This window comes from Rattus norvegicus, chromosome 2 (assembly GCF_021556685.1).
Source record: "Rattus norvegicus strain SHRSP/BbbUtx chromosome 2, alternate assembly SHRSP_T2T, whole genome shotgun sequence".
Taxonomy (NCBI): Eukaryota; Metazoa; Chordata; class Mammalia; order Rodentia; family Muridae; genus Rattus; species Rattus norvegicus.
The window spans coordinates 221562907-221634995 of record NC_141535.1 but is presented as its reverse complement, the minus strand read 5'-3'; the positions used below and the strand labels follow the sequence as shown (position 1 = coordinate 221634995).

Here is a 72089-nt window from a genome sequence, read left to right as displayed (position 1 = left end):
CAGACAGCCCCTCCGGGGGCTCTTTTTTGCTTCCTGACATCATGGGCATTCTCATTGCTAGATAAATTAATTACAGAGTCGGAGAAGCAGAAATTCAACTCCCACCTACCATGGCCCTGAAGTATCAACATCGTGGATCTATTTATAAACGTTAGAATCTGAAGTGTGGTGCGTGGTGTCACTGTGCAGCCGGCGCTCTGGCGGCCAGCCGATAGAGCCTTTTTCATGTGGTGAGAAGTTTTGCCTCTCTGCTCAGCCCTGCTCTCCGGCATTCACCTGGAATGTGTCACTGTGCAGGGAACAGACTTGTATGATGCCTGCATTTGGCCCACACCCAGCCTTGGGGCTTCTGAGAAACTCTGAGCAGGAGGGAAGTGGGCTTTGTTTAGGCCCACAGAAGACTCTCTCAAGGTTTTACCTCTCCTTATTCGGCTAGGGGGAGGGGAGAATGTACTGGCCTGGGAACCCATTTCTTCCTTGTTCAGATTGTGCACTTGCGTGGAATGGTGATGGTTCTCCTGATGCTAGATTGATTCCAGATGGGGGTCTTTCCAGTTCAAAGGGCTTCTTCCTCTATCCGGTCTGAGGCTAGAGGAAGGGCATACTCGTTGGAAGGCCACTGTAAGCCATGCACTCCTGTGTTCTAGTGGGCCGGGTTATCTCCACAGTACTCAAGAAGGGCCTGAGACAGATGTTGTCATGACGGCCATCACCAATAAGCTGCCTCAAGACACAGGAGACAAGGGCCTTCTGGACAGTCTGCCTATCTACCATACTGCTTCCTGGTGCCTCTGTTCCGTGCTCTGGGCCAAGACTTTCTGGATGTCCCCAAGTGATCTCACAGGAGAATCAAGGAGACCGCAGAGGGGAAGTTCTACTTTTTTCTGTAGCTCTTCGGGGTACATGCGGCCAAACAGAGGCCAGTGTGGAGGCAAAGAGAGAAAACACAGTGATTGACTTGACGTACAACAGGCGCTGTTTGGTCCCAGCACTTCAAAGGCCTTCGGTTTTTTTTATTAGGAGCCAAGTCCTGATACCAGGGGAATCTAGATAACGCATAAGCTTCAAGACTTGATACTAGTGTGAAGTGGGTGGCCGCGGGCAGCTTTGGACTGCTAAAGGAACTTTGAAGTTCCAGAAGGAGAGGCAGTGCACTGTGGGTAAGCGGCAGCATTTCTGCATGGGCTCAGTGTGATGTGCTGTGCCTTAGAGACCCATGAATCATCGAGGACTGCGGCCCACGAAGCATCGAGGACTGACTGCTGTCTGTCTGGGCAGCCCGGGTGAAATTCAGGTCTGGAGAGGTGTGGAAGTTTGGGTCAGTGGCTTTCACTTCGCAGGGGCCGGATTCCTTCCCCCAGCCAGCCATTTTTGTTTCAACTCAGGTTTCTTCTCAGCGGCCTCTGTCAGCATTAATATAAGGTTTCAGCCTAATTGCCAGCTACTTGAGATTCGTCCATCCCAAGCACCGGGAGTTGGGAGGCCCACAAAGAGGAAGCAGCAGATCAGTGCGGCGCAGCCAGATGGTTATTAGCTATCTAGTGAGGGAGCTGGGCCAGGAACCCGTAGGAGAAAGCCCGGCAGTGTGGCCTGCTCTGTGGTCACACTTCTGAATAACGTCCCAAGAACTGTAGGGCGGGCAGGGTTCTCTCGCTTCCTGAGGGCGGGTATGTGCGATGCATCCCTTGATTTCAAGGAAGGGCTCAGGAAATACGTGGTCCAAGGAGAAAGGAGCCTCAATGGGGTTTTTGTTGTTATTTTGCAAGGGATCTTGAAGTGAATATCCACACGCTGCCCACAGGATGAATAGCAGCATTTATTTTCTGGGCAGGGAAACCCAAGTGGAGCTGCTGGGGAGATCCTGCCCTTCCTGGGCCTCCGGCTACCTACAGCTCCGTGGCTACTTTGCCCTGATAGAGTCCCAGGTGATGTGAGCCAGAGGGGAGTAGCAGACAGCAGGAGAGTCTCCCTCTGATCTTTCTCTAAGATGGTCTCTTTCTGGCCTTGGGCCATTTTCTTGGCTACTTCACCTCAGTTTCTCTATCTATAAAATGGGATAATGGTGTTTACTTACTTACCTCATGAGTATTATAGGAATTAATTACTGTTTGTGAGGTACTTTGAAGATGAAATGCCTGAGGTGGCATCATCATCGTCATTATGAAATATCTCCCACTGCTACCAGCCAGGTTCTCCCGGAGCCAAGCAAACATTTCCACCTCGCCTCCAAAGGAGCTCCTTATACAGGACCCTCCCAGGGCACCCTCCCAGGAGACCCTCATATGGGATCCTCACAGGGAACCCTCACAAGGGAACCTCACAAGGGAACCTCACAAGAGATCCACAAAGGGGACCCTCACAGGGAACTCTCACAGGGGACCCTAAAAAAGAGATCCATACAGGAGAGACCCACAGATAACTCCCACAGGTGACCCTCACTCGAAACCCACGAAGTCCCAATATTTTCTCATTCCACCTACCCCATTCAACCCCTTGTGGAGCATCTGGAGATGGGATGTTTGCTCTCTCTCTCTCTCTCTCTCTCTCTCTCTCTCTCTCTCTCTCTCTGTGTGTGTGTGTGTGTGTGTGTGTGTGTGTGTGAAGCACATTCCTGCAGAGTCCTTGAGCAGTAATGTAATGTTAGTTGGTGATATGAATCAGTGATATGCACACGAATCCTTCACAAATGTGATTTAGCAAGACAGAGCCAACTGTTAGCGCATTAGCCATGTGCTTCTAATGTGTGACATAGATTATATTGATGTTTGCTTTTTAAGTTAATTTTTATGTGGTATTGGAAATTGAACCCAGCCCTTTGGGCATGCTACCCTTTAACCCCCAGTCTTTACTTATTTTTTTTTTCATTTTTGAGAGAAGAGCTCACTAAATTAACTAGACATAACCTTGAATTCTTCATGACCTAGGCAGGCTTTGAATTTGCCAATCCTCCTGCCTCAGCCTCTGGAGTAGCTGTAATTATAGGCCTCTGCCGTCAACTAATAATGGTTTCCGATGAGAACCTTTGTTCTTGCTGTGGGATGGTAGGTTGTATAAAAAACCTATATGCTTTCTTGACCTTTTCTAATGAAGGCCTCTGCGAAGTTACCTCTTATATAAAAAAAAAAAAACATAGAAAACTAAGAGCAGTCTCAGGTTCAAAGTCTCTTGGGCTGAGTTACAGCATCAATGAGTGGAAGTTTTTACTTTTGTTTGTTTGGGGATTTTTGTTGGTATGGTTTGGTTTGGTTTTTCGATTCAGGGTTTCTCTGTGTAGATCAGGCTCTCCCAGAATTCAGGAACAGTATCGCCTCTGCCTCCGAAGAGCTGGGATTATAGGCACTTTGCACGACGTCCAGGCATAGTGAGTAGAATCTTTAGAGACAGTAAATATTGTGTTAACACTGAATCTGGGTCCCAGCACTGTCCCTCGGCTGACTGTGGGAACATTTGTTCTTTATCTATTATCTACTGAAACAGCGTTGCACATAGCAGGCTGTGCTTGTTAATGAGGCTCAGTGGGAGCATCCTGGAACAAGATTAACCACACAAAGTAAAGCGTGGTTTATCATGGCAAGGAAACCAGGTGAGCCAGAGTCTGTACCCACTATGGACGATGAATCCCGAGGTCCCAGTTTTCTAGGGTAGCACATTCAAAAGGAACTTGCACCCAGTTTTGCTATCCAGAAGGACTGTGAGCATCCGAAGTTCCCAAGGATGACGCTTGTGACTCTTCCGTTCACTTCCATAACAATGAGGATGCCTCCTGTCCTCTGCAGCAGAGGGCAGTAATTACTTCTAGGAGGACACAGAAGGGTAAGAACAACAGGCGTGAAGAACCCTCTCCAGTTATCTATCCAGACGGAATGTGCTGTCGCACTTCAACACAGAACGGGTCCCTGGAACCGAGGTGAAAAGCCAAGTACAGGAGATCACCTGTGAGCTTTTATAGTAGAAGTGGTTGTGCAATAGGAATTCATGGCCTGCTTTCCAAGTGTATGGGCAATTTGATCTCGTGTGTGTGTGTGTGTGTGTGTGTGTGTGCATATGTGAGCACATACATGCAAAATCCTATTTGGCACATGTACTCACACACGTACACACCAGTGTCATAAATGTGTGTGTGTGTGCATGTGTGCTCATGTGGGTGTGCATATGTGTGCATATGTGTGTGTGTGCATATGAGAGCACATACATGCAAAATCCTATTTGGCACATGTACTCACACACGTACACACCAGTGTCATAAATGTGAGTGTGTGTGCATGTGTGCTCATGTGGGTGTGCATATCTGTGTGTGTGTGTGTGTGTGTGTGTGTACATCTGATGTCATTTTCCAGGCATTGTCCACCTCTTTCACTTTTTGTTTTTTTGGGATATATATTTATTTATTTATTTATTTATTTATTTATTTATTTATTTATTTTTGAGTTAGCGTCTCTCACTGGCCTGGAGTTCACCAGATAGGCTAGATGACTGGGCATCCAGCGAGCGCCAGGGATCCTCCTGCCTCTCGCTCCCAAGCACTGGGGTCCCAGGAGCGTGTCGCCCACTCCAAGCGTTGTTGTTTACATGGTTTGGGGCATGGAACTCAGGTCCCCACATCTGTGAGACCAGCACTTCACAGACCCAGCCATCTTCCCAGTCTAATCTCTTTATTGCTGGAGTAATTAAAGCTTATTTTTTAAAAATCAAATAAAACAGGAGGAAAGTGTCTATAATCCTTTTGCCTACAGATGACCAGTGTTGGCAGCTCCGTACCACTGCTGTTCCAGAGCCTACATTTATATTAATAATAAAAAAGCCCAAGCACTCACTGAATGTAAGGCTTGGAGCCTCTTTCAGATACTAGCGGTGAAATTTTCCACATTTGTAGAGTGAACTCCTTTTCATGTAGATTGATAACATTATAAATAAAGGCAGGACCTATAAAAGTTATGTAAATATATGTAAGATACGTATGTTTTTGAGATGTTATTTTAGAAACGGGATCTCGTGAAGCCAGGCTGGCCTTGAAGTAGCTGTGAACGACCTTGAACTCCTGATCCTTCTGCCTCCACCTCCCAAATACTGAGAACACAGGTGTTCAGTCCCATACCCCTGGCCTATCAATGTATTTTAGCCATTTCTTTTTTCTTGTCCTCTCTCTTCCTTTCTTTTCTTCCTCCTCTTCCTCTTCTCCCTCCTCTTTCCCCTACCCCCACCCCACAGTTCTGCACTTGTGGAGGCCATGATTTGAGTCCCTAATTGAAATGACCCTTTTGGTCCCTCACCAATCTTTTAGGGCACTACCTAAATTTGAATGCCAGGATCAACCTTGATTCCCACTTCCTTCCTGACAGACCTTGAGCAACTCACTTAATTCTCTCAAAGTCTTGGTTTCCGAATCTGCAAAATGGAACTAATAACAACCTTCACAACATTACTGTAAGGATCAAATGAGATTGGGACCGTAAAAGTGCTTAGTAAACTATAAATCAATACATAAACATAAGGTGTTATTATTTCCCTTTTATTTGGCATCGTAAAGGACGGGAGATGAGCGCGCTGTGTGTGTGTGTGTGTGGTTGAAGCACTAAGAATCACGTCTTCGACTATAAACATCCCAGGTCATAAGGTGCAGCCCTTTCGTGGGCCTTAGATGAAGCCTCCCAGTTCCTGCTCAAACCCACTGTGCCTTGTCTTTGGGGAGTCACATTTTCTCTTGTGTAGTATTTCCTTACCACTTCGCTTTTCCCTCCCACTCCCTTCTTAGAAACCTGCTCAGCGGCCTGGGTGAAGAGCACAGAGGCTGTGGTTGGTAGACAGGGCAGACAGAACCCAGGGAGCAAGGACCCTTGAAACGTTCAACTAGTCTGCGAGACCACATTGAAACTGGATGCTAGAAACATAGAGAACAAATTGCCCTGCTTGCAGTACGATAACTAAAATGGAGAACGCAGTGGCAAGTGAAACAAGCTGGACTGAGGCAGATAGATATGTTCTCTCCTCTCTGCGGAATCCGGGGTGTTCTGTTTAGTTTGCGGTTTTATTTTTTTCTGTGGGGATGCCTGCGCATTCATGAAAGTCATAGAACAATTCGTAAGAGTCACCTTTCTCCTTTCTCTACATGGGTCCCAGGGATCGAACTCAGGTTGTCAGGCTTGGTGACAAGTGCCTTTTCCCCAGTGGGCTATCTTAGATGTCCAAGTTGTTGTTTTATTTAAAAAAAAAAACTGAAAGTACACATTTAGGGGGAAAGAGACCTTTCCTCCTAAGGGAAGGGAGCAACACAGCTGAGGGCAGTTGGGGGGGTTATAACTAAAGTACATGACACAGGCATATGAAGATGTAACAACAATGGCCTCCCTCCCCTGTTTATCATAAATATACAGTAATTTTAAAACCTTGACTGCTAGAAAGAGTCATGTAGAGGGCCATTCCCAGAGATAGACTGATTCGAATGCACTTAAGTGAAGATTGCCACAGCCTTCCTTCCTCGTGAGTGTGGGTAACAGGCTGTAAATTAGGATTCTTCAGAGTGTCTCTCTCTCTCCACTGAAGCCAATGTTTCATCTCCTCAAGCGGAAGATGCCACATGGGACTACACGTAAACAGACTGGAGTTTTGGTTCTGTCTCTGCAATAAATACCCCAGTGAGACTGAGGGTTATAGGCCCTGGTTTTTCTTTCCATTTTTCTATGTAAGGAAATTGGAGGAGGTAGACTTTGGGGCTCCAACAGCCTCCTTCAGCATGGTTTATGGAAGAAAAAAGTATTTCCTAGCTCCGTAACTTCAGGCAAATTCTAACAACTTATTTGAACCTGGCTTTCTTCATCTAGAATGTGGGGCGTCATCTCATGAGACTATCTCTGGGGATTCACTGATGAATACCATGTAACAGCATTTGGTAGCTGAGGTGATGTCTCCCTGGGTACAGCATTAACCCTTCAAGTGTTATTTCAAATCCCACATAAAGCTGGGCACAGTAACACCTGCGATTGCACCTGACAGGGAGGTGAAGACAGGAGTCTACAAAAGCTAGCCCAGTGCATAAAGCAGTGGCCAACAGAGAGACTGTCAAACAAGGTGGAAGGCACGGGCCAACATCTAAGTTTGTCCTCTCACCTCCACACATGCACACCCTGCACTCGTGCACATGTGTGCACACACGATTGCACACGCTCACAGCCCAGAGCAACTTCTCAGTCCGCCTTGGGTAGAATATTTATTTTCATATTCTCGTATAGTGAATTATCTATGTATCTTCTTATGTTTATGTCTTAAATGTTGTACTATTACATTTCTTTCTTTCTAGCTATCTTAGTTTCTTTGTTTCTATCTTTTTTCTTTTTTTAAATCCCAAACGAGATTTAATTTCTGTCCTCATAGTTCTGCACTCTGGGGACTGTGGCAAGTGCAGCCACGTTGTCAGGAGTAACTGGATCTTCATTTCTCCTCCAGGGTCTGTTGACTAGATGCAGAGTTCAGCTTGTGCATCCTATTCACACACACACACACACACACACACACACACACACACACAGACACACACACACACAGACACACACACACTCTAAACATCCTCTCGTTGCTCCCTTTTCATAGCAAATTGGTCCCCCTTTTGCTCCCTCTGTGATTGCCGCACAATTATAGATCAGATGTGCCATCTCACAGAGGAAAGAGGGCCACATCCTAGTGGGACTACATGGGTCGTCCACCCACCATGTCACCTACTGGGCGAGCTCCCCTTTGTGCACTGGATGGAAATGTCCACGGAGAACTGAGAGCCAGATTCTTGGAAGCAGACGTGAACATGTTACATTAGAAGATGGCTCTGAAATAAGGTTGTGTTGAGTCCTGGGAGAAGAACCACATTAACAGGAGAATCCTGCAAAGCTTCTCGAAGCTGTCAGAAACAAGTAAGTGTCCAGGGAAAGGGTTGAATGACACTGTAGTGTCCCCAGAGGATAATGCATGTTTGATTAACAAAGACCCTTCTCCCACACACTTCAGATTCACTGATAGATATATTATTCGCCCTTTTATAGATACACTTCTCCATCTGAAAGTAAGGGGGTTGGGGTTTCTACTGACAGGAGTTTGAGGACATTCTCTTCTTTGACCTATAAAATCAAGGATTGGGAACACTGTCAAATTACTCTTTAAGTGAAGCCAAGAACCAGAGGCAGCTCTGTATTGACAAAGGGTGAATCAATTGGACACACACCAGAGGAGTTCCTCAGGGTGGGTGGTGATGTGTGTGTGGTTGAGCCAACGGGGCTAAGAATGGAGCGCACCATAGAGCACTGATGTTCAAGGCATTCATGATCTCTTCAAGTCTCTCTCGAACCTCCTCAGTGCTCCCTGGGAAATGCTGGAGGGTGTTTTTTAACAATGTCCCCCAAAGTACATCATGGGGTAGGGGAAAGGAGCTGCTCTCTGGAGGGAGGGGAGCAGTTGATCCTCAGGCTCTTTTCTCCCTCACAGCACAAAACCCTTCACTGGGAGTCCTATAAGCATTGCTTGTATAGTGGGTAGGAATCGAGATTAGAAAACAATAGAGAGAGAAAAGCCTAGAATAGCTGTCTCTGCTCTAGGGGTACAGAGTACTGTTGAGACTCTCTGGGATCCGGATGAAGGCAAGACTGCCCCCCTACTGCCAGTATTCTTCCAGGCTGTGCAATAAGGGGGAGAGAGAGAGAGAGAGAGAGAGAGAGAGAGAGAGAGAGAGAGAGAGAGAGAGAGAGAGAGGCAAACTATGTCTCTATTTGCAGATGTCCATGCAGAAAAAATCCTAAAGAATCTATAAAATTGCTCCGGAACTATTTTGCAGAACTTGAAAAATGATAGGTTATTATTAAAAACTTAGACTGGGGGTTGGGGATTTAGCTCAGTGGTAGAGCGCTTGCCTAGGAAGCACAAGGCCCTGGGTTCGGTCCCCAGCTCCGAAAAAAAAGAACCAAAAAAAAAAACAAAAAAAAAAAAAACAAAAAACTTAGACTGTGTTCTGTCTGGGGAGATGGCTCAGTCTTTAAAGTACCTGCTGGGTAAGTATGAGGACCCACATTTGGACCTTAGCACCCCGTAAAAAGCTGGTGCTGTGGCTTGTGACAATAATCCCAGAACTAAGGAGGCAGAGACACGAAGATCTCTGAGACTTGATGGACAGCCAATCTAGCCAATCAGTAAGTTCTAGGCTCAGTGAAAAAAATAGAGTGAAGAGTGGTAGTGGGAGATATCTGATGTTGATCTCTGACCTCCACACATAGCTTCATTTATGCATGTGCACCTGTACACCTGCACAGATACACACACACACACACACACACACACACACACACACACACACACACACACACAATCATGTCTAATAACATAAAATCTTAATAAAAATTATAAAGATTATTAAATGATTTTTAAAACAGATTTCTCTTTTTGAAATGACTTAATTTTTTTATTTTACGTGTAGGCAGGAGCCTGAGGAAGGTAGAAAAGGGCATCAGGTTCCCTGGGCCTGGAGTTATGGCACTGTGGATGCTGGAATAGAACGTGGGTCTTCTGCAAGAGCAGTCAGTGCTCTTGACCTCTGAGCCATCTCCCAGCCCCTGTTTTACTTCAGTGTATCTTCTGCGTTGCATAGTCATGGATTCTGCATTAATTAAACCAACGAAGGATAGAAAATATTCCAAAGGAAGACTGCACTTTTATTGAACACATAGAATTTTTGACACTAAATTCTGTAAGCAAGAGTGTATACCCGTTTACATTACATAGTATCGTTATTCCCTGAATTTGCGGATAATCCACAGATAATTTAAAGAACATTGGAGGATATTGCAGATTGTGTGCAAATACCATGCTATTTTGCCTAACCGATTTGGATTACTTCCAATCTGACATCTTGCAGGGGTTCTGGAGCAAACCCCTAATAGAGGATGCTGAGGGACAACTACACTAAACCTGACTTCACATTTTAAATGTGGATACTATTTATAATAGTAGGTCATAAAAATAGTTGGATATTAACCTGTCAAAATACATCCATGGCCTCGGGATATAGAATGCTGGTAGAATGTTTATCTAGTGTGCAAGAAAGCCTGGGCTCAACCGGTCCTCAGCACCACATGAAACAGGACCTGCTAGACCTGTAATCCCAGCGCTCAAGAGGGGAAAGCACCAAGATTAGAAGTTCAAGATGATTCTCAGCCTTATAGCAAGTTCAAACTCAGCCTAAGCTACAGGAGACAACCTCAAAATAGTGTGTGTGTGTGTGTGTGTGTGTGTGTGTGTGTGTGTGTTTAGATACTTAAAGAAATCAGTGAAGATTGCATAAATGATAAATGGAGTGATCTACTTTGTCTGAGGAAACTCAATCTTATTTAGACAACAGTTCTTACCAAGGTGATCCACAGAGTCGGAACTAAAATCTCAATCGTTTTTTGTAAACAGGAAAGCGGATTTGAGTACAAACATGCTCCCTCAGATGTGCACATGGAAAAGGCAAATGGTTTATTTTAGTCAAAACAACTGAAAGATATAAACAAGGTTAGAAGACGCTCACATCCAGTTTTATGGGACTGAGCCCAGGACCCCAGTGGAAGAGCTAGGGGAAGGACTGAAGGAGCTGAAGGGGATGGCAATCCCATAGGAACAACAATATCAGCTAACCGGACCACCCAGAGCTCCCAGGGACTAAACCACCAACCAAGGAGTGAACAGGGAGGGACCCATGGCTCCAGCTTCATATGTAGCAGAGGATGGCCTTATCTTGCATCAATAAGAGGGAAGGCCCTTGGTCCTATGGAGGTTTGATGCCCCCCCTCCGTGTAGGGGGATGCTGGAGCTGTGAGGCAGGAGTGGGAAGGGGAGCACCCTCAAAGGGGAGGGAGGATGCGATGGAGGGTTGTGGAAGGGGAACCAGGAAGGGGGATATCATTAGAAATGTAAACGAATAAAGTGATTAATAAAAATTATTATAGCCGCTAACCATCAGACTGAGCTGATCCCAATGGGGGGCCCCAATGGAGGAGTTAAAGGACTGAGGAGCTAAAGGGGTTTGCAACCCCATAGGAAGAACAACAATATCAACCAACCAGATCCCTAGAGCTCCCAGGGACTAAACCACCAACCAAAGAGTACACATGGAGGGACCCATGGCTCCAGGCTGCATTTGTAGCAGAGGATGGCTTTGTCTGGCATCAATGGGAGGGGAAGCCCTTGGTCCTGTGAAGGCTCGATGCCCCAGTGTAGGGAAATGTCAGGGAGGTGAGGTGGGAGTGGGAGCATCTTCATAGAAGCAGGGGGAGGGGGAAATTTACATTTGAAATGTAAATAGGTAAAATATCCAATAAAAATTATTATAAAGCCAATGTAATTAAGACAATGCAGAATTGAAAAGTGCTAGCTTCATAGATCTGTGACACAAGTAGAAGACCGGGGAAAATGTTCCACGTAAATGTAACCAATTTGCTTTTGGCAAAGAAACAAAGAAAACTCCATAGCAAGGGAAGATCTTTTGAACAAATGATGCGGTATGACTAGGCATCCATGCACAGTAGATCAGCCTTGGCTCACACCTCACATACCATACGAACTCACCTCAAAATGAGTCACAGAAATAATTGTGAAGTAGAAAACGATATAATTTCTAGAAAAAAAACTGTAAAAAAAACTTGGCTTAGATAAAGATGTGTTAGATGTCAAAAAGTATAATTCACAAGAAAAAATTAGCAAATTAGATTTAATCAAGATGTAAAACATTTGAAAGACTTTTTTATACTTTAAAAAAGATTTATTTGTTTGTTTGTTTGTTTGTTTGTTTAATGTATATGAGTACACTGTAGCTGTCTTCAGACACACCAACGGAAGGCATCAGATCCCATTACAGATGGTTGTAAACCACCATGTGGTTGCTAGGTCTTGAACTCAGGACCTCTAGAAGAGCAGCCAGTGCTTTTAACCCCTGAGCCATCTCTTCAGACCAAATGACATTTTTAAAAGCATGAAAGTGGGTTAGAAAAGGCAGTGTAAGTGTATGCCTGTAATCCCAGAACTTGGGAGGGCAAGACCTGGTCAGAGGAAGCAGAAGAAAGGGAGAGAGGATGGGGGAAAGAGGGAGAGAGGGAACATGTAATTGTTATCTAGGACATTGGATTGCAAAAAGAATACATAAGGAAACAAACCAATCAGAAAACGAATAAAAGACGACGTATATATCGAGACAAATGGCAAACAAGCACTTGAGAAGGTGCTTGGCATAATTTGTCATTAAATAAATGTAAATTAAAGCAATGACATGATGCCGCCATTCATTTAGCACGATAACTAAAATCTGTGAGCTGGCAGAGCAAAATCACAGGGAATAGACAACAGACTCACTAGTTCTCTAGGAGGCATGCAAAATGACAGTTGCTTTAGAAGGCAGTTCCTTATACAGTTAAATACACTTATGTGACTTGGCAGTCACTCTCAGGAGCACTTTCCTAACTAATTTAAACAATTGTCTGGGAACTGGAAAATAGTTCAGTTAAGAGCATATGCCACTCTTCCAGAAGACTTGAGTTCATTTCCCAGCGCCCACCAGGTGGCTCACAACATCCTATAAACCCAACTTCAGGGCATTTGATGCCCTCTTCTGGCCTCCAAGGGCACTGCATGCAAGTGTACTTCCCCAAAACAGGTGCACATATTTTAATATTAATAAAATAAAATCAGAGACAGAGACATGTAGATGATATAGATAGGTAGAGGTGATATACTATAGAATTTGATATAGGCAGATATAGGTATAGACGATAGCTATATAGAGATATAGGTACATTAAACCTTCATCTTAAAGTTTAGGGCAGCTTTATTGGTAAATGTCCTAACGTGTAAGTGGCCAACAGTAGGTGACTGGATGAGCAGACTATTGTGTATCCGGGCAACGGAAGGCTATTTAGGATTAGAAGAAACTTCCTGTGACGTCATACTCTGCCGTGAGTGAGTCATGGACGCATTGCATTAGTGAAGGAAGCTGGGGCCAAAGGCTCAGCACTGCATGTGTTCCCATGACTCCATTACCAACAGGAAACAGATCAGTGGCCACCCACAGTCTACGGATAGGAGGGATTTAATTGTGGGAAACCCTGGAGAGTTTTTTTTCTTTCTTTTTTTTTTTTTAATGATAGAACCAGTCTGCAAGGCTCTGTGAGGATAGATGCACGGTTTTACACATTTGTCAAACCCAGAGAAAGAGTGGACTTCAATGCATGCAAATTAGTTTTTTTAATCAACAAAAAGGTTAAGAGACCAATCAAGGAGTGTACAATGAGGGATCCATGGCTCCAGATACATCTGGAGCAGAGGAAGGCCTTGTGTGAAATCAGTGGGAGGGGAGGCCCTTTGTCCTGTGGAGGTTTGATGCCCCACTGTAGGGGGATGCTGGAGTGGTGGGGTAGGAGTGAGTGGGTGGGTGGGAGAACACACTCATAGAGGCAAAGGGGAGGGTGACAGAAGAATGGGATGAGGGGGTTGTAGAGGGGTAACCTGGAAGAGGGATATAATTTGAAATGTAAATGAATGATTAATTAAAAAAAGAAAGAAGGAAAAGAGACAAGACAGAATGTAGACTCCAATAAAGGAATATAATAATGTCACAAGTGTGTGAAATGACCTCACTGAAGACTATGGAAGGAAAGAGAAGTCACCCTAAACAACTTTGGAAAATGGTGTTTTAACTGAAAACTCACAGACAAGAACGGGGGTGGGGGGGCAGAACTGAGCAACGTCATCCTAGTTGTTAAAGCTGTTTTGTACGAAGTTGGGCTTAATAGTTTTGAAGCTGATATAAGTTCACTGGCATTAGCAAATAAATAAACAAACAAACAGACACAGAAGAAGGTGGAAGTCAGCTTTTTTTCTTTTGGTTGAAAATGTAAGAAAAGCAAAAGACTGGGCTAAAATGATCTATATCCCAGTGACTGGGTTGGAGAGGAACAGGTGCTCAGCTTCATACAAATGCAGAGGAGAGGAATTATGACCTTTGGAAATGAAAGACTCACGAGCATCGCTCATAAATTACCTGTAACATAAACAAGTGAAAGAAATCGTAAGCAGGCGAAAGGACAAATCCCTCACACAGAAAATTTTCTAACATTTATTCCTTGACATTAATTGTTTGTTTGTTTATTTATGGTGTATATATACACAGACATGTGTGTGTGTGCTTGTAGAGGCCAGAGATCACTGTCAGGTGTCTTCCTCGGTCACTAGCCACCTCACTTCTTTTGAAAGACATGGTGTCTGACTGAACTCGCTATCTTCATCATGTTTTTGTGACTGTAAAGAGATGGCATGATGAATGATGAAGGTGACTTATAAAAGAAAACATTTAATTGGGGACTTGTTTACAGGTTCAGAGATTCAGTCCGTTATCATCATGGCATGCAAGAAGGGGATGGAGAAGTAGCCGAGAGCTACATTCTGACTCATAAGCAGACAGGCAGAGAGAGAGAGAGAGAGAGAGAGAGAGAGAGAGAGAGAGAGAGAGAGACAGAGAGAGAGACAGAGAGAGAGAGAGACAGACAGAGAGACAGACAGAGAGACAGACAGAGAGACAGACAGAGACAGAGACAGAGACAGAGAGACAGGGTGCGGGGGGAGTCTGGATGGGCAATATGGCCACACTATCCTTCTAATCCTTTCAGACCATTCCACTTCATAGTGACTAAGCATACAAACGCATGAGCCTATCAGAGCCATTCTTATTCAAACTACCACACAGAACCCTCACGGATTCTATGCCCCAGTTGAATGTCTCGTGGGTGCTGAGGACCTGAACTTAGATGCTCGTGCTTGTGCAGCAGGCTGCTGCTGTTGTTATTGTTGTTGTTTCTGACTTAGCCATCTCCATAGACCCCAAACTGAAATATTTGTCCCAGGTTATGTAGACATATCCCTTGAGGTGGTGGAACTCCATAAACTTCGAATTGACTGTGATTGGTGACTTGTTCCCAATGGGGAGATTATAAAAAGATAGGAAAAGAAAGTTTACAGTGAAGCAACCAAGCAAACATGACTTCCCCCCAGGTGATAGAACCTAGCATTGTCTGTGGTAAGTTGGGATGATGGCACATTTGAGAAAACTAGAATTTCCTCTCCGCTGTCTTCCTCCTGAAAAATGCTAATCCTGCCAACCATCGTGAAGGGTGGTGAACAAAACACCAGACAATCAAATGAAAGGTTGCCTCATAAAATATCTGAGGATTTCTTAAAATATCAAGTCTATGAGAAGGAAAGAACTGTGTGAAAAACTAACATACAAGAAGAGCATTAGGTGACTGGAGAGCTGGCTCAGTGGTTAAGAGCACTGACTGTTCTTCCAGAGGTCCTGAGTTCAATTCCCAGCAACCACATGGTGGCTCACAACCATCTGTAATGAGACCTGATGCCCTCTTCTGGGGTGTCTGAAGACAGCGACAATGTACTCATATATATAAAATAAGTAAATCTCATTTAAAAAAGAAGATCATTGGGGCATGCTGGTTTAACATAATTCTGTGTCTTGAGTGGAATCTTGGGTGAGTACCAGCACTTGGGGGAAATTGGTGGGTTATTAATAATAATATAACACCATTGGTCCTTTAGTTGTAACAAGTAAAACAGCTTGGTGGAGAACAGGAGACACGTTCAGAGTCATGGAGAGGCTGCAGCTGACGGATAAATGTGTACTAGAGAACAAATAAATTTGCATGCAGGTGTACTCAGAGATGTGACTATAAGTAACTTTTATTTCTCCTTTCTGTTCTGTTTCATTGTCCAAGTGCTGTGCTTGACAACAGACAGTTATTCCTTAAGTAATTAAGAAAAATACCACCAAGCAAATACATAGAAGACACTGCCATCACACAAAGGGAGGAAGGTACCATTCCCTCCAGATCCCCACGCCTAGCCTGACTCAAGGGGCAGCAATCTCTGGGAGTGGGGTGGAAATGCTGACCTGGGGTTGTCATTTCTGAGTCACAGTCTGAGAGTAGCCCTGTCTTTCAGTTTTCTAGGTTAAGACCAGGCAAGAACACACACATGGAGGGCTCAGTCATCCGTCTGTTTTGTTTAGGCCATGTGGTATTTCAAGTCGAATCATTGGAAAAGGAATTCCTTGAGGCTGGGTCCATCTCTCCATGCTGACTCCACAAAGTTCGGCTCACCCTTCAAGTCCCACCGAGGGTGCAGTAGATGTCTCTCGCTTTGAAAAGTATCTGCTTTTCAAACTCAGGTCCTTACGGCTCCAAAGCAAAATAACCAAACGGATTTCCCAAGAGAATGCCCAGAAGTTCAGGTAGATGAACTAGCTCTTGGGGGCTGGGGGTGGGGCTCACATGCGTGGGGAGAAAGGGCAAATTACAACATTGGAAGGTGGGAAGGAGTTGCGTCCAGGAAAACAGTGCCAAGGCTTTGCGCTTAAAGCATCAAAGCTACAGATGTTTCTTTACCGCAAAGGCAGTCATGGGCTCTGCTGTGGCTGCACTGATATGTTCCAAATGGACAGAGTTGAAGCTGTGCCCAAAATAGAGCTTTCTCTTTACTTTTTATTAATTATCAAAAATAAGGACTTTCCTTCAGCAGGCACATCTTCCGTGAGTGAGGGAAACACACCTCAAAACTTCTAGTAACCCTCACGTTTGACTGGAAGACCTGAAGACCCCATTTCCTCAGGACCTCTCCAGTCCATTCCTGTCCTTCGCTCACAGCATCATCCGGGTTGCTTGTCTCTTCGGCGAGCACCTTCAGGACCAGGAGTATGTCACGTGCAGCTGAAACATTCAGTGGACCCTGCTGTGTATCTCCTCATACAATGCCCAGCAGAATGCCTGGTTTCTGTCTAAAGATGTTAACCAAATGCTACAGAGTTGATATTTGGAGAAATGGTATCATTTGGGGTCATTTAAATCCCGGGGCGGGGTTTGGGGTGGGGGAGGGCGGGGAGTACTTTGTCTCCTTCAATTGAGATCTTCCATCTAAGGCTTTGAGCTTGTAAGATTTTTTTTCTTTAACTCGCTGGTGGGAATTTTCCTCAGACCATTCGACTACACCCAAGTTGAAACTTCAAGTCCATTCTACTCATTTTGTAAGCCACTGTACTCATCGGTGCCTACAATAGCACTTTGTATGTGGTCTGTCTCCAGGTCATAGGTATGGTATTTCTCAAGACATATTTCTCAAGGCGTTCAGAGATGGAATGAAGCCCCAAGTGCTGTAAAGAGTCCACTGTGGACAGTGAATTAATTAACTCCTCTTCTCTTTCTTCTTGGTGCTGTCAGCTACCAACCATCCCTGGGAAAATGGAGAAAAAGATCAGCTACATAATTTGGTGTTTTGAGAATCCAATGAGAAACCCCAAATGAGCAGAATTGAATTCAAAGGAGAGTGTTAGGAAACATTTCCCAGAGGATGATGGGAAGTCACGATTCTATGAGTCCTGGACCAGACTTACCTTCCCCTACCAGCACTTTTCTTCCACTGTCCTTCACCCTAGAAAGCAGAAAAACGGCCTATCCAATGGCATGGTGCCAGCGAAAGAGACGGCGCTTCTATTCTCTCACAGCAAGGGCTCTCAACACTGGGGATGAAGCAAGCAGACAAGGGCCTTTGAAACCCTATTGCATTTGGAAACTTTCACAAGGAATGAGGCTGGCCTTCAAGGAGTAAGCATCAAGGAAAATCGGGCTTTTTTGTTTCTCTCTATGAATAAAGACATGAAAGTGAACCAGGCCTTGACAACTGCTCCCTTTGACAGGTCTTTTCTTGACCCCTGTTCCCCAGAAAGAGAAAAAGTCAGTAACAGGAACATCTCAAGGTTTCACTGATGAAATGTCTCTCAAGACAAACCATTTATAGTGACAAGAAGTGGGTGGGGGGAAACGTTCTGCAAAATGGGACTGGCAGCCCGCCCTCCAAATCACTTCACAGGATGTCAAAGGTTATCTACGGGGAGCTAAGAAAGGAAGTGTATTTGAAAACATCTTTGGAACATGTATACAACATCTTAAGGTGTTTGATCCTTTTATGAACTGTTGACAGCTTTTGGCTATTGAAGTCCATGTGAGAATTGCCAGCCAAGCAAAAGAGGAAATGGGGCCGGAGTGCTTGAACCCCTCAGAGAGCCAGTAAGAGCTGGCTAAATCACAAAATATGAGATGACTAGGAGAAGGGGACAGCCTAGGATGCCATGAGAAACCAGGCATCTGTGTCAACAGTTCCACCAAACTCTATTCTGGATGTTCAAATATTTCCCTTGGAGAGCAATGTCCTTTCCTTTCCAGCCCTCTTCAGTCAGGGGTGAATGCAAACTGAACTGCCAGAGAACTCGGAGTAGCTGGGAGTTATTAATAATCATTATAGCACGCTAAATCAGTAATGCACATTTCCCACCGGCTGAACTCACTTGAGTTTCTTTTTAATATAACTTCATTAATTCTTTGAGAATTTCATATATGTACGCAATGCTTTTGGGTCATGTTCACCCCTTCATGTTTCACACACACACGCGCGCACACACACACACACACACACACACACACACACCACTAATTAATGCAAGGGTTTGAGTCATTGACAGGAACAGGGTCAAGCTATCAGGGGCCACACCCCTGAAGAAAACTGACTCTTTCTGCTATCGTTCATCAACCACACATCCTCAACTGGAGGCTGGGGCTCCTGAGCCTCCTCCCTCCATGCTGAGATGTTGACTGACTCGATCTTGTACAAGTCTTAGCTGAGCAGTGGTAGCTGCTGTGAGTACAGTGGCCTTGTCCTGTCCAGATGGGGCCACTGTGAAGCGGTCCTCCCCCACTGGGAAGCGGTCCTCCCCCACTGGGAAGCGGTCCTCCCCCACTGGGAAGCGGTCCTCCCCCACTGGGAAGCGGTCCTCCCCCACTGGGAAGCGGTCCTCCCTCACTGGGAAGCGGTCCTCCCCCACTGGGAAGCAGTCCTCCCCAACCTCAGGCTCTTGGCCTCTTTCCAGTCCCAATTCCTTGATGCTCCTTATTTGAATATCTCAATGGTCACCGCTGTTGTGTAATGGTCTAGTACCTACTCCCTTGATTGGGACATTTTCAGTGTTTTTCTACCCCCAGTATCTTTCTCTGGTTTCTGCTTCGGACTGTCTCCATTTGTTCTTCATTTGTTCCAAGTGTCTTCATGGGCTATGGCATTTTCCAGAACCTTTCCTACTTCTTCCTCTGCTGAGAACCTGGTTGCTTTTCCTTCGTGGGACTTTGTGACTTACTAGATTAAAAGACTATGATATGGAGGCCCTACCTTTAAAAATGAATATGCCAGATGCGTGGTTGAGGCTGACCTTCCTGTGTAGAGTGGGCACTCACACATCAATAATAATGAAAAATTTGCCTTATTATTAGGAAGAAAGTGATTTCCCCACCTCTCTCTTCTGTCCCTTCTGACCTTCATCCTGGTTCTTTCGTATCTCGTTGCTCCCTTGGTTCAGTCGGCTCACCTTTCTGACACAGGGTTTTCCGTAGCTTCCTCCCTTAGCCCCTCGACAGCCTGTCTCTGTGCCCCTGTGTTTGGCTGGGCTCCGTGCTTATAAGAAACTCAGTCTACACATGTTTTATGGACACTGATCCTATTAAACAGCTTCTTTTCATTAGAGTCTCCTTCCTGTCTCATTTTTTTTTCATTCAGTGCCCATTCATCAACCCAACCAGGTTGTAGCAGGATGATTCTGCAGAGGACCCTACAAGCATCAGCAGTTTAAAAGCCATCTTGTAAATGTCACACTGATGTTACAGACAAACAAACCCACGATAAATAATTGACTTTCAGGGCTGGAGAGATGGCTCAGAGGTTAGGAGCACTGACTGCTCTACCAAACGTCTTGAGTTCAATTCCCAGCAACCACGTGGTGGCTCACAGCCATCTGTAGTGGGATCTGATGCCCTCTTCTGGTGTGTCTGAACAGTACAATGTACCCACATAAACAAAATAAAATAAGATAAATCTAAAAAAATTAGTTGATTTTCTTGGACGCTTTCATCCCATCAGACATTTGCCATTTGGTGACGGGGCCATGAATCTTGTGTCTCCATGTGTCTATTGCAGCCACCTGACCACACTGGACAAGCTCAGGACTTTTCAAAGGCCCGATCTCCTTCCAAAACAATACGCTTCGAGTGGGGAAGGGGGCGCAATTATTTCTTCTGCTTCCTTCAATAGGCCTCAAATTATGTTTATTGTTTTGTTTTTTTGTTTTTTTTAAAAAAAACAAGTTTGACTCATTTTCATATTAAATTGCTTGATCATTTCTTTTAAGTTACTGTGGAGACTCTGTGCTTTGAAGTAAGGTTGGGGCTTTTTTTCCCCCTTTAGGGTATGACAAACTATTACATTGTGTTGAGAATGAGGGAAAAACTGGATCAGAGAGGCAGAACAAGTGGAGCTCAGGGACATGATTTCTAAATCACAATTCCCCTACGAGAGTTCCTTCAGCACTCCCCCCTGCTCGTGTCTTTGTGCTGCTGGTTTGTTGTGGTCTGGACTGAGGCAAGAAGAAAGAAAGAAAGAAAGAAAGAAAGAAAGAAAGAAAGAAAGAAAGAAAGAAAGGGAAGAAAGAAAGGCAGACAGACAAACTGAGCAGTAGATCCAGACGTGAATGTGTCTTTAAAAACTGATTTAGGTGTTCATGTGGGCATGTGTGTGTGGCGGTGCACACATGTATGCATATGTGATCAAAAGGCTTAATGTTTCTGTGAAGACTCCCAAATAAGGAGAAGCAGGAGGAAACTAGCAGTCAAAAGGCTTCTTTACAGAAGTACAGCTTCTCTCAGGCTCAAAGGACAGCTTTGGCAGATTTTCAATTTAGCTTTTTTTTTCTTTTTTGCATTGTAAATACTTATGTTGTGATGCCCCTCCCCACGCCCCACCCCCCTCCCCCTATCCCCACCCCCAAAGCAGGAACTCTGGACCCATCAGGTCAGAGCTCGGGGCTGGTATTAACTACTCACCCTGAACATAATCTTCCCTCCCTGACTTTCTGTTATTTCTCAGAGAAGAAACAATCAGACATACTTTCACCGTCATTGTGAATTTTAAATGAGATTTTGTGAACACCAGAGAGCTGGGCCCTCTTGGAACGTTCCCGAGCTTATATGTGAAAGAGAAGTAATTACTACCTCTCCCGGCTTCCTGTAGAAAACCCATCAAGCCTTACCTGGCTGGTCCCTGCCCAAGTGTGCAGTGGCACCCCGTGTTGGCAAGTCAGCTTTGCAACACTCGGCCTTAGCAAGGTTTGCTGCAAAATATCACAAAAAGGACTCAGTGGAGGGTTTTGTTGTTTTGGGTTTGTTTTTTTTTTTTACAGTGTCATCTGGCCACTGTGATCTACTTGGGTGATCGAAGCGACCGATGTGTAGACTTCTACTGGCCTGTGAACTTCTTGGGGCCCGTACCATGTGTGTTTTATTCAATGCTTTAAATGCAAAACAGCTCAGTTCTCAGACCTGGCAGACAGTAAATATTTTTGTTGAGCGGTGGGATTAATGAATCCAGTCACAACCTAAGGAGATGGTATGACTTAATCTTTTAGAGATTTTTTTGCTATGAAATGAAGGAAACTCTCTGGAAAATTCACGTGGGTATACTTCAATAGAATCACTCCAGCACTCTATTGATGGCTTTTCTATCCCTCATGAAACTGTTGCAATTTTTCTACCTATCATTGTTAGGTGGATTCGAGTTTCTTTGGTTGAAAAAAAGAGTTGCACTGGAACTTCTCGGGATTTATTAAAAAAAATAATTTACTAAATCTAAACATCACTACTTTTATTTTTTGACTCCTGTTTGCTGGGGACAAGAACAGTAGGTAGAACAACATACTTCAGGTGAATGAGAGAACGGTTATTAAGATACGTAACACCAGGGCTCAGTACTGGGACACACTGATAACTGGGGCTCCTGGAGTAACTGGACTATTTTTGCTCTGCCTAAGGAGAACCATGCCAGAGGGCACTGGCGAGGACTTGAGACATTTCGAATGCTCCCTTCTGCACTACCAGCCAGGATGGGTGTGACTGAGTCAAAGGTCGGAAGAATCAGAGGAAGGGGAAGGAAGCAGGGTGTGTTGGCCACACGACGAAAGAGAGGGCACATGGTTCTTAAGCAGGAAAGGACGTGTAGGCTGAACAAAAATGTAAACACTGCTGGCATTTAGAGCATTCGGGGGCTCGGGGATGCTGGGAATTGAGAGCTCTGCAGAGCGTAATGAAAAACAAAAAACAAAACCGGGCGGCTTTGATGCGGAGCAGACTTTCCGCTGTAGCGGGGCTGCCATCTCCTATGAATGCCAAAGATGATGAAAGGGACAGGAGAGGGGCGTTCTTTGCTGAGGGGAGGCCTGTAAGGAGAGGGAGCCTCAGCGTTTTCAAGTTGAAGATGAAACCCGTAAGAGTCTCTAGAGTCGTAAGAAGAGCCTGTAGCCACCAAGGCTGTGGGTCGCCTCAGTCACTGTGGGAGCTCCACTCTGATGGCCGGCAGTCTCTGTGGGCCCAGCTGAGGAGAACGGAGAGTACTGATGTGCTGCGGCACTGCTGCTGGGTGGGCTTTCTTGCCCATGGGCTTTCCCTCCATCCTCATCTCATCCTGTATCCTCGTAGCTTTTGTGGAAGGGCACAGAGCCACAGCTGCCCTGCCCTGGGGTGAGGGAGGAAGCAGATACTGTAAGCAGACAATGGGAACATCCCTTCTGGTCATTATATCTACCCAAACAGAATATACTGAAGTCATATGACTGGGGAAAAGACACCAACATCAGGATTCTGAGTGCTTTGGTTTACTGTAGTTCACTTATAAAGTAGCATCGTGACTACACAGAGCAATAGACCTCCATCCCCCTTTCCTTGCTTGGAGGGTGTAATAGGTGTTAACCATAGATCTTCCATTTCCAGCATCCACACCCATGATTTATAGGAAGACTTTGAGCTAAGTCCTAGTCTTGCCTCTCTGTAAAAACTTGGGTACATTTTCTTTCCGCTCCTTGCCTCAATTTCCCCATCTGTAAAATTGAATTAGTCATGCTAGCTTTACCGTGTTTTGAGAACTGAGAGATGACAGGCGTGCTATTATCAGAGTGCCATGAGTAATTATAATGACAATAATTCAGTGTTTCCTCTGAGGTTGGTGGGTTTTACCATAGTAAACACCGTTGTGGTTTTTTGTTTGGTTGGTTTGGTTTAATCTTGCCTCCGTTTGGCCAACCTATTCTTATGCATGCTGGTCATTCTGAGTTGGTGTGCTTGTACCTTCTACTTTCCTTTGAGCCCTCATTCATGGAGACTGTCATCTGCAGGTCAATGGCTCCAGTGGGTGCTTGTCATTCCACAGACCAGACTTCTAGACCTGCTTTGGTTGCTGTCCATGTGACCGCTGAGCATGTCATCGGCTTGAATCTTTGTATCCTGGCCTTCCCAAGACAAAATTAGAACAGATCATTTCAATGGTATCTTCTAGCCCCAAAATATAATTTCAGGGAAGGATTCAGGGAAGGAACCCAAGGCTTGGAGCATGCTAGGCAAGCAATCTACTAACTTAAAATCCTTATCCCCTCTGAGATGAATTTATACTAACTGCAAAATCTGGTGCTTAGAGTAATGTCTTACGTATTCCTTTGCTGCACCGTGAAAACATTAATTCTTCCAATGTTATTAGTGTCGAGTGTTGAGGATGGCCTGTCGGTGTGTCACAGTCCAACATATGCCAACATGTGGCTTTCAGCATAGAACTGATGAGAGAAAGAAAATAGCCATGTAGGGAGGGGCATGCATCACTCAGTCGTCTGGATTCAGGGACTTAAAGCAAATAAGTTGTTCTGAATGGGAAACAACCAAGCTTACCTCTGAACATCTGCAGTGAAGGCAGGGCTAACGGTTTTTCCCTTCTGGAGGCTTCCCACTAGCCGAGTAGCTGGTTTGTGTTTTTAGCCACTCTCTGCTTTGGGGGAAGCTTTATTAGGTCTTGGCATTCACAAACACACAGTCTTAGTGGTTTCCTAGCATTGTTCTTACCAGTAAAGCAGACGGGCCATCTCTTTCCACCCCATATTCTAGTGATAGATTAGATTTTGTTGTTTGTTTTGTTGTTTTCTTTGTCTGTTTCGGTTTTTTTTTGTTGTTTGTTTGTTTGTTTTTAATTTGGTTTTCTTCTCTTGCCAATAATGAAGCATCTCTGCCTATACATTCTACAGGCTACAACGGTTCCACAAACACTACTACTGCGCGCATGCACGCACACACACACACACACACACACACACACACACACACACACAACCACACACTTCCTGCAACAAGGAGCCAGGGCTCTTCTAAGGCATATCTGAAAATCTGAATAAAGAGCCCAATAATTTGTCCAAACTGAGCAGAAGATCTCCATGATGTCATTCCAGAGCTTTGAAGGTTCTTCCCTCTCCCTTCTCTTCTTGTTCTCCTTCCCTACATAAGGGAAAAGCTTCCTTACCTCCAGCAGCAGATCCTAGGGTCTCCTACATGCCAGAGAACATTGCTAACCTTGTGATTTCACCCAGATGGAGTGATGTATTTGACCCTTCTTGATTGGTTCCTTCTTCTGGAAAAATCAACACACTGAAGAAGGTCTCAGATGTTCTTAGACGAGAAATAGGATTCTTTAGTTCCTGATTAAGGTGTGGATCTCTTAAACGTTGGTGAAAAGCTGAAATCACAGTGTTTTACAGCACTGATTTAAGTCTCCAGAAAAGAGGGCCTGAAGTTACAGTGACTTATTAAGTTGCTGGAATCATAAAATCTATTCCCATTAGACTAAATTGGGATAGTAAACAGCAGAAGGCTGAGGAAGGTAGATAATTGTATTACTTAGGATTCATGGTTGTGAGTATAAATGGAAAGGATTTTATCAAAGGTTCTTATAGACCTAGTAACCAAATCCCAGAAAGGTATCCATGGGATCCTGGCCTAAACTTCAAGATCCAGGGTCTTTAACGACATCCTTGGAACATCTACGTTCTCGTCCTCCTCCATGTTGGTTTAGGTCTCAAGCCCAGTTTCTTGGTTATTTACTCTCTTTTACAAGTTGGGAGCCATCTTCACGCCTAGCATCCTAGAGGAGAAGGCTCAATATCTCTCCCACGTTTGGTATGAAAAGTCCCAGGGACAAACTTGGGTTGGATCACTTAGGTCCCGGCCTGGCCGCTGGCTCATCCCTGTGGTCACGTCAAGCACGTGAGTGTTCTCATAAGAACCCCCTGCCTGTGAAGAGTGATTGGTCTGCAGAGCGATTGGTCTGAAGAGTGATTGGTCTGAAGAGTGATTGGTCTGAAGAGTGATTGGTCTAAAGAGTGATTGATTGGTCTGAAGAGTGATTGATTGGTCTGAAGAGTGATTGATTGGTCTGAAGAGTGATTGGTCTGAAGAGTGATTGGTCTGAAGAGTGATTGGTCTGAAGAGTGATTGGTCGGGGAGCGAGGACTGAGAGGCGGTTGAAAGCAAGAGTAGGGACAGGGGCAAATAATTCTCGAGTCCTCTTAAGAGAAACACATTGCAGTTAACTGTGACAAAATATGAGGAAGAGTTTCCAGGGTTCCACTGCAGCTTGAGCCTAGTTTCTGGCTAAGTATTTTTTATCTAAAAAGCACACTCAGTGTATCTGAATCCCTGCCGATTTCAAATGTAAAGAGATACTATGTCTATTAGAGTTTACTAGACAGTTGTCTGGGTTTGCCTCCTCTATGGGCAGACGGCAGGAATGTTTTAGCTAATAAAACTCTCAGAATCCTGACCTTTTGAAATACAGAATGGAGATGTTAAGAAATCACGTAAAATATGTCAGCTAATGTATTTAAATTTTAATTATGCAACAATTAAAGTTTGTATTAACGCTGGACATTAATTTGGTAGCTTCAGACTTACTTCTTAATTATCCTTTATTCAATAGGATTGAAAATCAAATATCTTTAATAGATAATTAAGATCTTAGCATGTATTTTCTGTGGACCTTTTTTTGTTTTCAAGATGACTCTTGTCTTTACCACTGGGTTTCATTTGCTTTCTCTGTAGTTGACCATCTTTCTTCATGGACTCCCCACCGGTGGAATCAAGCAACACAGATCAAAAATACAAAAGTTTGAGTTGCATCTGGGCCCAGCACGCACAGCCTCCTTCCTCGTGTTGTTAATACTCAGACAATGCATACGACAACTGGTTACACGGAATCCCATTGTACTAGGTATTACGAATAACCTAGTGATGATCTAAAGCATAGGGGACCATGTGCACAGGCTATGCCCACACACTACACTTAAAGGGCATAAGCAGCCTTTCACAGAGTGTGGCAACAGCAGGGGGTCCTGGAACCAATCCCCCATGGAAACTGAGCGACAACTGTATTTGATTTTGTCAAATGATTTAAAATGCTGAATACTTATGGTTTGGGAATTCTTGATGTCTTGCATTTCACATTAAAAAAAATTCAGGCCTTTTACTAGAATATGTTTAACCACACAGAGCTTGCATTTAACCTCTGGATCTGCCAGAGAGCATCTCTGTGATCTTGGGAAGCAGAGTTACCCAATCCCTCCCTATACTGGAAGCTCTATTAAGATCAATGAGTATTAGCCATGAAAGCTTGATTTTCACTTACCCGGTCTCAGGAGTGTTAGCTTTCCTTTACTTTCTCCTGGTCAGCACAAAAGGCCTTTAGTTGAACAAAATTCGAATATCAGGGGAAGGGTTATTTCTTTTTTAAAAAATTATTTTTATTTTATGTGCACTAGTGTTTTGCCCACACTTGGGTCCTTATGCGGTCAGCCCCCCTGGGAGAGGAGTTATAGACAGTTGTGAGTTACCATGTGGGTTCTGGGACTTGAACCTGGGTCTTCTGGAAGAGCAACCAGTGCTTTTAACCACTGATACCTCTCTCCAGGTCCGAAATTATTCTTTTAAAATCAAAATCTAATTGGCCCTTGAATCCATGCTAGCAGTCAATGCCTTTTGTGCAAAAACAGTGAGAAAACTCCAGTCTTCAGACGTAATTGATAGTCTTTAATAGTGCCCTTAACTGTCTATAAAACCATCATAGAACAGTGAGGTCATATGAAATGTCTAATAACACTTCGAACAAGTAATAATATGGGCAAAGTGCTACAGTGGTCATCATTGATGACGATAACATTACTTATGAGGCAAACCAATCAAGTAGGAATAAAGTAAACTAGGCTTCAAGTTGTAAACTGTCCCAATTCAGTAGGCGGTGTGGGGGATAGGGGTGGGGTAGAAAAGCCCAATGAAAAGCCGTCCTGGGCCACCATCCTATGTTTAGTGGAGGGGAGTGTGTCTTGGTCCCTCACTGTGTCCCCTTCAGGATCATAAAAGGCTGAACTTACAATGCAGTCTGCAGATGTGCACGCCTTTTCCTTATGTAAGCACTAGCAGTTGTTTCCAGAGCGGAAGCTGCAGCAGCATATGATCCCATTCGATGTACTCCCGGTCTTCCAGCCGGGATCTTTCCCGTGTGCTCAAGAGTTTGGGAAGGACTTGGGATGGAGACTGGGTTAGTAAGATACTGTGTGATCTTTCTTCATCAGAACGGGAAGGCCAAGTATCATAGTCATGAGGATTTTGACCAGGAAACAGAGTAGGGGAGAAGCACTGAGTGTACCATGGGGGCCCCCTTTCACTTCCTCACCGGGCTTCTGCATCACTTGTATTTGAGCATCCTTCCGAAGCATCCAGGCAACATGGGTTTCGTCAGAACCGGGCTGTCCAAAGTTTTCAATGTTACTTTCCAAATCGGTTAACGTGTGTAAAAATAATGTTTCAGTAGTTTTCGCAGCTGTGTACTGGACCCTCTACATCACGTAGATAACACCCCTGTCTGTACGACTCATACCTTGCACACCTCAGTCTACAGTCATGGGTCTGGTTGAGCTTCGAGCAACCTCTGTGGCCACCAACCTCTGTATTGCTTTCTTTGTGCCACAAAACCCCGGGTGGTCCCCACTTCTCAGTCCCCCCGACACACGCCAGTTACAGATGCTGCCCCTTATCTTTCCTGCAGGCTGTGATTGGCCACAATTGTGGCTAAAGAGGACAGGACAGGCTAAGGACAATGCCCTCCTTGGCTTTTAGTGCCCCGTTTACAAGCTTTATGGTGTGGGAATGGTGTAGCTTGGGGTGTTGGGAAAGGGATGGTAATGAGTACCTCAGAGTCTTGTACCCAGCCTGGGAGCCTCCACATTGTGGCCAGATGCCAGCCTGGCTGGGTAATGACTGGATGTGAATAGCAATTCCAAGAGACTGAGTGAAGGCGGTTGTGAAATGAGAGGGAAGGTCCCACCCACCCAGATCCAGTGAATAAGTGTTGTCAACTGCCTAATGATGCCCTCACACATGTCAAGGACACTAGGAAGGCCAGGTGCAAACTTGCTTTGGAAATCACAGAGCCTATCTTTCACATTATGAGAAGGAACTGCAGGGGTTCTAGAAAAGAATCAAACCAACTTAACACAATTTGCCGCCAAGTACAACAACATATATCCCTAAGTAATTGAGTGGGTGCATGTTAATAAAATTCTGCTGGGTCATAAGTCACATCGGTGAGATTACTAGTTTTGAGGTTCTGTTTTACGCTACTGCTTAAACTTGATAAATCTCTCATTTGGTGATATAAAACTAAAGACAATTTTGAGAGCCGCGCTGTATCTGATGCTCATTGCTCTAAAGACATCATGTGTCTGTCCAGGACGCAATGCCTATGAGGGTGCACTCTATGATACCCTCCTTCACTGTGCCCACTGTGTCCCATGGTGTCTCCATTGTGTCCCCAGTTCTGAGAGAGTTGTAAAATATAGTATCTATCTAATAATATCATTTGTTATTCTTAGGAAACTTTTACTGGAACTGACCTAAAATACGTATATGGCTCACAACCCTGGGAGAGATCTTTAGTACAAACTGTCACTCTGTTGGTGTGAGCGCTCACAAGGCTACATCAGACATGCTAGTCTGCTTTCAAAGCTCGCTTGATCTGATGTGAGAGTCACTAAAGCACAGGGAAATGCTGACCTGTGCAGTCTGACCACCAATGGCCGCTATTTCTGGGCTGAGCTAGAAACTGCAGGTGAGTTTTCTTTCTTTTGTCTTATGTTGTTGATTGTTTGTCTAAGTCGGGTTCTCTGTGTTCTCTCTACAATATTGGCACAGTGATCCTGTAAGAGATGGCCTAACATCACCTTCATTTGACTCATGGGGAAATTGAAGCTCAAAGAGTTTAAATAAAAATTTCCAAGGACCTGTTAGTGGTGGGGCCAGAATTTAAACTTCTGTGTGAGCCTGATCAGAAACCTCAGTTCTTTGCCTCTGTGTTGAACTCCACCTATTCCAGAAGTACACTCACACAACACGCACACACACACACACACACGTGCGCGCACTCGGACACACACACACATGCACACACACACAGACACACACAGGTGCACACACTCACACACATACACACACTCACACACTCACACACATACACACACTCACACACATACACACACGTGCACACACACACTCACACACACACAGATGCATACACACACAGATGCATACACATACACACAGAGATGCATACACACACACAGACACACACACACAGATGCATACACACACAGATGCACACACACAGATGCACACACACACGCACACACACAGATGCACACACACATACACACATACACACACACAGATGCACACACACATACACATACACACACAGATGCACACACACAGATGCATACACACACAGACACACAGATGCACACACACACATACATACACACAGATGCATACACACACAAACACACACTCATACACACACAGATGCACACACAGATGCACACACACAGATGCATACACACACACAGATGCACACACACACAGATGCACACACACATACACACACATACACACACATAGATGCACACACACAGATGCATACACACACATACACACAGATGCATACATACACACGCACGCACACACTCACACACACACTCACACACATACACACTCACACACACTCACACACAGATGCATACACACATACACATACACACACAGATGCACACACATACACATACACACACAGATGCACACACACAGACACACACACAGATGCATACACACACAGACGCACACACACATGCACACACACACAGATGCACACACATACACATACACACAGACGCACACACACATGCACACACACACAGATGCACACACATACACATACACACAGATGCACACACACAGATGCACACACACAGATGCACACACACAGACACACACAGATGCATACACACACAGACGCACACACACACATGCACACACACACAGATACACACACAGATGCACACACACAGATGCACACACACACAGACACACACACAGATGCATACACACACAGATGCACACACACACACAGATGCACACACACACAGATGCACACACACACACACACACACTATTTACTCTAAGAATAAACAGTAAACACCCTTACTGCACACAACAGGCGAGGGAAAGGCACCTATGAAGTGTGCACCCACATCTCCAGGCTCCTGTAGCAGGACACAGTCTAACAAGCTGGCTACAGAGAAAAGGGACCAGTTCAAGTCAACACTCACCATTTTTAATCAGCTTAAAAGTGTCATTTCGTTATTTAAAATTTAGAAATACTTTAGAAAAAAAGAATTAGGAAATCAGCACTGAAATGATTAGAATAATGAAATGACAATGTAAGTTAGTTTAGATTTTGTGCTCTCTCTCTCTCTCTCTCTCTCTCTCTCTCTCTCTCTCTCTCTCTCTCTCTCTCTCTCTCTCTCTCTCTGGTACCGCGCCCCCTACCCACCCATGGGGAAGTCCACAGAAAGATTAAGCCTTGGTTTTGAAATATAGGAAGAATTATGGTGCTGTTAGTGGAAGCCGCTCTTCCCTGGTCTCAAACCACATCTGGAACATTGCGTTTATTTCTGGGTACCACATTTAGGAGAGACCTTGACCGAGGTGGGTGTGTCAGATATGGTTGAATATGACGGAGTGTACCCAGAAGGGGTGACATGTGGGTCTTAGTGGAAAAGGTACTGCCTGCTCCAGAAAGGGGGTGGGAGAAGACCAAAGGTCTGTGTGCAAACCTGTGAGGCTTTGTCATGTTGGGAAGGGATCTGATGTTGTGTGTCACACAAGAAAACAGATGTTGATGCTTCTAGAACAAGCAGTAAGTGTAACTGATGAAGGTCCCTGGGAATTTAAAAGATAGAGTCTTCTTAGCCAGTTTGACAGAAGAAGCGTCCCCTTTTGTTTCCCTCTCCCATAGATCTTGAGGCTGAGATTGGTGGACGTGATGAAGGACGTGTACACGGAAGCTGGTCTCCCCATGGGAGAGTCCGCTGTACAGCAGAGTGCTAGGTTCAAGCAAGCTCGAATGCCCTGTGCAAAAAGAGACAATCTGAGAATCAACGAGATGAATGTAAATAAATAAATATTAAAAATAAGATGAAGGGGGGAGGCTGGAGAGTTGGCTCAGTGGTTACGAGCTCTTCCAGAGGCACTGAATTTAATTCCCAGCAACCCACATGGTGGCTCCCAACCATCTGTAATGGGATCCAATGTCCCCTTCTGGTGTGTCTGAAGACAGCAACATTGTTCTCTTATACATAAAATAAATAAATAAACCTTTAAAAATAAAATAAATGTCTTTATAAAAAATAATGTCTTCCTGGGCTGGAGAGATGGCTCAGCCGTTAAAGGCTAGGCTCACAACCAAAAAATAATGTCTTCCTATAAAGACCCGACTAACTTTAAATTCACAAAGAGAAGCCTATTTCTCCATCCCAAGTGCCATGATTAAAAGAGTGTACATCGTGCCCAGCTATGAGAGGCTTTAAAAGTTTGTATATTTGCGTGCACGTGCATACACACACACACACACACACACACACACACACACACACACAGGAGTCAGGAGTCTAGGAATGAGTATTAGAGAGAATTGGAGCTACGAGCAGCTGTGAGCTGCCCAACACAGATGCTGGGAACAAAACAGATGTCCTCATCAAGAGGAGGACACCCTCCTAACCTCCGAGCCGCCTGCAGGCCAGCAAGGACGTGGCTGGAGGCCTTTCCTCCCCATTAAGACCCAATGATACATCTTATGTCATTTTTTGTTCCTCCTCAGACATTTACTCTTCTGCTCAATAAATGTGTCTCCAAAATTATATAATGTTGTGTTGCCTCAAAATTTGCTTCTAAGCACTGAAAAAAAAATTCCCTCTTTCAGAATTGCTTACTTGGCAGAAATGAAGACCTCCCCTAAAATATTTATAAATGGGTAGATAACGCCAGACAACTTGAACAGATAGCATGAAGTCGAGGCTTATACTTTGTAAAATAACTCTACCATCCTACTTGACCTTGTGTAAATGAAATTAGTGAGGCTCCCTGCGCCCCAGCGCCTTCATCAGTAAAGGGATGTAATAACTCTTGCCTCATGGCTCTTACGAGAATTAACAAGTTAATATTTGTTCAGTTCTTTGAGGTCCTCGGATGAAAGGTGTCTTATAAATACTAAGCACCATTATTAAGATTTAATGACCATATCTGCACTTATGGTACCCAGTGTCCTAAGAAACAAAAGCCACAGAGAAGCACTAACCGTTGGCTCATGGGTGTCTATGAAGACACAAGCTAGAATTACCGAGACACCACTGTGTTTTATTATTGGCTCTAAAGACACAGCAATTGTTCTAGCTAATATTTCTCCATAGATTCAAGGGATTTTTCCCCTCAGGTTTTAAAACATTTTCACTACATTTGTAAGGTTTTGAGATCTTCACCTTATCAACTTACTCTTAGAAAACTACCTTATCATAATGATAACATGGGCTAACTGTGGTCATTTTCACTTTGCTTTTTTTTATCCTTGGCCTAAGAACACTGTAAGAAATGATCCAGCATTCGCTCTGCTCCCTCCTCCCCTGATGGGTGCTCCTGGCTTAATGCTTCCACACCCTGCCTGGCTCTTCCTCCCTCTTCATAAGGAAAGCTGAAATTCATGGAGGAGTTGGAAAGACAAAAAAGTTCTTCTTTGATCTCTGGTGACAAACATATAGAAAAGAGAAAAACAAATGTCAGGAAAGGAACGATGACCAACTCAGAACTGTCACCTTTACGTCATCTGTCATAGGGTGGAGAGGAACGTGCTTTAGAAGAAAAGACAAAAATCGCCCAATAGGAAAACAGTGCTTCTGAACAGTCACGTCCTGAAAGAAGCCTGCTTATCAATAGGTATGAGAAGATGCCAGGCTTGAGGGATACCAATTATGCAAAACAATAACACCGTCTCATCCACTCCCTCACTCAACATTCTGACATACAATGTCATGGGCAGAGACAAAAGGGAAGCAACACTGTCTGTGAGAGGCCATACTGGAAACCGTTTATGACTGCCCAGTGAAGCTAAACTGTGCTTCTAGCAAAAGGGTCAGTATGTCTGTCTACACCCTGGAGAAATCCTGTCTGTGCATGCACAAGAAAACACACATAGAGGAACAACACCAGAGCCATTTGTCTGTGGTGAGGAGAAATTATCCACACAGTAGACACAATTCGAAATGTCCATCAGAGAGAGGCCAATCAGTAAACTGTAGTGTGTCCAGGGACCGGAACACTTTACAGTAGAGAAGAGCCAACAGTTCTCTGGCCACAAGTGCCGTTCTCCATGACTATGGAGACCTCTCATAAAACATACCATGCAGGACAACGGTAAAGCTGGAGAGGTACACGAGAAACTAGGCATACTCAATGCTCACAAACATTTGAGAAATGCTCACGAAATGAGAAACGCTTTTATTAGAGAAGGTATTTAAATTATTAACCAGCAAGTGCAGCCTAAATTTCCAGTCTCGACAGATTCTCTCCATTCACTTGGCACCTTGGCACTACTTTTAACTGGTCCTGTGGTTGCCTAGTCATTGGTTCAATCAGGATTTCTACAGCGTTTGGTAGGAGTGGGCTCGAGGGTCTTCATAGACCTACCAGAAGGCTTGGTTCCAACACGAACTTCTAAACAGGCACAACAGGAGCCACGTGTGCCATTTAATGTTTTTGGTACAAAGAGAACAGGTAAAATAAACTTTAATAGCCCATTTCCTTTCTCTGAATATACTCAAACTAGTCAGCATTTCAAGTAAATTTAAAGCCCTGAAGTTCATTTTTATAGCAAGTCTATCACACAGAGCATCTGCCTGTTCGGATGCTGAATTTTCACTGAGAATATTTTATCTGCATTTATATTTCATCAAAATTACAGTGGCAAACAGATTTCCACCGAGAACTTGCTTGAAACTTACTTAAGAACTGATAACTGAGTGGAGCTCCGTGATTTAGATTAAAGTTGAAATTAATTAAAAGTAAAGTGTAAACATATTTCAATTCTAACCCACGGTTTGAAGAAATTATTTCTACTTGTTAATATTCTTTTCTGGGATTATTTTCATCCTATTGGAATAAATCTAAAAAACAATATCAGGGGAACTTTTGGGGGAAAGGCTGTTCCTTGGAGCCACCTACAGCAAAGAGTGTGGGGCCAAGTACAGAGGCCAATAAAGATGGGAACGTGTGTGTGTGTGTGTGTGTGTGTGTTGCACACTTATGTGTATAAAACAAAGAAAAAGAGGTCAAGAATTCAAAAGGGAGCATGGAGGATACATGGGAGAGGTTGGAGGGGGAAAGGAAAAGAGAAAAGTATGTTATTATAATTTTTTAATTATAAAAGAGCTGTCTGACTAAATAGTATTCTACAGAGTCAACCACATTTTCATTCTGTCTCATGCCGGTTTTTATGCACACGGTAAGAGAGAGAGAAGAGGTGGGGACAGGGAAAGGGACAGAGAGACGGAGAGAGGGAGAGAGGGAGAAAGGGAGAGAGGTGAAGGGAGGGAGCAAGCCCAGAAAGGGCACAGAGTGCCTCCTTAAGAAAATGACATCAACACAGCCTTTGAAAGTATTGATAATTAATAAGCCAGGCAGTGGCAATTAATATGTGTAGAGATGGGGCGCCTACTGTTCTCAGAGCCATAGCTCATTTAAAATACTCACCCTGTAATTTATGAGTGATATTTAATACCTCAGTGACCATAAACCTCAATGTTTTATTACCACTGCTTAGCATACCTTTGATGTGCTACCCAGTACTACGCAATCCAAAACAAATTACTTTCAGGAAGCTGGATACTATATAAATGCAGGAAAGTCATAAATAATGCACAGGGGGAACATTTTCTGTGGGTTCTGACACGCCACAATGGGGCTCTGTGAGCCTGACTTCGCCGGACCAGGAAAGGCTGTCCATCTTAGCAACTGCTGTCACACAGGGTGGGAGGGTGGACTTCCAGGCGCTGACTGATACCACTGTGTAAACCTGCAGCGGAGGCAGATGTAAATCAAACGAGGACCCTCTAGGAAGTCAACGTCTTCTTAATAAACTACAGATGTGCAAGAAACAGACCTCTCATTCACGCTGGTGGGCCCTTCCCAGTCTTCCTTCCTAGTATCGCATGAGCATGGCTGACTTCCGAGCCCGCTTTTAACTACAGTTGGTCAAAGTCCCATGAGACTCTTAAGTCCCACACCTACTGCTCTCAAAGATGAGGTATTTTCTCCCATCGCTGAGACACTGAAGTTCCCCGTGCAAAACGTCCTCCAAATCCCTCCCTGAGAGATCCCGCCTGCCCCCTTCTCATCACCTCTGCCTTTACACGAGGGACTATCCATTCCAACGGTACAATGTCTGTCCTTGGTCATACTCTCTCCCCTCTTTTAACATCAAGATCTTTACATTATCCCCTCACATTCTTGGTCTCCCTTCCGCTGCTTTCTTTCCATCTAGGCAAAGAGTGAATAAATATGTTTGTTTAAAATAAAATGTTTCTTTAACCTCTTACTCATGCCTTCAACTTGCTACTTCAATGGATTGAGCTGGAAATCTTGGCATCATCTGTAGCTTCTCTTCTTGTCCTCAGATCTCCTGTTTCTCTATAGCCTATCAGCTGTCTCCGTCTTCGCGCCACACCACCTCCTCATTCAGCTGCTGCACTGCCCTTGGGAGCCCTCCATTCCAATCACTGTTGCTCCTCAAGACCCAGCCTAGTACCAACACCCCTCTCTCCTAAGTTCACTCTTGGTAAAACCTTCCTAACCCACTCCTACTGTGTGCTGGTAATCTTGACTATCGACTTGCTAGATTTAGAATAACCATGAAAACAAACCCCTGTGCGTGTCTGCTAGGGATCTGCTTGACTGGGTTTATGTAGGTGACACCACCTCAAATGTTATCCACTGCAGGACTGAATAAAAAGGAAGCTGAGCTCTTCTTCTTCTTCTTCTTCTTCTTCTTCTTCTTCTTCTTCTTCTTCTTCTTCTTCTTCTTCTTCTTCTTCTCCTCCTTCTTCTTCTTCTCCTCCTCCTCCTCCTCCTCCTTCTTCTTCTCCTTCTTCTCCTTCTTCTCCTTCTCCTTCTCCTCCTCCTTCTCCTTTTCCTCTTCCTCCTCCTCCTCTTCTTCTCTTTTTCCTTCTCCTCCTCCTTCTCCTTTTCCTCTTCCTCCTCCTCCTCTTCTTCTCCTTTTCCTTCTCCTCCTTCTCTTCCTCCTCTTTCTTCCTCCTCCTCCTTCTCCTTTTCCTCTTCCTCCTCTTCTTCTCCTTTTCCTTCTCCTCCTCCTCTTCCTCCTCTTTCATCCTCCTCCTCCCCCTCCTCCTCTTTCTCCTCCTCTTCTCCCCCTCTTCCTCCTCTTCTTTCTTCTTTGAAAACACCTCTCTGTTATATAGAGAGTGTCCTGGAACTCTATGTAGACCAGGCTGGCCTTGAACTCACAGAGATCCAACGGCCTTTGTCTCCCTAGTGCTAAGATTAAAGGTGTGCACCACTACTCACATTCTCTCCCTCTGCTCCTTGTGTGCTCAATGTGTTCAATGTGTTCTGATGCCTCTACGATGTTCCTACCAGGACGGATAGGAGTCTCAAACTACGAGCCAAAATAAAGTTTCATGTTTCTTCTCAGGTGTTTTGTCATTGCAAAGAGAAAAGCAACTAATACAAACTGCCTGCAGAATGCAACCAAATTCACAGTCTGAAAACATAACACAGAGGCAGCTCAGCTGGTAAAGCGCTTGCCTGGCCTGCACGGAGCCCTGTGGTCCATCCCAAGAACTCCATAAACTGGACATGGTGCTACACACCTGTAATTTCAGAAAATGGTAGCGGGAAGAGGGTAAGGGGTTAAAGGCCATCCTCTGCTATAGAGCCAATTCAAGATCAGCCTTGGGTACATAAGATCCTGTCACCCAAAAAAGAAAGGCAGGGAGGGAGGAACAAAGGGAGATAAGAGAAAGTAAAACAAATTAAAGAAGACAAAGCGAATTAGAAATGACATTTGAAAATTCAAGTTCACATCTAGATACTCTCAAGTTCTTGACTTCCAAGCTAGAATCCTGATCTTTAGGTGGCTTCAACCCAGGCTTCAGGCCTGTGCCAAGCCAAGAAAAAGGGACTTAAATAAAGCATAGACCTAAAAAGAGTACCTGTGTTCAGACAAGCAACGTAGTGTTCTGAATTTTTAAGTACTGTGATTGGAGAGGCCTTAAACTACCAGCCATGACTTGTGGACCCCAAGAAAAGATTCCTTTTATAGCCTGTAGCAAGTGGCTTATAAATCTGTCACTGACCTTACAGGGAACACACACTTTTATATTCTTTGTCACTCTGGGAAGCAGAAGTCTCTATGAGAAGCAATCCGACAACATCTTAGTAAAGCTACCTTGAATTTCAGTCAACGTCACTTTAAAAAATTTGATCCTAGCATCGGAGAGGCCCTCGTCTGCCACTAGGCAGGGTAGAAGTCAACCAGAAGCCCCCCTGCCCACTAGGGTTCTAGTAGCAGGGGTTCAGGAGATCTGTCCCCAATGGCGTGAGCTCAAGAGAGCAGTCTTGCTCCTAGACAACGGCCTCAGGCAAGAGAGCTGGTCCTGTCCCTTGACTGGGCAGAGATGAAGAGCTAGCTAGCTCTGGTGACATGGGCATAGGAGAGCTGGTGGACTGACCAACTCAGGTCCAGATTCAGGGCTCTGAGTTGGCCCACCCCAACATCTACCCCATCTATGAAATGCTGGATTGTGGGAGAGACCGGTCCTGCAGATCCAAAGCTACAGGATCTCCATGATACAAGGCAACAACAGGACTCCTAGAAGAGTCCTGATGAGGATACAGTATGGATGGTGTAGCAGAGGCCAGAGGCTTCTAACCAGACCAATGAGTCATTGCAATGAACATTTGCAAGTAAAGCATATGATACACCATGACACGGCACAGTTTCCATGGTGAGATGGTCTATTATTATTATTATTATTATTATTATTATTATTATAGTGTTATTATTTATGTTTTTGTTTTCTTTTGTGGGGAGGTTGTAAGGGCAGAGAGAGGATGGATATGGAAGGATTGGGAGCTAAGTGAAATTGGAGTGCATGATTCACAAAAATATTAATAAAACTCCTAAACTATTGATCACAGATAAACTTGCACATGTGCAAAATAATGCTTGGCATGATTATGTCATCTTTCTGTGTCATTCATTCCAACACAGTGGTTCCCCAGCCTTCCTAAGGCCATGACCCTTTAATACAGTTCCTCATGTTGTGGTGACCTCCAGTCATAAAACTATTTTCATTGCTACTTCATATCTGTAATTTGGCTGCTGTTAAGAATTGTAATGTAGGGCTGGAGAGATGGCTCAGCCGTTAAAGGCTAGGCTCACAACCAAAAATATAAGAATTGTAATGTAATATCTGTGTTTTCCCAGGGACTCCTGCAAAAGGGTCATTTGACCCCCAAAGGGGGCACAGCCTACAGGTTGTGCTATTCTAGCTCACTTTAAAAAATATTGATCAAAGCCAAATGATCACCAATAGAAAATGAGTTATCATACTGTGTTTAGAGAAAGAAATATCAATGCAAAAAAAATCAACACAAATATCTAAAGGTATGACTGATGCCAAAGATCAGGCAGGGTTGTCACTGCATGAGGACGGAGCACAGAAGCTTGGGCTTGAAGCTCAGAGGCATTGGTGGGCTTAGTAAGGATGGACTATCTGTGCATAGAGTCATTCTATGACTGTTGAAGCTGGTGCTTTTTTTGTAGGTGACAATGCTTCCAAATGCTCAAGGGCAGTGGGAATCAACTTCGCAGGAACAGATGATGTGTGGTCTGTGGACCTTTTTTCTGCTATTTTTGGGAGTTCTTTCAACATACATGGTGATTAGTAGTGCTGACATGGCAGAAATGGAGATACTGAGTGAGAGAAATAAACACTGGCAAGTAAAGGAGCTTTATCCTTTTCCTCCTCCTCTTTCAAAGAACGAAGGGCTAATTGGACCAAACAAGCGAATACTTAGACACCGGGGAGCATCTCTTGGCCTCCTATGGGTTTGATGAGGTAGAGACCAGACTCACTTGACACAGCACACTCCTGAGGGGAATAAGTTGGAGATTCTCCTTAATGCTGAACCTCGTGGCCTTAGGAGGCCAACGTTTCTGATGGCCAGCTGTCTCTACTTTCCAGACTCCAATTTCCTCCATCTTCTGAGGGCCAGTGCTGAAGGCCAGATCTGGCTTAGAAGCAAGACGCATCTTATGCCAAGAAAGACAGCAGTTCAGGCCATTTTCTTGAGTCAACAACTGTGGCCAATAGTGAAGAATGTGGCTTTGTGGTGAGAGCCCAAAGGAAACCCTTGGAGGAGTAGGTCTCCCAGAATGTGTCCATCATGACAAGTTCTAAAGCATTGCCATGTGAACTCTGTCCTGAACCCTTGTCTGTGAAGATGAGGAAAGACTCCTCTGGCTCTCACTCACGCCCATACCTCAGCCTGCTTCTCTTTGTAACTTGGTAATTGGACAGAGGGCTATTTTAAATGTTTGTCCTCTAGTCTAGAGGCATTTGTTACAAGAAATCTTAAAAATTAATGAAGAGCTTATTTACACAATCTCTACGATGGCGAAGGAGTGACAAGTAGCCCTCAGCTAAGTCTTATAAATAGAGTAGAAGTATCTTAGCCAAGACATGAACGTAGCCCTTCGGGTGAGGTTCATGTCACTTCAGGTGACTTAGTGACAAATAGATCCTTACAAGGAAGTGCGTTTTGTACAGTGAAGGGACTCTGCACTTGGAATGGGCACCAGCCTGTGGACGACATGCTAGCCGGGGAGGCTGTGTATGGAGCTCTATGCAAAGTTCCTCATCTTGGTCTTTGTGATGTGGGTGTCCTTCCTCTCTGCTTCCCACAGAAGCCTGTCCATGGACTGGCTAGACAGATTCTCCAAGCCTCTCTGTCATGATCCACCATTCTGTGGCCTCTCTTTACTCTCGTTGTACCGGGGGTTCTCTGAGTGGTCATGTCAGAGTGGACATAAAGATCCATGCCTGTCTGTATCTGCTGTCAGGTCTTGTGTGGCTTTACTTACCGCCTTGTGCATCTAAGGCAAAGTGTGATGGTTTGGAGGAGGACGAATGTTGTGGTTTGCCCTGGAGTTATCTGTATTTTGATGCTAATTCCACTGCCCCAAGGACGGCTGCCTACTCAGGACTCAGGTGACTTCACCAGAACCTTCTCCCCATTGAATTTGTAAAATTACAGGTAAGGGGCAGGTACAGGATAGAAGGAGGCCTGTCACTGGAGGAGAAGGAAGGATGGATGGGAGAGAAGTTTGAAGGAAGAGGAGGAGACTGGAATGGAAAGGAGGAGATGGGGGGTGGGAGTGGAGAGAAAGAAGCCATGGCAGGACAATGGAGGCTGACGTTAAGATTCTGCTCTGTGCATTTACAGGTTATTAATGTTCTTAAGGGATGGATGGTACCACGGGCTTTGTATGTTTAAATGGGCAATTATATCTTACCAATTGGGTCAAAGATTATTGTGTTGTGTGTTCCTTATTGTGATGGTTTGAATGTAGGAAAGTGTGCGGTGGCTGGAGACACTGGGCCACTGTGGAGTTGGGATGTGTTTCCGCCAAGATACCTAGCAGATATCTTGGGGCACTGAGATGTCGGACCTAGCAGGGTAAAAGATATTTTTTTTTTATTTTTTATATTTTTACAACAGACTAAAAGCTTTGGAACTTACAAAAGTCCAGTCACCTTTATATAGACTATGTACATCTACTCTGCCTTTCTCCTGTAATATTTTATATAAAGATCAGCATGACAAGATGTTAACAAGCATCTTTAACCTCCTCCAAACCTGTGGACCTCCATACTGGCTTAAAATCAAGCAAAATGCAGTAGATGTCTAAAACTTCCAGTTTCTAACCCGTTATGCTGAATTGTTTTATGTCAACTTGACACAAACTAATGTCATTTGAGAGGAGGGAACCTCGATTAAGAAAATGCCTTCACAAGATTGGGCTGTTGGCAAGCCTGAAGGGCGTTTTCTTAATTACTGAATGATGGGGGAGGACCCAGCCCATTGTAGGTGGTGCTATTCCTGGACTGGTAGTCCTGGGATCTATAAGAAAGCAGGCTGAGCAAACCAAGGGAAGAAGCCAGTAAGCCACACCTTTCCATGGCTTCTAAGTCAACTGCTGCTTGTTTGAGTTCCTGTCTTGATTTCCTTCAATGATGAACTAAGATGTGGAAGTTTAGGGCAAACAAACCCTTTCCTCCCCAGCCTGCATTTGGTCATGGTGTTTCGCTATAGCAAGAGTATCCCGAACACGTCTAGAAAAGGCATCCGAATTAATGTTCTTGTAGGATGCTGTCTACAAGTCCCTTGTTAGCAGGATGGAGACTTGAGGATGCCTCACTTTAAAAATGTCTACCAAGTTATTGTAGATATTCAGAAACTGGAGGACTGATTAAATTGTGTTAAATTATCTGTCCTTTAATTTATTTAAATCAATTCCCTTTCCCTGCCTAATAATGACTTAGTTGGCATGGATAGACCCTGTGCCGGTGTCTGTTGATGGGAAACAGCTGGAGATCAGGATGATGCAGCTGGAAGGCCTGGTTCTCCCACTCTACACAATTGCTCAGGAGATGGCCAGAAGCATTGCTGGTGGTGTCTGTGACAAACGGCTTTGAATGGCAAACGGCTCTCTAATTTACGATTTCTGTCTGTTTCTCTCGTTCTCTTTGGCCACTTGCATGTGAACGTGTCTAAAATACATACATCCAACAAAATTTAAATGTCCTGAAAAGTGCTTTTGAAAGGTGCCCTATTATTGCTACTATTGTGAGTAAGGAGAAATCTGACCATCTGGATGTAAGGCAATCTCTCTCTTGGCAGCTAGGTGGGCCCTGTCCCGGTCTGAGGAGCCTTTAGACCACCCCAAAGCAGCCATAATGCCAATATATTTTGAATATGAATGCAAAGTCAATGTTAGCTTTCCTGTGATTTTTGCTAAGTACAATATACAGCACAGAGTCCAGGAAAGGCACCAGAGACTTAAGAACCCCAGGTTTGCTATATGAAAAATCTGACGAAGATATCCGACTCAGTTCTCACATGGATGGTTGCACATTTTGCTTCTCACGTCACGTCAACAACACAGAATGTGGGAGAGCACTCAGCACTCCTCTCAGTGTAAGAGTAACCCACTAACCTACAGCCCGTAAGGCCAAGCTCTCGGCCAGTGGGATGTTATCTCAGCTGGATGAGATTTGTCCTGAACTGTTAATCATATTTTCTATATTAACCTGCTCCGGCGACCTTCTGATTATGCCCACACTAACTAGTATGTCTTCACTGCAGGAGCCATATCCTTCCCTTGCTCTTGTTCCTGTTTTAATCTAGGCCGTGATGACCCAGGCAATAGTCAACTCGAATGGAGTCAAACATGAGTGCATGGGAAAAGGGAAAGAGCTCGAACCGTAGCGGGAAGATTAAACAGGCCGGGATGTTTTGTTCTAAAAAACCATGGCTACTCATATTGATGAGAATTGTGTTTTTGTGGTGTCGAGTCTCTGAGACTAATGAGGAGGGGATGAGGCCCGGAGGCAGGAGGGCTAGAAGCACCATAAATTAGTGAGAAGTAGTGTGGTTGGAAACTGTGGTGAGCTGCATGTGTTTTGTTTAATGGGGGAGTGGCTACCACACTCTAGGCGATTGGTTGCCTGCAAGAGCACAGCCCCAGAGTTCTTGACCTGTCCCCAACAGAACCCAAGATTCTGAGAACACACGAGGATGCTTCCAACTTCTAAATGTGAACAGAAAACAAACAATCAAACATACCCTCAAATACTTCTAAACAAGCTAAACTGTCCCCTGGGCTGCTCTACAATAGAATATCTTGGGTTGGGGGTGGGGTAAGGACTGCGTCATTGAGCAGATGAAAACACAGGGTAAATGCTTAGACACTAAAGCTCGTAGAGGCCTTTCTAACTCTGACACTCTTGCTGAGGGCTGATGAGCCCAGACACGGAGTCATATTTACTAATAATGGAGAATTCTGTCCCTTACTCAATGAAGTGATTTGTATATCCACAGTTCAGCTCAAATGTTTCAGTCCATCCCTTGAGCATCAGTTCAGGAATTTTTTTGTTTTCAAAGCCCATGAGAACATGGGTTAAATTAAGCCATATGCTTTTGATAGGCAGGTCTCCACATCTGGCCAATAGTCTTTTTCCAGACCTGTTTGTCACCTCATACATATTAATCAGCCTTGACTATCTGTTTTTCCACTTGGCCTAAATAAGCTACTAAGTCCTTCAAAATAAAGACCATATTCTGGCATTTACCAAATACCACAAAAATCACTCAACCCTGTGGGTTTCTTGTGTGTTTAAATGAATGGCTTATGAGTGGAGCCTCAGTCACAGGCTTAGTACTGAGGTGGGACTCCCTGAATGCTTTATCCAGTATGGCTGCTAATGCAACCCATTTCAAGCTTTTCACAGATACCTGAGAGCTAACTTATATGTAAAAAAGTCATTGAGAAAATATGTTTATAGAATCAATGGATAATGGAAAACACAGAGAATAAGAGAAAGGGGTGGCCCAGTGTTTCATTATTTTATGGTTAATATCATCTTTCTCAATAGACCACCACCAACTTGTTATTCAAAATTTCTTTGGCCCCAGCCTGCTAGAGAAAGGTCATTGCTTCACTCCCTTTCCCCCACAGGCCATGGGGGTCCTGGTGACCCCCAATCATAAAACTTTTCACTGCTATTTCATGTCTGTAATTTTGCTGCTGTTGTGAATAATGTGTAAACACCTGGCATGTGATCCCCAAAGGGGTCACACCCTCAGGTTGAGAACCACTGATTTACACAGCTCTGGGGGTCAAACTCCGAGCTTCTTCATGCTAAGAAAGCACTCCACCAACCAAAACTACTCCGTTAAGTAATCTTACAAAATGAGGCATTTTTTTTCATCTTTATTAACTTGGGAATTTCTTATTTACATTTCGATTGTTGTTCCCTTTCCCAGTTTCCGGGCCAACATCCCCCCTAACCCCTAACCCCTAACCCCTCCCCCCTCCCCCTCCCCTTCTCTATGGGTGTTCCCCTCCCCATCCTCCCCCCATTGCCGCCCTCCCCCCAACAGTCTAGTTCACTGGGGGTTCAGTCTTAGCAGGACCCAGGGCTTCCCCTTCCACTGGTGCTCTTACTAGGCTATTCATTGCTACCTATGAGGTCAGAGTCCAGGGTCAGTCCATGTATAGTCTTTAGGTAGTGGCTTAGTCCCTGGAAGCTCTGGTTGCTTGGCACTGTTGTACATATGGGGTCTCGAGCCCCAAAATGAGGCATTTTATGATATCTTCACACCTCCCCTTAAATTCACAGTCACCCCAATACCCTAGCTTGTCCCCCATCACCTCTCTTAATAGTCACCTTCATGTCACTCAAATTCCACACAGAAAAGAAGACATATGATGTTTATCTTCCTGGCTCTGGCTTATCAGCTTACCATGATGATAGGAGACAGTATTTTGCCGTCTGTTCTTTGAACAAATGCACAGACACTGGCCACTGAGCTGGCAAAGTCCCTACTCCAGAGCAGATGACACCTGAGTGCTGTCACAGTGTCATTTCCTTTGTTCTGTATCAGAAGATCCAGTGGAAAGCTTTTCATCTGTCAAGAACATCAGTGGTATTTGTATGTTGATACCTTTGCTCTGAAAAGCAAAGGAAAACACAATGTGCTATGTTGTGGTATTGGGCAGGATTCTCTAGGGAACAGAACTAATGGAATGAATCTCTATATTATGTATGTAATATGTATGTGTGTAATACGAACATATACATAGGAACCCTCACATAACGTTAGCGTCCAATGATTCAAAAGGAAGTTGGAGTGTAAGGGATAGGTGACTTCTGGAAAATGTAAAGTAACGGAATCTTTCCCTGCTTCTTTGTGGAAGTTGAGGAACCATATATATGATGAGAATCTGACAAAACTTGGTAAGTTACCTTCTGAATCGATTAAAATCTGTTGCAAGCCCTTTCGTGTAAGTCTTTCTAACTTCATGGTAATTAGCTTCACGGAGTGTTGCCAGACGGCATATTTTTTTTTCTACTCTGAGCCCCTTTCTAAGCACTCCTGGGAATGTCTGAAATATGAGATAAGCATTCGTACCCCAAAGTTTTATTAAAAAGTTTAATTAACACAGATGCCAAATGCCACATTCCTTGCCATACAATAGGTAGACTGCATGCACCTCTGTGAGCTACGACTGTAAAACCCACTTCTCCCACAAGCACAGCTTCCCTTCACTTCCTGGGAGGCATGAGAGCCCTGGGGATGGTTGCCACCCCCCTTCAGCATTTGAAGTTCTCAGGACTCCAGATACTGCACACAGGAGCTTGGTCAAGCTGATTTCCATCCTGTCTTCTTCATTAGTGTCTCTCTTCTTTACCAGTCCTGGACCTACAATGCAGGTCCTCAGTCATTTGCTACCTTCTTGGAAGCCTGGCTAAGATGGGCTGGATTCTGGGTCAAACTGGAGCGTTGGTGAGGGTGGTTGATCTCCACCTGAGCCCTCCCCTGGAGGTGGGGGCTCTCTGATGCACATTTCTAGCCCCCCCGAAACTGAGGGAATTCTCTTTTCTGGTGGTGATATCTAAGACAGTAAGGGAGAGTGAGGCATCAGAGGTGGGCCCATCATCTGTTCCTATTGGCCAAAGTAAATGTCAAGACCAACAAAGACACAGGGGATGGAAACACGCAAGCTCACATTGAAAGAGATGCCAAGCAACATGGGAAACCGAATCGTTGTACCTAAGTGGACCATTTTGCCTAAACCTTTGTTTACTTGTCACGAGGCGCAATTTGACAACTGTCTTAGTTTGAGGACTCCTGGAGCCGATCCTGAGACAACAATCAAGCATGAGTGGTTCGTTAGTTTGACAGGAAAGTGGAACTGTGAGACAGGCAAGGACAGAGGCAGTAAAGGGTTTGGTGCCAAGCAATTGTGGGTAGGTGATGCTCTCCAGCAGTGACACTTCGGAACCTGTACCGGGCACATCCTGCGTGGAGAATAAGGGAGCTGGGCTGTTTTGACAGCAGCTCCTCTCAGTCCATGGCTCACAAGTGCTTGTAGAGAAGGGGGGCACTCGTGTCCAGATCCATCTGACCTGCTGAAATGGCAGAATGGACTGTTGGTCAGGCTGCGCCCACGCACTGAAGCAGTGGCGGCAAAGGCTGTGGTAAGACACTGACTGGCAGAGTCCTCTTAACATCCAGCATTCCCGCTACCACTCACTGTACAGCCCACTGAAGTCTAAGCTGTGAGCAAACTCACTAACATCCGTGAACAGCACCTTCTGCCATAACAGGCAACTCATAGGTGTGCTTTGAAGGTCACATATCTATAAAGTATTTCTGGTGACCTAGGGATGCACAGTGCGGGCATTCAGATCGAGACATTAAAATTTCTGCTCATTCATTCCTCAAACATTTGAATAAAATAGCAAGTCCTTTGAACTGTTCACTTGGTCACTTCTTTTATACTTAGCCACTGCTCTGGGCCTCTATGACAGCACCCCTCCCCCACCCCAACTACAAAGCATGCAGACGGGGAGCAATAACTTATTAGATATCGGTAAACCACTCATCCCACGGCGGCACGATGCAGTTCCCATGGGACCGTCACCCAAATCAAAACACTGTTAAAACATTAAAAGAAGAGAAATCCCAGAACTTCTGTCTGCAGACCACAACCGGCTTGAACTAGAAACTGGTTTCAGAGAGGGTGATAAAAGTTAGGGTAGAAATCACTAAAATTGAAACCAGGAGATCAGTGGAGAAAATCATGATAACCAAAAGCTCTTTGAAGGAAATCACTAAAATTAATAAATTCTGAGCCAGAAGGAAGGGGTGGGATTGGAAATGAATGCATGTAACACTAGATAATGTGAACTTTGGAAAACAGTGAAAAGATTGGTATGCTGGTGCCTTTCGTGACCAGATGAAATGGAACAACACAAAATCTAACAAACTTCACATAAGAAGAAATAGATCACCTTCAATACATGGATGCGTGTTTTGTTTTTAAAGCCTCTCTCCATGTTGTATGTACCTGTGTATGTATATGTTCCAGCTCATGCACATATAGAGGTCAAAGGTTGATGTTGACTGTCTTCCTGGTTCAATCTCCACCCTGTCTATTTTTTGAGACAGGCTGCTTCTTTGAAGTTCAGCTCCCCGTTTCAGCATGACTGAGAGGCCACCAACCCTCTGGAATCCACAGGTCTCTAGTTCCCATCAGCCTGGCATTACAGACATGTGGCTCCATGCCTGGTTTTAACATGGTTACTAGGGATCCGAACTCAGTTCTTCATGCTTTCTTGGTGAACACCTTGTTCACTAAGCCACGTCCCAGCCCCCAATAAAGAAATGTAATCAATAATTTCTTTCTTCCTGTTATAGTTTATATGAGTGTCCCTCAGACAGCCCCAGGTTAAAGGCCAGGATGGCATTATTGGAAGGTGCTTTGGATCATTACAAAGCAGGGCCTTATGGCACATCTTTGGGTCATTTCAAGTATGCTGAAAGAGGGTTGGGGCCCTAGTGTGCTCTCTTTCTTCCTGTTCTACCTCCTGACCTAAGCAGTAAGTAGTTTGTTCTGCTATTTGCTCCTGATATGATGAGCTGCCCTTATCAAAAGTCCAGAGCAAGGCTTTACTGAGAAACTCCAGAGCCACAAACTAAATTAAACTTTTCTCTTTATAAGTTGATTGCCTCAAGCATTTTTTTTATATTAATGGGTAGCTCATGCAAATTCTGCACTTGTTTCTTCTCTTATTGTTGGGATAAAATGCCAAGAAAGGAAAGGTTTGTTTTGACAAAAAGTAACACAAACCCTTCAGCTAACACCATACTCACTGAGGAAAAGAGTGAATAGCTCTCCTGATAGGATCGGGAAGAAGGCATGGGTGGGTGCCCATCTTTGGTCAGCATGGAACGGCTGCTATAATAAGACAAGAGTAAGTCGTACAGTCTGTGGAGATTGGAAAAGACAAGTTAAATCGTATCAGTTTATAGGTGTTCATTGGTAGTCTCCATGGGCAACCTGAAAGCATGAGTAAGACAAGGAGCAGAAACTAACAGAGATTGTAGTAAGATTTTAGGATATAGATTAATATGCAGTAATCAATCACCTTCCTATAAGGAAACAAGGGGAGCAGAAAACACTGATTGACCCACAACAGCCTGTGACTCTTTCTCCAGGGGAGTCGATGCTCTCCTCTGGTCTCCATTGGCACCCACTCATGTGCACATAAATGCACACATGTACCCCCCCCACACACACACACAAATAGAAGAACTCTTTAAAAAAGAGCAGCCTTACATACATAACCTATAACTGCGGGTGATGTGTCCATGTAGGTCGACACGGATGGAGCATAAAGGGAGGCGGGACTGTGCATGGGGCAGGGGAAATGGGAATGTGCTGTACTTTCTACTCAGTGTAGCTATGAACTTACAATCGCTGTCTTAGTTAGGTTTTACGGCTGTGAACAGGCACCATGACCAAGGCGACTCATATAAGAACATTTAATTGGGGCTGGCCTACAGGTTCAGAGGTTCAGTCCATTATCATCAAGGTGGGAGCCTGGCAGTGTCCAGGCAGGCATGGTGCAGGAGGAGCTGAGCTCGACATCTTCGTCTGAAGGCTGCTAGCAGAAGACTGACCTCCAGGCAGCTAGCACTAGGATACTAAAGTCCACACCCACAGTGACACACCTACTCCAACAAGGCCACACCTCCAAATAGGGTGACTCCTTGAGCTAAGCATATTCAAGCCATCACAATTGCTGTAAAAAAAATTTTGTGAGGAGTAAAGGAAGAAGGTAAGAAAAATCGTAAGACAGACAGACAGACACACACACACACACACATACACACACACCACACACATGGAGCAGGGAGAGAGAGAGAGAGAGAGAGAGAGAGAGAGAGAGAGAGAGAGAGAGAGAGATTATTGTCTTTTGCTAGATATTGCAGCAGCTTGATAATACAGAAGTGGTCCGGCATGCAACTTTCTTCCCTCAGGCTGGACCAATGCTAACTAAAAGCTTGCAATGGAAAACTGCCCCTCCTGTGTGCACACAGCGTGGAACCCTGGGAATCCACAGCAGCCCACACACATTTGATGAGATTGTGCTTTTCTCTGAAGCCACTCCTTCTTTCTCACTCCTGGAAGGCTTTCAACCAATGACGGTCTTGTTTGTTCTTCACCGATGGGTGACCTTTCATGACGGGTAGCAGTTTAATGAAATCATAAGGCTAAAATAGAATTCTCTTTGTCTTTGAAGTCTGCATTTCAGACTTTCTGCTCCTTCGCCAAAAACAAAGAGCTGCCTTGGATAAGAGAGGGTAGGGATAGGGTGGGGGCAGAGCCGAAGCAGAGAGGGCAGAGCCTGGTCACTGAGCAGGGTGTCAGCTCTGAGTGACCTTGCGTGTTCCAGGACCCACAGCTTTCATTTGACTCCTGGAACTTACCCAGAGAACTTAGAGACACTAACATGGCTTCCTCTGGGTGGCCGGGACAAACCTTTTTCACAAAAGGTTTGCAGGAGACTTGAAGGGACTTGGGAGTCAGTCCTTGGGCCTAAGGAAAGCCCTGCCTGTTCTTCTATTTGAAAAGTCTACTTTTTCCCCGTTCTTGGTAGGAGAAAAAAAAATAGCTTTTCCCTGAAATATATTGTATTTGTTTCTCTTATTTTTCTCAGCATTCTCTTACCAGTTTTCCCCCCACAATTATTTTATCTTGCTTCAAGCAACTTGGAAGATATCATCACCTGTGAAAACAGCGTTGTGCTGTAGTGGCACCTTCTATAGAAATACATGCAAGTGAGAGTATGTGGGGTTCCAGGAGCTCTTCCAGGCTTGAGTTTGAGGGTGCAAAAGGGGTGCATATTCTCATCTTCCGGTATCCATTTGTAGTTCTGTCCTCCCAAACTTGACTGACACCAAGAATGCCTTTGGCAATTAATTAAGCTTTTCTTCTACACCGTGATTAAAGATTAGACTTATGTAAATGTCTTAGGAGTGATCGCATCAGTCTGAAACTCACATGAACTGTATTACAGGTTCTTCCCAGTAAGTCCTGATTGTGTTGGGCGCACACAGGGTACCTCTACCAAAGAAAAGGAAAGTGGGAGATGGATTTTGTCATTCTTACGATCACCCCACATCTTTTGCACACCCATCTTGTGTTTGGCGAATCCTTTAACAGCCATCTGCTTTCTTTATTTACAAAAAAAAAAAAAAAAAAAACAAAGCCGCACTGACCTCTACCAACATGGGTACCACCTTATACAATGCTTGCCAATGAGATGCCCATCTGAGAAGAGCAGCTTGAGAAACTATGTCACTTGATGATGCTTGGGATAGGCACAGATGCTAACGGCACACCCACAAGTTAAGCCCCCAGGCCTTGAGCAGCCCCATCGAGCCCTCCAACGGCAGCAAAGGGGACTTCCCAGAGCAATTCCATGGCACTGTTTAGACGCTCCGGGATGCAAGCTATCCCTTCATAACTTGAGTCTAGCTGTGCTGAGTCCTTTTGTCCACTCAAGACTGGCCAATAGAGCATTGTTTTAATGATCAAATTCCGCTCTGGACTGGGTTTGAGTCTATGAACACTCAACTGCCTTTTCATTCTGTTGAAATTCTGCCAGGCTCTTAGAAAAATTATAATAATAATAATAATAATAATAATAATAATAATAATAATAATAATAATAATAATAAAAGACCACAGTCATTTCTCTGTGGAGATGGACCCCCGAGTCCTGAGCATTGATGTGGTCCTTTTAAAAATTATAAATAATTCCCTCTGATACATCATTTTCTGGGTTCAGAGAGTTGGCATAACAGCGGGAGGACAAAAATAAAACCAAGTTCCGAATACTAAGTTGGAATGCCTGACCCACATTACAGTCACCCATAAGCTCTCTGTACGTTTAAGAAAAAGCAGGTCTGGTGATGACACGTATGTAGCGGGCAAGCAGGTGTTTCCACAAGCTCTGCTCAGACAATGGTTTGGTCCTGGCTGCACACTGAACTCACTGTGAAACGTTTAAAAGGCCAACCCCAGTCGGGAACGCTGCATCAGTACTGATGCGCACTGAGGCGTGGGAACCACCGCCATCTTTAAAAGTTGCCCGGCCAATGCTAAGACAATGGTTAAAACCTCAGCGTGAGCGTGAACCCAGGTCCTAAATATGAGGAATTCCAATGAAGGAAGTCAGGGGCTCCTTGTGGGGTTCTCAGTCTCACTAACAAAAGAATTTAAGAACAGAATCCAGTGGAGGTTCAAGGACAATTTCATAGCGACTAAAAGAAAAGGTTCCGGGCAGGCAAGCTGTCAGTCTCAGCCGCTGCCAGGAGGAGGATGGAGGCGAGATGGTTTTTACGAAGGGTTAAGACAGCGTGGAGGTCAAGCAGGGATGTGGTGAGCAAGCAACCATATGACAGGGAAGGGAGCATTGGAGAAAAAGCGAGCAAGCCTGAAGTGCTAGAGAAAGCATGCTTAGAAACAAAAAGAACAGGAAATATGGCTTTCTGAGTAATTCCGAAAGACAGACAGACACAGTGGCTGCGCCAATATTGCCATTTAAGCTCCTGAACAGTGAGGCGGGGATTCTGGGAATGGAAGTACAACACTCCATCAAAGGGACGATTGTTCTGACTATCTCTTTGGTGGGACTTACAGCGAACCTTCTTTCCTAGTCCTCCCTCTCTGAGAAATGATTCCTTAGACAGCTCTTTGATGCTGTCCAGCTGAAGTGCCAAGTCTCCACGCTGGCCAGAGATTTCATCCTCTTGACTTAAAGGAAATAATTTTCCCCCAATGGGCTTGTGCTGCTGCTGTGTCAATATTGTTAAGACTATATCACAGTGATATATAGAAGCATGTCAGTTTATATGTTTTATATATAAACATATGCTCTCTCCAGATAGACATAGATAGATATAAATAGATAAATGAGAGATAGAGATAGATTAATAGATGATAGATACAAATAGATTAATGATAGATAGATAGATGATAGATATAGATAGATAAATGATTTATAGATAGATACATGAAAATATGTATCAAATAAATGACTTGCCACTTAGAGTCATAAAAGAGTATAACCTGTCCATCGAGCTTTCACTTTAGTCTAAGAGGCACTGGCTACCTTCTTTTCCAGGATGCTCACAAATTGAGCAAATCCACATGTTTATTTGAGCCCTGTGGGCTGGACACTGCCTCTTTAATAATGTCTGCGACAATTCATTGAATACAGGTCTTCACAAAATACATGAAAGGCTACCATGAGCTGGGGACTGGGACATCACTGAATGGCTTGGAAGACACACCAGAGGAAAGTTGCTTTTCAAGGTTCAGTGTTAATCAAAGCATCAGGAAGATTGCCCTGGAGTTGAAAACCAGAGACGAAATAGCCCAAGTGTAGATCGTTGCTGTCTGAGAGAGTTTGGATGAGAATGAACCCCACAGGCTCATATGTTTGAATATTCAGTCTCCAATTGGTGGGACTTTGAGGGAAGGATTAGGAGGTGTGGCCTTGTTGGGAGGTGTGTCACTGGAGCTGGGCTTTGAGGGGTCAAAAGACTCTCACATCATTCCCAGTGAGCCTCTTTACCTCCTGCTTGTGGATCAAGATGTGAGCTCTCAGCTCTTTCCCCTGCCACGTCTTTGTTCCACCATCATGGACCCGAACCCCCTGCAACCAGAAACCCGATTAAAGGCTTTCTTTTATAAGTTGCCTCAGTGAAGGTGTTTCATCACAGTGGCAAAGAAAGGTCGATAATACACCATTACAACAAGAGTACAGAAGAGCTAAAACCAAGGAGTAGAGAAGCATCACACCAAGTCACACTAATCCAGGCATGGGTGCCACGACAAGAATGGGAAGGAAGTTCGTAAGGCAAGGCAGGCTGAGTGAAGAAACTCAACGATGAAACAAGCTGGAGTCCAGCCAGAGGGGAAGAGTGGAGATCTGCAAGGAAGGAAAGAAAGGCTCCATTCTAATTCTGAACCAAAAGCTTATGCAAGATGACAGAGGTATGAGGTTGACCCTACTGGTCCTTGTGGCTGTGTCTTAGGGACAACTGGACCACTGCAATCATCCAGAGACCACTAGGGAGACGCTTCATCAAGATGCTCCTGGGCTGGCCCACCCTCCACAAAAGTTCCCGCTCTCTGCCTTTTTCTTCCTGGCCCTGCCCACTGCTACTTTCAGCACTCGTGCTCGGGTCATGGTTGGTACCTGTGGATGTGGAAACGACGAGGGACTTTCACTCGCTTCATCTGCAGTTGCTTTGTGTTCAGTCTTTTGTGCTTTCAGTGCATAGGCTTCTGCCACAAACTCTCATGCTTGCTGTTTTAAAAATCAGTGACTTGCAAAGCCATTACTTAATGCTGTTATGAAAAAGGACCAGCCATGAGGAGATCTGAGTTTTTACTAAAAGACCCAGAAGGAAACCTGAATGGGAACTTTTCTGGCGAGAAAGACACATTATGGCAGAGATGTATTCATAGAGGAACGGACGAATAGAACAAATGAAAATCTAGAAACAGACTCATATACATATGTAAAATTTCAGACATGTTAAATGTGGCACCTACTCTGTGCTAAGAAAATTACTTCACACTAAGAACTGGGATACTTTACTAATCAAGTGTAGATCCCTAACTTCTGTTGAGATCAGCCTTTGTAGACAAGAAGAGATGGCTCTCTGAGGACCGGCGAGGTCATCTTCCTTAGCAACAGTGTGCATTATGTTAATGCTTGCTATTGAAATGGAGGAAGAGATGGTGATGGTAAATTTGAAATAGAAATTTAATAGGAAATACATTTGATGAAAATAAACACCAATAGTCCCAGCACTCAGGAGGCAGAAGCGGACGATCATAAAGTGAAGGTTGCATAGCAACTTTGGGGACAGCTTGGGTTGAGTAGAAAGACTGTCCCCTAAACCAGGAGGGGCAGGAGGAGAAAAGGAAGTTGATAAATCTGTTGCTCATAGTTTCATAACTGAGCTCAACAAGGATGACTACGGATCAGTACTTAGAACACACACACACACACACACACACACACACACACACACACGCATGCACACATACACAGAGACACACGCACACAGAGACACACACACAGACATACACACACACACACACACACACACACACACACACACACACACACTGTGCAAGGAAGCTGGCCAATGGCCTCTAGCAGTATTGGTTAAGCCTATTCTAAGGGCTCCATAATGATTTCTAAAAAAAGAAAACTGAACTGGCCAAGTACAGTTAGAGCCTGGCAGAAGAGCCACAGGGATCAACCATGTGAGGCCATTATGGTTTATAAATGTTTTGAGGGGTGGAAAATCTGGAGACCCTCATCTGAGATTTCAGCCACCACTGTCTCCCGCTCCCACATATGCACATGGTGCTAGAAATATAGAATATATATATATATATATATATATATATATATATATATGAAGAAGTGTGGCTGGAGTTCTTGGCTCAGTCTCATTGTGTGCTGTAGTTATACAGCTGCTTGAGAATTGCTCAGGCTCTGTAACCCCAATAAACTATCTGGATCACCAAGCTAGAGTTGAGTGGAATGGTTTTGCCTGGCATGTGTCTCCCCAGGAAAAGCAACGCAATGGTGTTATCAGCAAACCAGGTCAAGCATGAGGCTGGGCCAGTGTGACCAATGAAATTCAATGGTACCAAAAGGTCCTAAGAGGAACCTTGTCCATGCCTCTGTTTACTCTACAACAGCAGAATTCAGTGGTTGCAGAAAGATCCCTAATTCACACAGCCAAAACACTATTTAGTATCTGCCTTTTTCATGAAAAAAACAAAACAAAAACAAAACCTTGATTCATTTTATTGACTACAGTTTTCAAATGTAACACAGGGTGGTGGAGATGTAGCCAGAGGGAGTGTCTTAGAGTTTTACTGCTGTAAACAGACACCATGACCAAGGATGACATTTAACTGGGGCTGGCTTACAGGTTCTGAGGTTCAGTCCATTATCATCAAGGCGGGAACATGGCAGCATCCAGGCAGGCATGGTGCAGGAGAAGCTGAGAGAGCATCTTCATCTGAAGGCTGCTAGCAGAATACTGGTTTCCAGGCAGCTAGGATGAGGTACTAAAGCACATGTCCACAAGTAGTGACACATCTAGTCCAACAAGGCCACACCCACTCCAACAAGGCCACACCCACTTCAACAAGGCCACACCCACTCCAACAAGGCCACACCTCCTAATAGTGCCACTCCCTGCCTGGCCCAAGCATATATAAACCCTCACAGGGAGAAAGAATGCTTTAGATCTAGAAAAGAAGCAGGATTGCTCTGGTGTCTTGATGGGAGCCTTTCCACTCCTGTTAGCTAAGACCTAGTCAAACGTGAACTTGGACTAACATCTCCCAGCCTCAGAAGTGGGTCTCTAGAAGCATCTTAGAAATGGGCTTCCTCTGGTCCTCTTTACATATTCTAACTCTAGAGTGGCCCCCAACGGATTAGAAAGAAGAAATCAACAGGAAATTCATCACGTGTGCGCTGTTACATTTCATCTTAAAGAACATACATCTTCTTCTTCTGGTTTTGTTTGTTTGTTTGAAGAAAGAACAGGATTGTTCTATAGGTCTGTTGTAAAGTGGGGGGCGGGGGGTACGGAGAAAGTGAAATTTCTCAAATCTGAGCAGGGATGAGGGATGGAAGTGCTCTTAGCGCTTATCAGGACTTTATTTTAACTCTTCACACAAATCAGTAATCTTACTGTTTGCCATGGTGAGACAATTGCATGTATTTGCATTTTTTTTTCTGTGTGTGAGAATTTAATTTTTTACAACCCGCTGTGTTTTTCAGGCCCTTTAACTAATAGGCTTTTATCACCTTATGATTGCCTAATTTTCTCTTAATTGCTTTATGACAATACAATTTATTGTACTCACTCCCACCCTGCGGGTCCACTTCCTAATGAAGGACTTAGGCGTTCGCATGTGCTACCGTGCACTGGCTTAATATTTGAATCCCTCTTCTTCCTCACAAGAAGAGGAAGGGAAACCGAAGTTGAAAGAGCGATACTATTGTTCTGCACACTGGCCACCAAGGTCCTTCTGCTGACGTTGGCACGGCTTTTTGAGTCGTATACACATGAACACGTTGTACACGAAGAGAACAAACTAGCTGCGGCCACTGAGAGACACAGAGCCTCCCTGGGTCTGTGATTCCCACCCACCGCTCCTGTACGAAGTGCTTATTAGATTTGTTAATTTGATTAAGTGGAGGTGTTTGTCATGTGTGTGGGGGGGGCAACAAATTCAGAGCAAATTTTCAAAGCAGCCATTTCTAGTTAACGATTCTGACAAAAATCACTATGGAAGTAGAGCTAAGGGCTGGAATGCATCCCAGTAGTAAAACACTCCCTAGTGTGCACCAAGCCCTTGGTTCCTTCACCAACAATGCAGAGGAAAGAAAACCCCTGAGAGTAAAGATGGCTGTCTTCTAAAATCACTCAGTCCAGGTCAGCATGCACAGTACATCGTTAGGACTGACCTGGGTGTATTTCTTGATGACAGATAAAAAAATTACAGCAAGTAAAATCTAGTCAGCTGAAGCAGCATCTCTTGGAATGGAGTCACAAGCTTGCCTAAGGCAGCAGACAATAATGCAAACTCGTATCTACCATTTTAATGATTTGATAATAGCTACCATCAGTTGTGAGAGTCTGAAATGTAACATGCACTTTATACAATTTTACCAACCTTCCACAGATTTAATAAGGTAGCTTCCATTCTCGCTGAGAACTTTCACTGACAAAATTCACATAAGTAGTAGATGGCAGAGACTAGGTTCAAGACCCAGACATTGTAACCATAAGGCCCCTACCTAGCTAGTACACATGTGGTCTCTCTTTAAAAGCTTTCCTTGCTTCTAAAGTCTTAGAGCTGGTAACATAGAAACAGCATGCTCTCCTTGCTACAAATGAAGACCAGGGGATGCAGAACTATTCCTGTACCCAACCTCATGGTCAGGAAAGCCAGGTTTCTCAATGCCAGAGCCTGCATTCTTTTAAAAAATGGAGTGGTTTTGAATTGAAACCTGTCGTCATACTGGAAACTTAAGTAGAAAGCATGTTTGTAAGTCAAAGTACAAACATCTGGGCTCCCACTGGTTTGGCTGGCAACCAGTGAGGGAGAGGAGGCCTCCTTCTGGTGCCGTGATTGGTCATTTACTCAATGGCCTTGGACAAGTAAGACCTAAAAGGATGACGTTCAACTAGAGTCCCCACACTTCCTTCCAGGTCTGTAGGGTGTGAGTTTATGGACTATGACCACTGTAATATAACCATTAGCCAGGAGGCCTGGGGGGTATAATATCTATCTGCTTAACATTTCTTTATATAGATAGAATATGAGATTTAAATTTATTACATTTATAATAATAATGATGCTTGGAACTATTGGGTCTCTGCCTGTAGCTGTCTAGTGAACTTAGGCTATGCAGACATAAATATCTTCAGATAATTCAGGTCAAACTGATGTTTAGTTCTGAAGATAAAATGAAAATGGAATGTACCGCTTTAAGAGTTAAAGGAGTATATATCTTTTTACAGAGTTTGCTATGCAGGCATAAGAACCTGAGTTTGGGATACAACCATTCTGGAAATCAGTCTGGAGGTTCCTCAGAAAATTGGACATTGGACTACCTGAGGACCCAGCTATACCTCTCTTGGTCATATACCCAAAAGATGCCCCAACATATAACAAAGGCATGTGCTCCACTATGTTCATAGCAGCCTTATTTATAATAGCCAGAAGTGGAAAGAACCCAGATGCCCTTCAACAGAGGAATGGATACAGAAAATGTGGTCCATCTACACAGTGCAATATTATTCAGCTATCGAAAACAATGACTTTATGAAATTCATAGGCAAATGGATGGAACTGGAAAATATCATCCTGAGTGAGGTAACCCAATCACAGAAAAACACACATGGTATGCACTCATTGATAAGTGGCTATTAGCCCAAATGCTTGAATTATCCTAGATGCACAGAACACATGAAACTCAAGAAGGATGACCAAAATGTGAATGCTTCACTCCTTCTTTAAAAGGGGAACAAGAATACCCTTGGCAGGGAATAGGGAGGCAAAGTTTAGAACAGAGGCAGAAGGAACACCCATTCAGAGCCTGCCCCACATGTGGCCCATACATATACAGCCACCAAACTAGATAAGATGGATGAAGCAAAGAAGTGCAGGCCGACAGGAGCCGGATGTAGATCTCTCCTGAGAGACACAGCCAGAATACAGCAAATACATAGGCAGATGCCAGCAGCAAACCACTGAACTGAGAACGGGACCCCCGTTGAAGGAATCAGAGAAAGGACTGGAAGAGCTTGAAGGGGCTCAAGACCCCATATGAACAACAATGCCAACCAACCAGAGCTTCCAGGGACTAAGCCACTACCCAAAGACTAAACATGGACTGGCCCTGGACTCTGACCTCATAGGTAGCAATGAATAGCCTAGTAAGAGCACCAGTGGAAGGGGAAGTGGCTGTGAGGGGCTCGCTGGCCAGTCATTCTCTACAAAACAGTGAGTTCCAGGAACTACTGTCTCACACAGTAAGATAGAAAAATGAAAAGTAAGATAGAAAAATGAAAAGGAAGACCCCTGACATCAAACTCTGGTCCATGTGTACACATATGGACAAAGTGCACCTGTACATACATGCTTGCATGTGCACTCACACACAATTACATGATTAATTTTACTTTCTTGAACAAAGGAGCTACTGATCATCCTGCTTTGTCCTACCTGTAATTCATAATATTACACAGAAAATCCCTATTCTTCTGATTATATTAGAATTGTGACATTGCCACCATGGAACAAACACAGCATACAGACAGGAGTTACTAGATCTAGGATAGGTGTCACCGTCTTAATTCCAGTACAACTGTAACAAGTGCTTTTTATTAAGCACTTATATGCTCAGTTGTTCCGTTGACTTGCTTCTGATCGAAGCAATTCTGAGAGAAATCAAAGCTATTGAGGACTGGCTATCCTCGTGATCACACAGGCCAGCAAGCTGTAAAACCAGAATCTGATGCCCGTGAGAGGTCTGCATGTGAAGCACCCACTTTGCACCAGGGCCTGGGAAAGACCATATAACAAGGTGGAGTCAAGAAGCTTTCTGAATGCCAAGGAGGTTTGGAGGGGGAGGTAACCTCAGAATACTAAGAATGCCATGATCAGGATGAAAGGGAAAAGTGGAGGCGTGGCTTCAGCTGGGGGTGGGGCGGGGCGTGCTTTAAAAACAATAACAACAAGAAGAAAAAGCAAAAAACAGACCCTGAGGGAAAAGACAAGAAGACACAAAGTTGGGAGTAAGAGGAAGAGAGGCACTGAGGCAGGTAGGTCACTGTGTAATCATCAGAGTCCCTAGTGATATGTCTAGAGGGAGCAAGGAAAAGCTGACCCCTGTGCAGAGGGTACCATTATAGCTGTCAGAGGATGAGGAACTGAAACACAGAGACCTGACTTACGAAGAAGTTTCTGAACTGGTGAGAGGCAGAGTCAGGATTTGAACCCAGGTGGTCTGAACAGCAGCACTCTGCATTCACTACCACTTTCTTCGAATTGTCATTCAGGAAAAAAAAATTACTGTCAACCTTGCTGGATAACTACATAACCCATTTTCTTAATATCTTGAATTTATGATTTTGAAATCTCATTTTAAAAACGTGTCAGGTCCCATAACTGATGAATAGTCTCCAATTCTATCAAGTGCCTGGATGTTCTCAGGTACTAATAATGTCGCTCCGACGTCTACACCCTGATAGAACAGATTTAAGAGGAGTAAGCACAGAGCCGTATCAGAGATACACTAGCTGGGAGGCTGTAAAAATCACAGAACTGCTGAAAAGAAGTGGCATGTCCTTTCTGTGTGAAAACCATATCCTTTAATATAACTCCTGTTGTGTAAACGGAGGTTGACAAGCAGTGAAACACAATACCAAATACCACATTAAAACAAAACCGTAATGACCATGTTTGGTTGGTGGAAGAAAGCGGGGCTGTTATCGGTCAGAAATGATAGATCACACAAAGCAAAAGCCCCAAGACTCCAAGCTTCAGCCATAGGCACACATCTGAAGCAGGGAAGTGGGCCCCCACCCCCGGATGGCCTGCTGGAGCCGTGGGCTAATGAGACTGGCTTGTGGCCACAGCTGTGGGTTACCCCAGTGCCCGGACCCACAAGCGCGGCCGCTGTGCCTTCTCTCCCTGCCTTGAGGCAACCTTCAATTTCAGAAGGGCACGGAATCAAACAGACAGCAATTAGTGCGGCCGAGCCTTGAAAAGGACCCGATCACTGGCATGGAGAGTCTGTCTGGAAAAAGCCAGCGTTTCCTCATTTGTGGAGAGAAACAGCAAGAACAATTAAAAGTTTCAAATCAAGTGTAATTCCTTTCAAGTTGGGTTTGCTGAAATATACATAAATTTCCTATCAGAGACTTAGCTCAAGTCCTGTGCTGTTTGTTTGTTTTACAGAATGTGGCTTTCATCTTCGAGGAAGATGTCATAAAAGCACATTTCAAAAATTACCATTGGCACCCAGTTTCCTATTTGATTATGTTCTGGCGCAAGGCCCTGCCAGTAATGCAGAGCCCCTGTTTGGGCCTCTCCAATTGAAAGATAATCACTTGTCCCACCTACCTTTCAACACTCCCAACCCCCATACGCGGCAGCGATCTTGGATCTTGGAAGCCACAAGGACTGACTCAAATGATGTAAGGAAGCCGGTGCTTTCCATTTTAGTTCACCTCAGGCAAACTCATCGGGCGCCCCTTGAAACAGCGACACCCAGGGCACCAGGAGTCAGAAGCACCAGATACCAATTGAAAGCTGAGAACTAAATACCATAATTAATGAGAGATACACTTTAATTTAAAATGAGTCCAAAGTGTTGCTGGATAAAGAAAAAAGTAAAGCGAAACTCCATAATTATAATAAAGTGTGCCGTCCCCCCCCCCCCACCTCTCGCCTATGGAACAACAAAGATGTCCGTGTCTTTGGGATTCCATAGTCAAACACTGTACAATTAACACTTGACTCTGAAATAAAGGTCTGTCTGTAACAATAAACAAACCCATGGTGCCCTTCAACCTCAGAGACTGATGCACTCCAGTGGCCTCCACCGCACATCAATTTCAAATGTGCTCTTAAGACCAAGATTATAGATCCCTAGTTACCATTCTGATGAAATGTGCCTTTCCTGCGTATTTTTCTCACATGCAGGTTCCTTGTTTCCTTTGTTCTTTGTAGATGACTCAGTGGCTAAAAATAATTGGATTTTTCTCCCCTAATCGTCTTTTGAGCTTCTCCCGGAAGTCTGTTAATTTCAACGAATTTCGTTGCAGGGGCAGGGCTGAGGAGAAATCAATCCTATGTGCACTGGCCATTCAGGAAGGGCAGCACACACGAAAAAGATATCATGCTAACGGTTCAGTGGTTTGTTTTTCTTTGTCTTGGTGAAGGTTAGTGCGTACTTTTGCGGGGGCAGATGACACAGGCAGAGGAAACACGGAAGCATTTTTCTAGTCACTTTAGAAAGCTTCTGTCAAGACCAGGGCATTAGGAATGGGGAAACAAGATAACATGCAAAAGGCATTGTGATCCTAAAGTGTCAAGGTTAAAGCATTGCTGTGCTCCTGGCTGCTGGAGCATTTATCCCCATAGTTCCCCCGAAGAGCTTGCTCTAGACAAATCAAACGGAAGCGCAGTCTGGAGACCAATTACAAATCGCCCTTCAGATGCCTTTAATCCTTTTGTTTCCATTTCTAATAAAAATAAGGATTATTTGTTTAAGGCAACAAAAAGAGAGAACATATAAACAGTTTAAATCTTCAGCTAAATAGAAAGAACTTGAGCGCTGTTTCTCTCCCTCCACCTTTTAAGTTACCAACGCCCTTCTGAATGCTCATCATGGCTGAGGTCGCTCACGGCATGCAAAGACAGTGTGGCAGCTGCAAACACGGAATCATTCGCACGTGACAGATCCCAAGCCTAAAAGCAAGCTCTCACTCAAATACTAACTCAGCTGAGAAGAAAGTTGGATGAAAGCGTCCGTTCCTTGTTGCGGTCTCCGGGATAACGATGAGGATGATGAGGTGGCTAACATCCATTCCATACCTCCGATATAACCAGGCAAACTACACCTGCCCTCAGAACAGTACATCGTTGGGAGTTTCTTTACAGCGTTTCAGTGGAGATGGAATTTGCAGATAACTTGTCCAAAGTCACGTGGCCAGAACATCCTGGAGGCAGGAACCTGAGACCTCAGACAGTGTATCGTAAGATTTTAAGTTAGAAGTGCTATCTTAACGTCTTTGAACCTCATAGAGTCCTAAAGACATAACCTTGAGATGCTCTGGTCTCGTCAGATAGGTCCCGTTCTTTGTCTGCCCCTCAACCCAGCAGGAAATGCTTCCTTCCTGTATAGTTCTCTGGTGACCTGAACCGACTGCACCACACCCTACCTTCAAACTAATGGGTTTCACTCTCTACCTGATTGTAAAACAAGCTAACCTCATCCTCCCACAGTATATCACCCTGCTGGTACTCCAAAAACTCTCCTTCCACCGTCTCTTCTAGATCTTTCTGCTCCCAAATGCAACCCCCACATGGCTGCTGTGGTATATAGCACTTTCTTCTCCTAGGCACTGCATGTATTTAAGTGGCCAAGAAGCTGCCTTTGATTGGATCTGTCTAGTGGCGGTTGTCATATGCACCCCCATCTTGTTCTAGTTAGGGAAGGAGATTCTTCTTTGACAAAATAAATAGGGATAGGTCAGAGCAGGCAAGCAGCTACAGCCTCAGAGAAACGTTCTGTTGCCTGTTCAGTCTCTCTGAAATCAGTCAGGCAAGAGAATAAGCACTGTCAGCAAGCTGGGTCTCTTCCTAAGCAAGCGGCCTTCTTCACCCTCTCCTCTTGCAGAGTTGTACCTCCTAGGGCCAACGCCAGCCCCTAAGAGGCAGAGAGGCCCATAAGATAGCCGGTACTAGTAAGGGTGAAAGGTGGAGCTGTTGAAATTGCAGCCCATAGCTCTGAAGCAGCTGCATCATGAAGCCAGATGCTGGTTTCAAACAAACCAGGCAGATCTGGCATCAAGCTGGGAGGTCCACAGTCAGTAACAACTGCACTCCCTGCTCCTTTCAGCGCATGCTTTTATGATCTGGAAGAAGCCTTCAGAATGTAGCAAAATGGCCCTTACTATCTCACCTACATGGGTGACAATGGGAATCCTACCAGCTGAGTTGGTTACCTGGTACAACCTGGGTGGTTGTGCAGTCCTGAGTAAAGTCAGCCCTTAGAGAGTCACTGAGAAACTGTGGTCTAGGGTCAAGGGTCAGAGAGGCACTCACCAGCTAGGTGAAGGGGACAGCACCTACTGCGTCTGAACCACAGATCCCTGTGCCTGAATAGTGACTTACAAGATTGCCTGAAATCCAAGTCTGCTTGGGTACTGCTGAGGACCTGCTACAGAGGGAGGACATATAAACAGGAGGCAGGGTGTCCACGGACTCTTTTCAGTTTCATCCGAGGCTCTGAGACTACACAACCCATCACCATTACTGGTAACACATGGGAGTGGTCATGTTCAGTTTGGACGAATTCAAAGCCTGAAGAGACGAGTGCTTGCCCATCAGGGGTGTCCTCCAATGTCTTCACACATCTCTGTTTGAAATGAAACTTTTATTAGACTAGAGGAGGTCTTTGATTTTTTTTATCATATTTTCCCCGAGATGTTTAATTAGTGCTGAGTGTTCTGCCTGTGTATTGGGGAGTGGGACTTTGGGTTTCAATGAAGAGCACATAGGAACTCCATAGCAGTCTAAGGGTACTATTTACACTAGTAAATAGATCCTGGAACCAGGGCTATATCTTGCAGTCTCCAACCAGGAAATGTCTCTGTTTGGTTGGTTTTGTTTTTGAGGTGAGATAACGCTGTTGAACCCTGGGTATCATCGGATTCATGATCCTCTTCACCTTGGTCTCCCAGTGCTGAAATTACAGACAGGAGTCTGGCTAGGAGGTTGGATGGAAGAGAGGGGCAGTGCTTAAATGTACAGACTCTTGGTTTGTGAGGGATAATGAAATTTCCCTGTGAAATCTTGACTGTGCTTTCCCAGAGGCAGTACGTCAAGGTGGGGGAGACACTATCAGGGTGACACATGTTTGCATCTGGATTATTATCTGCATATGGACTGGCCCATCATTTGATCAGAACAACAAACTGGTTCAAGTGGAGAAGGGGTCAGCGATCAGAGTAAGAAGCGAAGTGTGGAAGAAATGTGTGCATCTTATCAAGATAGCCTTTAAAACTTTTAACCAAACACCATATATTCTAAAGGACATGGCCTAAGAATTAAAGGAATGAATATAAATCAAATTGGGATTAGCCAGATTAGGTCAAACCCTACTGTGTAACAAAGGAGTCCTCAAATCTTGGGTCATTTATTTTCTTCCTCACACAAAGCCTGTTGCTAGATGAGAGAAAGAAAGAAGGCTTCGATGGTCCATGCTCTGCGTCAGCTTAACCAGTCTGAGGGGATGCTAGGTGCTTGGTAAGCATTGCTAGAGCATTGTGTGAAGATGTTTTCAAAATAGAAAAGCTTTAGGATTAGTGAGCTGGGTAAAGCAGATGCCTGCTTCCAACCCCTGATCTAAATGTCGTTGGACCTCACCCCATCTGTTGAAGGCCCAAATAGAGCAAAAGAGGGGGCAAATTTGCTTTCTGAATGGGCCATGGCATCTACCTTCTCTGTTTCTAGAGTGTGCTGGCTTTCAACCCTTTACAAGAAGATATATGTTAGCCCAATCTTAACCCTCAGGTCATTACACTAAGAGTGAAACTTATACCTTCATATCTATATCTTTATATCAGCTATGCCCATACATGTCTGTCTGTCTTTATGTCTGTCTGTCTGTCTGTCTCCTTCTATTGGTTCTCTTCTCTGGTCAACTCTCACTAGTACTCTGGTTTTTAAGTTGTCAACTTGGTTATGATGGTTGTTATTTATGTGCATGGTCCGGCCCCAGGCCAACTCTACAAAAGTCTGAGAATTAGAAGCATATGAATATTCAGTGAACACTAAATAAGGGGGAAAGTAAACACACAAACAAGAAGAATGAAATCCTAAGGAACAGTAGGATAAGAAAGCAGCCCCCAGACCTGCCCTCCATGCCATGCCATTGCGGGGTGATCTAGAATTGACTTTAATCTTACTTCGTAAACAGTACTTTCCCTAATTATAAAGTGAACATTTACGGGAAAAAATAAAAAGGGAACTTTAAAAATCATATGTATAATTCCACAGATCCATGATAGAATTACAGCATGTTTATTTACTTTCCCTTGTACCTTAATTTCATGTTTTAGAATTAGACATTTTTTTTTATGCCCCTCGCCTATGAACTCTATAGCAAAGCTCTTTTAACTCTTCCTTCCTCATAAGTCTCCAGGGACCCAGAATCCTCCCGAGAGATGGGAGGAGGTCATTGTCTATAAGACACGATGTTGTTGGGTCATGCTTGACGAGACAGAGCTCTAGGCTACAGTTAATGACACATTCAGGGAAAGGGCCATCTGCTAATAAAAAAGACATGAACACACACTGGGGCTTTTCAGGGGACCATGGGACAAGAAAATCAGAGTGATCTGCAGAGAGCCAAGGTGACCAAGACAGTGACAAGGTTCAGGAGAGGCAAATAAGTTTTCCACAGTCTAACCAATGAGATGCCTTAGGAGGGAATACCGGGGATTAGGAGGTCTTCCACGTGGAGAGGGTGCTCTCGAGCTCAGTGCGCTGATGTGCCTGCCGGATGGCATATGCCTTCCTTATTCCAGAAAAGGAAAATGGGCTTTTGGTGAAAGACCAAAAAAAAAAAAAAAAATCTTTGTAAGAATAAAGACAGGATAGTGAGTACAAAGGCCTAGGGTTTGGAGTTGGGGGAGGGAAGCAGGGAGCTCAAGGAAGGGACTGTTTAATGTTTGCTGAGCAAAATTAAATGCTTTAAACCTGTGCCAAGCTAATTTAGTAATAGGAGGCTTTGTGCCTGTAACTCACGTAATCTCTCTGTGGCCTGTACTCTGAGATTCCTCGCATTGTCCCATGAACAGTTTGTACACCTGAACTGATCATATGCTCCTGTCCAGTGGCTGCAGGGTGGAAGGGTGTGGCCGGGGGAGAGAACGGGGAGAGGTCAGAAGTCCATGGAGCAGCCTGCTTGAAAAACACGTCCGCATTTCATTTATCGAGGCAATGAAGGTTGGCCGAGGCTTCCTGCTAGGAGATCTTACCACACCGCTCCTGCTGAAGTTGCCCTGCTCCAAGGACATGGCTTTATCTTGCTTTGTGTGGCCTCTCAAAGCACACTGAGTGTCGTGGGTAGGAAGACATTTTTCTGAAACAGTAGAGGAAAAGTATAGTCCTGCCACTGCCGTGAAACTAAGGGTGGTCTGCAGACACTCAACTTATTGCAGCTCTCAGGAGGAGATAACATAATCCAAAGGAATTACAGACTCCATTGGAGAAGAAGAGAGGTAATAAAAGCATCTTGTTCGTTTAAACTTAAGTAGGCTGAACACTGAACAGAAGGAGTGAATTGAAGTAAAGAAACTTAGGTCCATGGGACCCAGCAAGCAACTGAAGGAAAAAAGTTGAGGCAAAGTCATTAGACATTAAATATGTTGAAGTTTAATGCAGGAAGCTGGCCGTAGTGGTGCACATCTTTAATCCCAGCACTCAGCAGGCAAAGGCAGGGAGAGCTCCGTGAGTTTGAGGCCAGCCTAGTCTATATAGTGAGTTCTAAGACAGTCAGAGCTATATAGTCTCAATCAATCAATCAATCAATCAATAATCAATCTTAATGTGTCAGGCCAATCAGAAACAAAGGATGGCTGTAACCATGTCTTGGAGCTGATTCTTTGCCAGCCACTGCTCTACCTACTCTGTCTTCTACACCCCAGTGCCACTGACATCCTCTTAAGCTAATAAAATATATGCATATTCCTATAGATAATTAAGCATTACGCTATATAGTTTCCTTGCTTATGTCCTGTACTTTGTGTGTATATATGTAAATATATTATATACATATATGTACACATGTAAAGTATCTTTAAGAGTCAGGTTGTTTGTTGTGAAAGAAATCAACATTAATCTGGCCAAAGTCTTTGCCTCTATGCTGCAAATTATCTCAGCTCTTGCTACACAATACCTGTCCCTTTGGAACACATCGCCTGTACTCATCCTCTGAGTTTATTTTAAATGATGCTTGCTTTTAGCAACTGTCGTAAGTCATAAGGCACAATTAAGTGCTTATCGCTGCCTAATTGAAGAGTCATCTTTTCCATTTCCCCAGATCCTGCCCAGCCTCTAGCTTGATCTGGTTCTTAGAGCTCAAAGCAAGCGTAATTCATGACTACCAATGCATGACCAGTCATTCATGAGCTACTCAGTGGCTTAGAAGTCACCTCCACTCATCTCATGTTCTGGACTTGCGTCACGTGACTTTCTCATTTTGTTCAATTTGGGCCATCACCTCTTCCCTGACTCTGTTGGCAGTACGTTCACTTCTACAGAAACAAGAAAGCCACTCATTTGGGAAAAGCATAAATTTGTCCCGAACAAAATGTAGTAAGTAAAAAAGGCTATGATACTATGAAATGGATCTTTGATGAGTTTGAAAAAAATCCATAAATCTCTCAGAAAGCTTTTGTGAAAGTAATTTAAAACTGATTTACCAACTTATATAGCCATATTTAGGCCAGTGCTTAACTGGTTTAGTTTTTTTTTTTTTTTTAACTCACGTGTATGTGTGTGTCACACATAGTTGTATTTGCCATGTGTGTACAGGTACCCACAAAGGCCAGAAGAAGACATTAGATCCTCTGAGCTGGAATACAGGCTGTTGTAAGCCATCTGACATGGATACAAGGAACCAAATTAAGGTCCTCTGCAAGAGCAGCAAGTGTTCCTAACTGCAAAGCCATCTCTCTGGCCCCTCGGTTCTTAACTATTTTATGTGATTCTGGACAAAATGCTGCCTATGATTAAAAAGAAAATCCCAGACCTGCAAGGGTGTCACTTGTCAGTATTTAGATCCCCAGGACCCATGTAGAAGCTGGCAGGGTAGGGGGAGGTGGCCACCTGTCTTCCTAGAAGCTCTGGGTTCGATTAAGAGCCTCTGTTTCAAAAACACAAGGTAACTAGCAACAAACTAAAATTCCTGGTGTCAACCTTGGGCTTATGCACACAGAGAGATACATACCTATTAATACACACTTCAATATACAGAAACGCACTAAAAATAATTCTTATGGAAACTTTGCTAATACACTTAATTACTTTTGAAAAACAGTTGAACTTAAAAACAAAAATTGGCCTGCTCCTACAGCACAATACAAAGGCTGGTTATGAGAGTCCCTAAAGTATGGATAAAAGGTACCCTGATCAAATGTCCTCCTGTGATTTGTAAACAAAACGAAATCGATGTTTCCCATCTAATCAATGGCAAAGCTGGGCTTCCAGCACTGGATCCAGGCTGTCAGAGGGGCCACAGGACACTCACTCATCAGTATGAAGGGGAAGATCCTGACTTCTCCATTGTGTGCGCCTCTAGGTTGCTGATCGCTAGGGAGAATTGCTATTTACTCAGTCGAATATTTCCTCACCTGCATGGCAGGTACTGCCCAGGTTACTGAAGCTACAAGTAAGAGGTCAGTACTCTCAACCCAGTGGAGTTTCCACCCAACTGTATAGAGAGCAAAATGCGAAGATGAGAACATGTGATGTGTTGGAAGGCGATAGCCACTGTGCCTGGAAACAGCCTGGGGACGGTGGGGAGCATCGCAGCCCAGGTAACAGCCAGTGGTGGGGGCATTAGAGCAGTTAGCGCCGTTCTATAATAACTTCTGGGTTAGGAAGCCACTAGACACTGGTGGGAGCATTAGAGTGGTTAGCTCCATTACAAAATATACTTCTGGTTGGGAATCACCAAGACTTCTCTCTAGAGGGACTTCAGGAGATATTTTCAAGCAAGATTCGCCAAGTCTCTTTTGAATCATCATAAAAATTGATCACAATTGATCTAGTTGTGACCCCATAGCTTAATTACTGCTACAGTGTAGGTAAGCCGTCGGCAGTCTTTATTGAAGTCTCCATGTAGTGTAGACTGTTCAATCATTTAACAATTACCTACTGAGTTGTTACCATGGGATGGCCGTGCTTACAATACATCAGTAAGGGTGCATTTGGTTGCATCTAAAAATAGAGATAGCTCAGAATTGGTTAATAAAAAAGCAACTGTTTTGGCTCAAATAATTGAAGAGTATATAGTTGGGGCCAGCTTCTTCTGGGCTTCAAGCGGGTTCCATGTCATATGTGGAAGCAGTCTCCTGTTATCACACACACACACACACACACACACACACACACACACACACACACATTCTCTATGGTCCCTGCATCATCCCTTACTGGCCCCATGATGTTACAAGTGACATCCAGACAGAGTATCATTGTTCCATCTCTCCCCCTGACATTTTGAGATTCACCATGACCAATGTCACTTGGTTTCACCTGCACACTTTTGAGCCAACAGTGTGACTAAAAGCAACAATTCCATAACTGAGCTAGCCCAGGTCATGAGTGTCAACCTCAGAATGCTGTCCTCTATGGGAGAGTGAGATCTGCAGGTGGTAATGAGTCCTGCCGAGGCTCAGGAATTTGTGGCTGGACACCAAGCATGCAGTGCCACTCTACTGCCCCTCATCCAGGACTAAAGGCAAATGAGCTTGCTGTGGTCCTTTAAATACTTGCTTTCTATTTTTCCCAAAATTCAAACTATTTAACTCAAAGGAAACACATTTCTGGATGGAGAATATTTAATAAATAGAAATACAAGTGTACGCAGGTGATGTGTCTTCCTTTCTGGAACTTAGGGCACCTACACAATTAGCTACAATGAGTGGGGACGGGACAGATTTGGGTTTAGTTTTGAACATTTAAAATTATGTGTGAATTGCCTGCAGCATGTGCTGTGTGACGTGAGAAAGAAATGGACCTTTAAGATACCACCTGTGGCTTTCTGCCGGGGCAGCCATCTTCCAGTAACTCACCAAAATGACGAACACTAAAGGAAAGAGGAGAGGTACTCGGTATATGTTCTCTAGGCCTTTTAGGAATCATGGAGTCATTCCTTTGGCCACATACATCCGAATCTACAAGAAGGGTGATATTGTAGACATCAAGGGAATGGGCACTGCTCAAAAAGGAATGCCCCATAAGTGTTACCACGGCAAAACTGGAAGAGCCTACAATGTCACCCAGCATGCCGTGGGCATCATTGTAAACAAGCAAGTTAAAGGCAAGATTCCGGCCAAGAGGATCAATGTGCGGATTGAGCACACCAAGCACTCAAAGAGCAGAGACGGCTTCCTGAAGCGGGTGAAGGAGAACGATCAGAAGAAAAAGGAAGCCAAAGAGAAGGGCACCTGGGTTCAGCTGAAGCGCCAGCCTGTGCCTCCCAGAGAAGCCCACTTTGTGAGGACTAATGGAAAGGAGCCTGAGCTGCTGGAGCGCAGTCCATACGAATTCATGGCCTAATGTATACAAAGGAAATAAAGAACCTGGACTGCAAAAAAAAAAAAAAGATACCACCTGTGCCCACTCTAGACTAAGACAGGAAGGTCCGTTTTAGCTAGGGAGACTCAAGGGAATTGACTCTTGGCATCAGAAAACAACCTCCACTCTGTGTGTGTGTGTGTGTGTGTGTGTGTGTGTGTGTGTGTGTGTGTGTGCGAACATGTGTGCATGGCACCCATGTTTGTGGAGGCCAGACTACAACCTCAAGGGTCCCTTGCAGAAATGACATACATCTTCTTTGAGACAGGTGAGCTCCGTGACCTGGAGCTCACCAATTAGGCTAAACTGGCTGGGAGTGAGCCCCATGGATCCTCCTGTCTCTGCTTTCCCAGCTTTGGGATTACAAGGGCATGCCACCAAGCCTGGCATTTTTATTCCAGTGCTAGGTATTGAACTCGGGTTCTCCTTCTTCTAGGACAGCTCTTTTACAGATTGGACTATCTCCTTCTTCCCTGTACTGGGTTCTCGTTAACTAGAAAGACAGGACTGGGGCTGGCTGAAATTACATGCTGGACCAGGAAAAAAGAAAGAAACTCTATTTTACAGCTGTCCATCAGTAGTCTTAGCCTCGCAGAGAGAAGACAGATCCCAACACCCAAGACAGTGGAACAGAGGACTAGGTGGCCAGAAACAAGTCACCAACCAAGCATAATGACACATGACAGCAGAGACAGAGAAACTGCAGAAAACGGCTACACCGGATGATGAAACTGGGAACACCAGACACAATCCTATGGAAGATCCCAGAACACCGCAGGGAGCTAGGTTTCAACACACCCTCAGTGTTAAGT

The 72089-nt window shown here is 44.4% G+C and overlaps 2 long non-coding RNA genes and 1 pseudogene across 2 annotated transcripts; 2 read left to right on the top strand and 1 right to left on the bottom strand.

Moving 5' to 3' along the window:
* Positions 1–15730: 15730 nt before the first annotated feature.
* Positions 15731–61432, bottom strand: LOC120100619 (uncharacterized). Its single transcript, XR_015676924.1, has 5 exons — positions 61303–61432; positions 23631–23752; positions 23274–23434; positions 21188–22665; positions 15731–17292 (listed from the first exon to the last, which is right to left on the bottom strand). It is a non-coding gene; the product is annotated as an uncharacterized LOC120100619 (long non-coding RNA).
* On the top strand, positions 25478–31754 carry LOC108350291 (uncharacterized). Its single transcript, XR_015676923.1, has 4 exons — positions 25478–25673; positions 26061–26229; positions 28886–29121; positions 31363–31754. It is a non-coding gene; the product is annotated as an uncharacterized LOC108350291 (long non-coding RNA).
* A 9344-nt stretch (positions 61433–70776) lies between the features above and the next one.
* Rpl21l1 (ribosomal protein L21 like 1) lies at positions 70777–71259 on the top strand (annotated as a pseudogene).
* The last annotated feature ends 830 nt before the right edge of the window (positions 71260–72089 follow it).